Source organism: Physeter macrocephalus, chromosome 8 (genome assembly GCF_002837175.3).
Source record: "Physeter macrocephalus isolate SW-GA chromosome 8, ASM283717v5, whole genome shotgun sequence".
Lineage (NCBI taxonomy): Eukaryota > Metazoa > Chordata > Mammalia > Artiodactyla > Physeteridae > Physeter > Physeter macrocephalus.
In genome coordinates, this window is record NC_041221.1 from 58,855,114 (window position 1) to 58,915,020 (window position 59,907).

The 59,907-nt window shown below is 40.1% G+C and overlaps 2 protein-coding genes across 4 annotated transcripts; one reads left to right on the forward strand and one right to left on the reverse strand.

Annotated features, from left to right (window-relative positions):
• Positions 1-2,500: 2,500 nt before the first annotated feature.
• Positions 2,501-21,344, reverse strand: ESM1 (endothelial cell specific molecule 1). 3 transcript variants are annotated; one of them, XR_448426.3, is made up of 5 exons: positions 20,726-21,344; positions 17,074-17,226; positions 15,041-15,598; positions 5,454-5,579; positions 2,501-3,156 (listed from the first exon to the last, which is right to left on the reverse strand). XR_448426.3 is itself a non-coding variant. In XM_007117503.2 (3 exons), the coding sequence occupies exons 1-3, from the start codon at positions 21,024-21,026 to the stop codon at positions 13,349-13,351; spliced, it is 555 nt and encodes a 184-aa protein (XP_007117565.1). In that variant the 5' UTR covers positions 21,027-21,342; the 3' UTR covers positions 11,915-13,348. The 3 variants fall into 3 exon arrangements, 1 of the variants encoding a protein (XP_007117565.1); XR_002891844.2 differs by lacking the exons at positions 2,501-3,156; positions 5,454-5,579 and adding an exon at positions 13,361-13,449; XM_007117503.2 differs by lacking the exons at positions 2,501-3,156; positions 5,454-5,579; positions 15,041-15,598 and adding an exon at positions 11,915-13,449 and having other exon boundaries at positions 20,726-21,342.
• Positions 21,345-43,687: 22,343 nt separating this feature from the next.
• GZMK (granzyme K) lies at positions 43,688-52,105 on the forward strand. The gene is made up of 5 exons (XM_007117502.2): positions 43,688-43,811; positions 44,088-44,235; positions 48,954-49,104; positions 49,875-50,144; positions 51,590-52,105. Exons 1-5 carry the CDS (start codon positions 43,748-43,750, stop codon positions 51,749-51,751), a joined length of 795 nt encoding a protein of 264 aa, XP_007117564.1. The 5' UTR covers positions 43,688-43,747; the 3' UTR covers positions 51,752-52,105.
• The last annotated feature ends 7,802 nt before the right edge of the window (positions 52,106-59,907 follow it).

Here is a 59,907-nt window from a genome sequence, read left to right on the forward strand (position 1 = left end):
AAAAAAAAAAAAAAAAAAAAAAAAAAAAAATCTGTACTTATGTACCCAGACACTGCTCTATAGTCAACCAATGAGTTTGAGCTCTAGAAATAAAAGGTTATGTAGAGTTGGGGAAAAAAATTACTGCCAAAACATGGCAATACCTTGTGCAAGTCAAAGTAGAGCTGGAGCCAAAACAGAGCCAAAATGACTGAGTTTGAGACCCAGCTCTGCCACATATTAGCTGCTAACCCTGGGCACGCTACCCTACCTCACTATGCCTCAGAATACTCATCTAATAAGTGGGTATAAAAATAGTACCTGCTTGGGCTTCCCTGGTGGCGCAGTGGTTGAGAGTCCGCCTGCCAATGCAGGGGACACGGGTTCGTGCCCCGGTCCGGGAAGATCCCGCATGCCGCGGAGCGGCTGGGCCCGTGAGCCATGGCCGCTGAGCCTGCGCGTCTGGAGCCTGCGCTCCGCAAGGAGAGAGGCCACAATAGTGAGAGGCCCGCATACCGAAAAAAAATAAAATAAAAAAGTACCTGCCTCATGGGTTTGTTGTGAAGCCTAAACAAATTAATATATATAAAACTCTTAGAACAAGGCTTGTGCAGAATAAACACTCAAAAGTGTAAGCTACCATTGGTATCATTGATATGATGGTTACACAGAAGAAGCCACTTAACAGAGAGGAGAGTGCACCAGGCATAAACAGTGAAACAAGATGAGGAACAAAGTGACCACAGAGGGAGAGAGAGGAGTTGTCTCTATTCCAGATGGCTCTCCAGTCCCATAGGGCCAGACATACTTTATAAGATTTCTATATCCTTAAAATAGCCCCCCGGACCTCCCTGGTGGTTCAGTGGTTAGGGATCCGCGCTTCCACTGCAGAGGGCACAGGTTATATCCCTGTTTCGGGAAACTAAGATCTCGCATGCCCAAGGCATGGCCAAAAAAACCCCCCAAAAAACCAGCCACCCACTCACCCACCTTTTTTTTTTTTAACTTGAACTTGAACCCCTTTGATTGGATTTCTTTTCCTTGTCCTCAAACAAGCCTAGACCAAAGCCCGGCATTGGCAGAGCACAATGCAGGCCAGACCAGCTGGCACGTCCCTGTTCAACACCATCGACCGCTCCCTGAGCAGATCATTTATGTATACTCTCTCCATCGAAATCCATGTTACTTCTGGAAGAACAATTCGAAAGCAAATGTCTCCCAGGTGGCAGGCGCCAACATTATCTCAGCTTACTATGCTCACCAGGAAGCCCTGGTCTGGTGCTGTGTGGAAGGACAAGAGGGAATCCTCTTAATTTCTACCTTTGAAGAGCAGGTAAATCATCTCCTTTGTTGGGATCAAGCATCCAGGATTGCCCTGCGAGTCCAAAGTGTTTCTAACACTCTCTTTTGCTAAGTTCTATTCATAGAAAACCTTGGCCAGGCTCCAGGTCCATGTCACATTGTTTGTGTGGAATGAGGATGTACTCTGCTTTTTCAGAATAACAAGCCCATGTTTTCGAGTCATTAAGGAAAAAACTTTTCCCACAGCATAATGAGTAGAGTTCACTTTAACACCCCCAAGGTGTGTCTTTCCAAAAGACACAAATAAAATGTCCCCCAAAGCCACACACAGTTCAGCTCCCTTGTCAATGAGTAAACAACTTGTCTGAGAAGATTTACCCCAATGCCCTCACATGCATTCTTCCCCAGGAAACTGACTCCCTCTCAGACCTTTTCTCCTTATTTCAAAACACATAGAAAACTAAATGAGGGCAGCAGAGCCAGCACTTAAAGGAAAGAAAACAGACACTAGAAGAGGTGAAAACATCTGGCCCAGTTTTTCCCATCTGAGTTTTCATCCATCAAGCAGTCAAAATTCACAATGATCCTGAATTTCAGAATTACAACCCTGACATACCAGAGCAGTCTCAGTGACTGCCACCAACCTATGAAGATGGAAATACATAAATATAATCATTTCCCCATCAATTAGAGTGTTTCTCTGAAAATGGAATATTAATCTTGCTTGAATAGGAACAACTAACCATAGTTCATTAATTCTTTTTTAATTGAGGCATAATTGGCATATAACATGATATTAGTTTCAGGTGTATAGCATAATGATTCAATATTTGTATACACTGAGAAAAGATCACAAGTCTAATGAATATCCATCACCATACATAGTTACACATTTTTTTCTTGTGATGAGAACTTTTACTCTCTCAGCAACTTTCAAATACAAATAATAACATTAACTGTAGTCACAATGCTGTATGTTAATCCCCATTATTTTATAACAGGAAGTTTGTACCTTTTGACCACTTTCACCCATTTTGCCCCCTCCCCCACCCACCTCTGCCTCTGGCAACTGCCAATCCATTCTTTGTGTCTATGAGCTTGGTTTTCTCTTGTTATTTTTTGGATTCCCACATGTAAGTGAGCTGATACAGTATTTCTCTGTCTGGCTTATTTCACATAACATAATGCCCTCACAGTTAATCCATGTTGTCACAAATGGCAAGATTTATTTCTTTTTCATGACTGAATAATATTCCATTGCATATATACCACACTTCTTTATCCTTTCATTCATTAATGGACATTTAAGTTGCTTCCATGTCCTGGCTATTGTAAATAATGCTGCAATGAACTTGGGGATGCAGATAGTTTTTCAAGTTAGTGTTTTCATTTTCTGCAGATAGACACCCAAGTGGAATAGCTGGATCTGTGAATCTTTTATCACCTGAAAAATAATTGCACAAACAAAAGAAGATAATGTTGACCAGATGTGGTACTTTACAATGAGTGATAATGATCATAGGGTTAAGAGGAATCTTGCATCTGCCCTGGGAAACTCTTCCTCAGCCTCGGATACATCATCTCCCTTAGGCATGGACACCTCCCGCCAGTCATTGCCTCTACTCACTGCAGGTGTCAGAGTCTGTCTTGACGTAGCCCTGCTGCACTTCCACCTGCAAAAAGCAGGTGCTCTGGTCCCTCGATGATGCAGCCCTGGCTTTTCCTGTTACTTCTGGGTGTCAAGGCCCCCATGCAAACTCAGAGATGGACAAGTAGTGCTTTTCAGGGCCTCAGAAGCAAGGGGGTGGTCACCATTCTGAGCACATTTCCTAAGAGTAGCAGCTTTTCAAGGTTTTTAATAGGTGTTATGTTGACCTAATTGTTGTAAAGACAATGAGGAAAAGACAGTAAAGGAAACAACATGGGAAGGCTGATCAAAATATCAGTGACCACTTTTTTAACCTTTACTTTGACCTAATTTCAGATTTACAGAAAAGTTTCAAGAATAGAAAAAAAAGTTTCCATATACCCTTCATCCGGATTCCTCAAAGGTTAACATTTTATCACATTTACTTTATCATTCCCACTTTCAATATGTATGCTTATTATATGTTTTTTCTGTTTGAGCATAAGTTGTAGCTATTTGGTAGGATTGAAAGGAAGAGGTTTTTAAAAATATACTTCAGGATGAAGAACAAGTCATTGATGTTAAATACCTGAATTTTTTAAAAAGACAATTTAAACTTAATGTAATTGTGAGTAATAATGTTTTTGTCTTTGACAGCAAATAAAGTCATTTAAGAAAAAAAAAAAAAGAAGAAAGAAATTAATGGTCAGACTATGAGACAGGTCAAAGGGTGACTGCTTCCCGCCACTGACACCACAGCCCTTGCCCCCATGCCGGTCCCATCTGAACCTGGTCATGTCTCTGCTCCGTTCATTGAGAAACTTCAACAGACCCACAAAGACACTTGAGAAACACAACCCTCAAAAACACTTGGTGCACCAATTCTCCCAAGAGCGCCAATAACACAAATGACCTAGGGTGGGCCCCTACTTCCTAACACCGTAAGACCACAGGGTGAGTTTCTTGATTCCCCAAGGCACTCTTTCCTGCCCCAATCCTATTCCTACTTGTTATGTTTTGGTTTTTTTTGCGGTACACGGGCCTCTCACCGCTGTGGCCTCTCCCGCTGCGGAGCACAGGCTCCGGACGCGCAGGCTCAGCGGCCATGGCTCACGGGCCCAGCCGCTCCGCGGCATGTGGGATCTTCCCGGACCGGGGCACGAACCCGTGTCCCCTGCATCGGCAGGCGGACTCCCAACCACTGCGCCACCAGGGAAGCCCTACTTGTTATCTTATCCTGTTATCTTACACAACTGGGTTTTTTTTACCAAAACAGTTCTGCCCAAATTAATCAACACTTCATTGGCCAGACTGGGCTTTGAATGGCTTTGACTATATCCAAAAATGAAATCCACCTACAAAGGAAGAATGTTTGTCACCACTGAGCTCTTCATTAAAACAGGCCGCAAAGCCTGAGGGTAATACCCCTAAAAGGAATTCCAAAAAGAAGCGGCACTAGAATAGGAACAAAACCACTGTAGCTCTCTGTCCCAGCAGCAGCGCTCCAGCAAGGATGTCTATTCACTCCTGTCACCTACACCTCCCAAGCCGCCCTGCATCCTCCAAATTGATTGATTCAGTAGGTGTTTTGTTTTTCCATCTCATGAGACACCCCATAACCTACCAATGACACTTTTGTTGAAGTTGGCCAAAGTCAGTTTTTTCACTGTTTTGTTTTGTTTTGCTTGCCACCCAAGAACCATAAACTACCACACAGGATTCCATTGTGCACCTGTGTGTTTCAGTTTTGTCTGTCCCATCTCCACAGTTTCTCTATAGGGCTCTTTAAAGACGGGGACCATTACTTTCCATCTCCTCACTCTGCTTCCGTTGACATTGTGCAGGATGAATGCTGCTCCCACCACATTGCCTAACTTCTCATAGACAAAAGGTGAACTAGCCCGAAACTAGACTTCCTGGACTTTCTCCTTACTTTTTAAACTGGATTTTGCTTTTGTATAAATCTGTTGAAAACAGAGTCCATTTTCAGATTCCTCCAATTTCTTCAAGGCATGAAATAATTCCATGGAAATGGTGTTCAAAATCTACAAAGCTCTGGTCTCCGATCCCTCTGTAGCTCTGATTCATTAAATAACTAGAAAGTCAGCTATGACCCTGGTTGTCCAAGGTTGTTTCCAAACCAAGAAATCTGTTGTTGCCAAGACTAGCAGGGGTTTCTGAACTGGTCAACATTCCTTGAGTTTCCTTTGAGAGGTGAAAAATAATGCAGCTTAAAATGCATTATATAAGAAAGAAAGGTATGAACAAGTTAAGGGGAAACTACAAAGGAAGCGGGCCAAGTCCCAAAATAAAAGGCAGGAATAGAAAACTAAAAATAATACACAGGGAAGTGTACCACATCTGTAGGGCTCCCTTGCATTCTCCTGAAGCATTGTATCTTTTTTTTTTTTCAGGAGCATACTAATAATTGTTTGGAGATTTAAATAGAACACTATTATTTGTTCTTTAAAAATAGTCACTTCTTTTGTAGAATTGTGAGAGAGTTTCAAACGATATTACTTGAATTTTATTCATTGCTATTTACCTTTTACAGACATCTTCAAGTTTGTTAAGAAGTCAGTTGATTTTCTTCAGTCTCTTTATTTATTCGTCTTCAACAGAACATGTGAAATATTTTAAATATTTCAGTCTTGCTGCACTTAAGGTACATCTGAAATACCAAAAAAAAATGAGGGTGGCTTATATAATAACACTTAAATTATCTGCATTATTTCATAAGCTTAGAATATGCAGACACGGGGATAGGATAAAATGACATACATAGAAGGTATGCAAAGGTCCTTATAACTGCACATAAGCCATTACCTACACTTTACACAGAGGACACTAAGGAACAGTGCGGTTAAAGAACACACCTGAAGTCAATAACTAGTGAGTATTGCAGTGAATTAATCGTGGCTCCGTCTGATCAAAAACTCTAGGGTCCTTCCATAGTACTTAAGATAATCAAAAATATTTTTCAAAAAGGTTAACTATGTATAGTTAGCACAAAGCCATCGAAAGGATTGCTTACTTTCTCAATTTTGCTTACTTTTGAAGACTTATAAATTGGATTTCCATTTAAATTCTGAAAGTGCATAGTACACATCCCGCCACTAATATAGGTGCCATTCCTCCTGGGTATAAGGTTTATCTTCCACCATTCAGTCAGTTGTCAGATTATTATGACAATTACTTTTTCCCTTAAGAGAAATATGTTATGATAGATTTTAAGAAAATGAAATCTCATACTGGGAACTGCCTATGTAGAAGTCATTCACAATGTTTGTTTAATAATCACTTCCAAGTTGTTAATTCCTGTTTTCTCTAGACACAACAAAAACAGGAAATATTTACCAACTTCACAGGTGTCAGGAAATACTTTAAAAACCCTGGTGGCCTGACCACCCGCTTAAGCAGATAGCATTTCTGTGCATAGGTGCAGAAGGTATAGTGTAATTTAAAATGTGTACTTATAATCCAGAGACCTTTATCTACATCTTCTAAGTATTCACTGGCTTTGCTTCTGTTGGACCAAGATTTGTTCCACAAGAGAGGTGCAATGTATGCTAATGTGTGTTGTAGCCTTTCTAGTATTTGCAAGAAAACTACAATTCCCTACATTTACTTGCTTTGAAACCCTATCTCTATATTTAACAAAGTGCCAGGACAACGAAGTACATCTAAAACAACTGAAATATAGGATGATGTTCTTAGTTCACCATGCATGTAATAAACCACTAATTTGTTTTCACTTGTTTAAATTTGCTACAATTTAAATTTTCAAAAATGGAAAGAAATTTTTTCTTTTTCTCAATTATAAAACTAACTGCAAAATTCTGTAAAGAATAAAATAAGCATCACTGTTAATATCTCAATTTTTATCCATTTATATTTTTTTCACAAAGATAATATTATTCATATAGCATTGTAGTGTGCTTTTTTCACTTAATATACAGACGAGGTGCTCTCAAGCAACCTTCACTTAATATTCTCAGAGAAATCACATGCAACTCCATTCTCTCTGGATAACATAGGACTATTGGCATCCCTCGTGTCCACTGAAGGATGCAGGCAGGCAGGTCTCCCTCTAGGATGCATATGCACACTTGCGCTTCCACCAGTTGAAATAAAAACATACCAAGAGCCTGTTGCATTTTTTCCCAAACTTGTTTGTGCCAGTTATCACTTTTACATAATTTAAATATGAAAAGATCAATAAGCTAGAAGCACAAAAAGAGGATTGTTGTTTCTGTGAAAACTAAGGTGAATGTTTCAGGCAAACCTGATAAAGGTATCACGTTAAAAAACAGCTGGGTTGTTTGTTTTCTTGTTATTGAGCTGCATGAGTTGCTTATAAATTTTGGATATTAATCCTTTGTCAGTTGCTTCATTTGCCAATATTTTCTCTCATTCTGAGAGTTGTCTTTTGGTCTTGTTTATGGTATCCTCCAACCCAAATTTGTTATTTCCATAATAGAGTGCCAACAGAAAGGCACTCTCCTTGGATTTATCCCCTTTTCCTTTCCTTTAGGGTTCCTGCTTTGTGTTATACCATACCAGAATAAATACTGTGAGTTCCTTAGGCCTTTAGGTTTGGCTTACAGTTTTAAAAGTTGTTGCTTCCATCTTGATCAGGCATTGGCAAATATTTTGTAAAGAACCATGTACTAGTCTAACAGGGCTGTTGTAACAAAATACCACAAACTGGGAGGTTTGAACAACTGTAAGAAACTTATTTTCTCACAGTTCTGGAGGCTGAAAGTGCAACATCAAGGTACCTATACATTCGGTTTCTCCTGAAGCTTCTTCATGACTTGCAGATGGCAACATTCTTGTTGTGTCCTCATATGGTCTTTCTTCTGTGTGGGCACTCTTGGTATCTCTTTCTCTTCTTATGCGGACACTAGTCCTGTTGCATTAGGACCCCCCCCCCCGCCCCGTGACCTCATTTAACATTAATTACAACCTTAAAGTCCCTGTCTTCAAAAACAATCACATTGGGGGTTACAGCTTCAACATATGAGTTGGTATGCTAATACATATTTATGGAATCTAAGAAAAAAAAAAGGTCATGAAGAGCCTAGGGGTAGGATGGGAATAAAACACAGACCTACTAGAGCATGGACTTGAGGATATGGGGAGGGGGAAGGGTAAGCTGTGACAAAGTGAGAGAGTGGCATGGACATATATACACTACCAAATGTAAAATCGATAGCTAGTGGGAAGCAGCCGCATAGCACAGGGAGTTCAGCTCGGTGCTTTGTGTCCACCTAGAGGGGTGGGATAGGGAGGGTAGCAAGGAGACACAAGAGGGAGGAGATATGGGGATATATGTATATGTATGGCTGGTTCACTTTGTTATACAGCAGCAACTAGCACAACATTGTAAGGCAATTATACTCCAATAGAGATGTTTAAGAAATTAAAAAAAAAAAAAACAGCTAGGGAGAGGGAGCCATGGAAATCTAAAAGGATTCTGCATCCTGATTGTGGTTTCGGCAAGGAAGACCCTGTGTGCTCCACCATCGGCCACACTACCTGACCAAATCCTAGCACTAAATACATTGTCGCCCTCTGCTTTGCAGTGAACACGTCAATCACTCTATGCACCTCATCGTTTTCAATGTTTAAATCAGAGTCCGTTCTTGGCTCCACTATCATTTCTTTAACCAATACCCTATCCACGACCTTTTCACATCATTTATAATTTTTCAATGTTGTAAAAGCTAGAAAATTAGTTGTAAAAACGTTTTTGAACACTTTAAAAAATTATTTCCTTAGAATAAACTTATAAAAGTACAATTTTTGCGTGAAAGGGTGTATACTTTTTTAAACTTTCACATATATGTGTATGCGTGTTTGAGTGTGTGTGCGTGTGCATATTTTTAAATATGGGGTAGGTAAACTGAAGACTTTAATGTTTTCATTTCTAAAAATCAATGGCTAAAAGGGGTACAATGACAAGTAGCAGAGTTTTCACCACCAAGCGTAACATTTTATCACTGAAATTATTTGGACATAGGGGTGTTTTTATCTGTAAAATAAAAGATTTAGACTAATTCTTTAGGCCCCTCTTCTCAACCCCAGGATCTCAGATTTCTATGCACTGCTGTATTTTCTAGGAGGTTGAAAAGTGTATAAATATATCTACTATGTAAAAGTTATGTCTCAAAAATCTATATAAGTGGAATTTTCTAAACTGGATTCATGTAATCACATCAAACTATACCATCGCTTCAGAAAGCCTTTATCTCCATTTCTGACTGATAACCGTTAGCTTAGAAGGGTGTCTCTCTAATCTTGGGGGAGAGGGGGAGAGAAAGAAAGAAAGACTCTGCTAGTAACTAGGGTTTCTCCTCTCCAGTTGCAGACTAACTGCTGTTCTGTCCTTCCCAGATGACCTTCTGGAACAGTGCTCACCTACATGCAATGCCCTTCATTCACACTTCCACCCTGACCTCTTCATGGACACTGCTCGACTCCGGCCACCAGGGACTCTTCAGTTCTGCCTGATCACTCCATGACGCATGGCACCACTCGTCACTCTTCTTGAGGCCACAGGCTCCTTGATTATTTCCTAAGTCTTTGGTTCTCCCACCTCTATCCTCCTCCTATAATCTTCTACTTGTACCTCACAAGTCTCCACAGTTTAGCTTAACATTTCTGACATTTCAATCGTCTCAGCTACTTAAATAGTTAAGTATCTTCAAACAAAAAATTAAATGAACCAAGTGGCTAAGCAATATTGCAGTGCACTCTTTCATAAGGCCAACAATGATTGCTTTTGATACCCCTTAGTTTATCTCCCTTCTAGGCAAATCTAGATTTCCCTATATCAGTGATTCTCAAAGTGCGGTCCCTGGACCAGCAACACCTGCATTACCTGGAAACTTGTTAAAATGGAAAATCCTTGAGCCTCACCTCAGACATACTGAATCAGTAATTTGTGTTTTATCAAGGATTCTGATGCACATTAAAATTTGAGAACCGCTGCCCTATAATACATACCCTTTTAAAGATAAGCCTTAGTTTAATGGCTAACGTTAACTGATGGGTAATCAGAAATAATCAATTCACCCTCTAAATATCTGTGTGATGTTGAATTAAATCTATGGATTCTTTTCTCCTAGGGAGCTCAGGGTAAAGGGAAGGAATAAAGTGTAGGATGGAAACAACAGTCCTCCCAGATTGCCTCTCACAGAAAATGACCACCCAGTCTGGCTACCAAGGAAATTACTTGATATTTTTGCTACCACGGTGATGTCTGCAATGCCTGCGGGAGATGCACTCCCTGTCTCTGTTGCTCTGGGCATCCCTATTTGTCATATTCATTGACTCTAACATATGCCCCTGGTTTTTTCAATCCCAATAGGCACAATAAGTTAGCCATTAAGGAAAGAGAGGAGCTGGCGGATGAAAGGAAATGAGAGGCCATCTACTCCCTCAGTAGCTGCAACTCTGCTGGAGACAGAAGACCTGTCACCAGCTTCATCCACTCATCCATCCATCCATTCATTCCAGAAATATTTATTGTATGGAACACATGCCAGCTTGGTTTCTCTTTAATATCAAATGAGGTTGGGCCTCATTTCAGACCACTGACCTATGGCATTTTCTTTTGCTTCTCAGGTGTTTCCCAGGATGGCCCCTTGGGATGTAGGAAGAAAATCTCAGAACTTCTATTTCTATTTATTTCTTATCCTTTTAAAAATTTCTAGTTCGAGTGTATGTTTTATAATGAGTATAATGTACAAATACCATACTATGTATATAGTTTAAAATTGCATGCTCAAAAAAATTGCAATCAAAAAGCATGAGCCATGGCCGCTGGGCCTGCGCGTCCGGAGCCTGTGCTCCGCAACGGGAGAGGCCGCGGCAGGGGGAGGCCCGCATACCACAAAAAAAAAAAAAAAAAGCATGCAGAATCCAAAGATTTTGGAGACCACTGCTATGAAGAATAGAGTCAGAAGATGACAGAGCAGTTCAGGATAGACAGGTACTAGTGTTTGGAATGAAGAAAACAAAAAGCCCCCAGTAACATGAAGCTGGGAAGCTAGAAAACATGCCTGCAACTGAGAGTGCATGAGCTCACCTTTGTTTGACTTTATTGCCCATGGTCACACAGGTGGTTGCTGCATGGTCAGGAGCAGAGAGAAGCCCCGCCCTAGTCTAGCTCACGTTCCACCATCTACAGTACCCCAAAGGGGCAACTGAACTGTGTCCTGGGCTTCAGGTCAAATGGCAGATCTTTAAGTAACCCCACCCCCGAGAGTGTATTCTGAAACTTCATTGCACACTAGCGAAAGTAAAGATTTTCAGTGCTTTCTGTTTCATTTAATAATAATATTTATATCTTGTATTAATGTAACATTATCTCATTCTCATCCAGTTTCTCCCCTCTAAAAAAAAGAATTAATTCATGAGAACTGGATGTTTTTCCTAATACAAATATAATTTTTTCTGTATTGTATTGATTCACTTAAAACGTTTCCATAATTTGCATATAAGGCTGAGTGAATATATACTATTCTTTTTTTTAAAATTTTATTGCAGTATAGTTGATTTACAATGTTGGGTTTAATACTATTCTTGAATATGATACTCTCAAGCTTCAAAGCTGTATGTTACTACTCTCTTTTTTTTTTTTTTTTTTTTACTACTCTTTTATGGGCACTGAAAGGTTTGTCTCTGCCTAACTGAAAGGTTTGTAACCACTTTCAAACACCAATAGAAGATTTTTTGGTTTTTGGCTTTTGTTTTGCCTCTTTGGAATGGGTTAATGTTTAAGGACCAACTTTTCAGGAAGCTCTAGGCATCGGTTGACCAAAAATGTGAGGCAGAAATACATATTCTGGTCTCACATTTTGACAGAAGATGCTTATCTGTAGCAGAAAATTTACATGAGGAGCCTGTCCTTTGATATGTATTTCAGAGTTCTTATTCATTGAATGAATCATTTAAATATTTTAATGATTAACGAAGACATGAATGGACTCGGAGAGGCTGTCTTGTTTGTTTTATTGATCAATAATAAACTTGTCCTTTTAAAACAAATCCTAACAGCTTATTTGGCTTACATTCAAAGACCCTGCCACACACACATTCACAACTCTGTTGGCAAACTTTGAGAATAAAATACAGGTAAATAGTGAAATAATTCTTAAATAATCCTTCACTCCAAATAAAATATTTCTGCAAATATTTCCTAACAAAATCTAGTACAACAGTCCTGTTTGTGCTAAGATCCTTCCAAGTGTACTCATAATTCCACTTATCAACCAAGTTTAAAGAAAAAAATACATTAATATGAACGATATTTTAAAGTTGACGTTTCCTGCTGAAATTGACTCTCTTCCAAACCTCCTAAAAAGCTTTTTCTACTTTGAATTTAAAACTCATCTATGTCACTGCACTTAGTTTTAAATAAATTCCCTCTGTTGCTCATGTTTTGGACATTTTATAAATCCATAGTGACTAAATTTTTCTAGGTTTCTCATAAACTTATTACTGTTAATATTACTATAATTATTAATAATAAATTTACCATGCCTTGGGTGTTTGAAAACCTTATAGAGTTATACCTTTCTTCTAAACATTTTAAACCACAATATTATGTTTATTTTCTCAAGAGGGTGATAAATATGGGTATGGAGGATGACTTGTACTAACAACTGTTTACAAAAATATATAAATATTTACCTTCACACTTCTCCCCAAGTGGGCAAAATACTTCCTTGCTCTCTCAATCTGAGGTGGCATTCTTTAAAACCATTTATGGAAGTGTGTGTTTGCCCTGTGCCCCAGAACCATCCTTCAGATGCGGTAACCTGGGAACTACATTAGCAGCCCTTTGAAACCTGCTGCAATTCAAGGCTACTACTCAAACTCCCGGAAGCTTAAACATCCCACTTCCTTTGGGGACTGTTTTGTTTTCACTTTTCCCAAAGTGAAAAAAAAGCGCAATTAAATTCTACTGAGGCTACCACAAGGAATGTCTAAATGTCATACTCTCCCACCCCCAACGTCACCTTCTCTTGCTCCTAACTCTTCCTCCAGCCCATATCCCAACATTAATGTACATCGAGTCAAGAACCGTGGTCTCGCTGTGGTCTTCAGGTTTGGCTAGCTTTCTCTTTGGCTGATGTCCCTCCAGGTTAAGATGATCTAAGTTGCATTTTTAGTTCTTCACTACTACTATAAACACATATTAAACAAATCTATATGCATTCAAATATTTAACAAATATCTAAAAGTCTCCAGTCATATGCATTTTGTGGATTGTTAGTAGCCTACTTGTTTTTTTCTGGACCCACCCTGAATCACACTTAGTCTCCAAAAGTTACATGTCCATATGCTATAATACAGACAATTTCTAAAGTGTTGGCTGTGTGTTGAATGATCATTAAAACAGAGTCCTCTTGGAAATCCCACCCAAGATCAGCGTGGATTTAACCACTTCATTACAGGAGACCGGGCAGCATTCTCCTTCACGAGTTCTTCTCTCACAGCGTTGCCATCTCCAGACGCCATGTCGTGCTCTGAGATTAGAAGCAATACAAATCATGTCCAAGTGTTTATAACTTCAAGGTCAAGTACAGTTTTGTCTTATTTTTGTATTACAATGGATTTACAATGAAATCTTTGATAGATTCCAAGAGTCTATGCTGTGTTCACCTGCTCTCTATCAATTAGCACCTCCTTGAATTATTTCTCTTCATTCTCCTATTATCACCTGACATTATTCTATATATGCATTTGTCTTTTTTTCCCTGTATTATCTCAGTCCACCACTAGAGTATCAGCTCCATGAAGGCAGGGACTTTGTTTTGTTCACTGTTACAACAGTGCCTGGAACATAGTAGGCACTTAAATACTTTCAGAATGAGCAAATGCTGTAAGTATAGATCTCTAAGTAAGATTCTTATACTATCTGATATGGAAGAGGAATTAGCTTCTCAATGTGGTTCCAGAATGCAGAAGGCAGACCAAAGGGCAGAACTTTTAGAAAGATAGTTCTTGCTCTACATAAAAGTTTGTAATATTTAGAATTTTTTAAATGAAATTTTCTGCTTCTAAGAAAAATGAGGTGTGTTTGCTTTAGCAGTGCACATTCTGCTATATGAAGATTAGCACGGCCCAGCAGTTAAATGAATGTATGTAAATTCACGAAACACAATAATCTTACCACTACCCCGCACCCCCGCACCCCCAAAAAAAGCTGCTTGTGAATTCCCAGTCTTGGAAAGGTGGAGAGCTCACTACTAAACAACAACAACAACAAATGAAGAAGGGAAACCAGGAAGTCCACTTGCCAAGAATGTTGTGACCAACAGATAGAAAGTTAGAGAAGACAACCTCATGCAATCAAGGTATGAAAGGCACCTCCGGGGTCCCTGTGCTGAGGAACCTTGGCGTCATTTACAAAGGCTTTGCAGAGGTGATATGAAGCCCAAGACAGGACAGAGGCCCCAAGCCCCCTCCTGTAAACAGTAGCACTTGAAGCCCGGGAAATCCCACGTGGACAATGCAAAACTGAACAGAAGGGCTCCCGGGCAGCCTTCCCACGAGGTCTTTAGGATACTCTGTGCTCCATCCTCAGCCTGACTAAGGTTTACCGAGGTTACACTAATAGTGATCCTTAGTTGCTCCTTTAGCGCAGGGAAGGCAACACCTTAGGTCAGAAAATGCTTTTTCCATAAATTTCTAATAAGAATCTTTTTTTTTCGGTACGCGGGCCTCTCACTGTCGTGGCCTCTCCCGTTGCGGAGCACAGGCTCCGGACGCGCAGGCCCAGCGGCCATGGCTCAAGGTCCCAGCCGCTCCGCGGCATGTGGGATCCTCCATGACCGGGGCAAGAACCCCTGTCCCCAGCGTCGGCAGGCGGGTCCCCAGCATCGGCAGGCGGACTCCCAACCACTGCGCCACCAGGGAAGCCCCTCTAATAAGAATCTTGATACCTAATCTGGGTACAGAAATATTTTTTTGTGTAACCCTTAATGCAACTTTTCATCCAGCAAAATACAGTTGACCTTGAACAACGCTGGTGTTAGGGATGCCAACCCCCATGCAGTAGAAAACCCACCTACTGTTATACCTGCCCCCAAACAAAGGAATTGGTAAATGACTCACCCAAGGGCGGGAAGCTGAAACGGTTTGGATAGAATCAGGACTCAAACCCTAGTTCTTTGACTCCACGGATTGTGATCTCTAATCGAAAACAAACTGTTCCCCACACTTAGTTAATCTAAAGATCTGTAACATGAAAATACAGGTACTATGTTTATTGGGGAAAAAATGTGCATATACGTGGATCCACACAGTTCAAATCCATGTTGTTCAAGGGTCAAGTGTATCTGTTTCCAAGGCATCTATACAGTGGTCAAGATTTTTGCAGAATCTGCAAGCAAACGAGAGAGGGTGACAGGCCCGAGGGAAAGAGACTGCACAAGGGTCCAGAGGAGCACAGGATGTGCTCCTGTGTGTGCAGCAGGAAGGATGGAGGTGAGACAACAGAGTTCCATCACTGAGGAATATTCCAGCGGAGCTCGAGAGCCCCCCAGACCTTCATCCCAAACAGCAACAAAGATTCACCAGGGATTTAATTCTCTCTTGGTGGGAAAGATTCAGGCGCAATCTTAAACGAGTGAAGAGGGATTCTAAAGTTGCTCCTTCAATGTTCTTTGTAGCCTACGGTTTTAAGAAAGCAAAATAAGACAAAAGAAGCTACAAGTGTTTGAGGCAGCTAGCTGTGCTGAGGTAATAGGTTTCCCTGTACTAAAGACAATCAAACCATTCAAAAAATTCCTCATTTCAGAAAGTAGATTGGTGGTTGCTAGGGGTTGAAGAGTGGGAGTGACTGCTTGATGGGTACTGGTTTTATTTGGAGCTGAGAAAAGTGTTCTGGAGCTAGATAGAGGTGGTGGCTTCCCAACACTGTGAATGTACCAAATGCCACTGAATTGTTCACTTTAAAAAGGTTAATTTCATGTTAGGTGAATTTCACCTCAACAAAAAAATTTTTCTAACCTTAAAATTCAATTTTCTTCCATTTTGCTTTTCAAGAACTATAGGGACAAGTCGTAAGTATTTCTAATGTTAATACTGATCTCAATATCTGGATCAAGTATTCACATAGATAGTCACCTAATAGGTTAAAAACAGGTTTTCAATTTAAATTAATATTTAAGGGCATAGCCACACTTAAAAATAATAATTCACTGAAAAACACAGTATTTCCCCTTTATCTTGATGTACTTAACTGAACCCACATGTAAGAAGGAGGTAAAGCTGGGAAATAAGCACATTTGTCAATACTTCAAATCTTATTTAATTTGAAGTGCAAAGAACCAGAAACAAAAACTGAAACAGATTTGGACTGTCAACTATTTGTATCTGAGGGGGGAAGTATACAGTTTGTTGATACTAGCAGTTACTCTGGCTACATGTTGTTTTAAATGAGCTACTTCCAATTTAATAAAGCTTTACTGTACCAACCATTTATTCAACAAGATAACCAAATAGGTTAATAGCATAGTCTTATAGGCTGTATTTCTCACATTCTAACAACCTGTGTAAGAAATACATAAGCACTAACAAGCAGTATGTGAATATTACACACTATCATTCAAAGGTTTAGAGATGATTCCCAAATTTTAATCACAGGTACTATCTCTTATTCTCTCCAAAATCCACAAAAAGGCATGCTTGGAATTATTCCATTTGGTTTAAAAAAAGAAATGTTTTATATTTTCTATGTTGGCTCTTAAGCCTTATCCAATAAATTCCTCAGAGTACTCTTTCTATGTGAATTTGGGAGAGAAGCAACTTTGTCTAGTATGTATGTAAAACAGATCACTGAAGAATTTAAACAACTTTGTATATCTTGGTTATTTTTTATTACAGGTTTTTTCTGTAATCAATCATATTTATCCTCCATATAAACTGGGTAAACTTTACAAAAATTATATAATTTTCAAAATTATTAATGAGGTTTCTTTGAAAAAAAAAAGCAACAAATTTCAAAACCTCCCACCTTTCCCTTAAGTAAAATAAGAGAAACTAAATCATTTAAACCAACGTCTTATTCTACTCATCCATATTTTTTCTCATTCAAACTGAAAATGAGGCTATGTTTCAGTGTTTATACAGGAATCAATTCTTACCTGTGTGAGAAACAAATCTCTGGTTGGCAGCCTTGGCTACTGAATATTGGAAAAAGGGAAACTTCAGACATTTGCCGGTCACCCTGTCACATATGCCCGACTGACAGCTGCAGGTCTGTTTGCATTCCATCCCGAAGGTGCCATATGGGCAGTCTAAGGATAAAGGGAAGGTTGAGAGAGGGAGCTGCTTGTTGTACATAAGCGTCCATCCTCACAGCCCGTGTGCACAGCCTCAGGAATTGAACAAACCTCATGAATATTGACTATCAGATAAAACCCAATTCTCCAAAAATCCCAGGCTTTGAAAATTGAAACTTTAAGTCACAAATGTGAAATCACACACTAAGACCAGATAATGGATGTCTCACTTGTAGTGTCTTGCTGTGAAGTTTAACTGAAGACAGATACACGTAACCAATATCCTTGAACCAGTCTTAATTCTGTCTACTTTCTGCTTAGATACCAAAAGGCAAGGTCTCATGGGCTACCTCTGTGACAGCTCAGTGAAGGTGGGCAATTGAACAGACATGTGCATCAGTCCCTCACAGAGTTTAAGAGATATGATGCTGTATTTGAATCCCCTGTAATCACAGACAATTTACTGTTGTAAAGGTACAGGAAAGGGCTTAAACTAACCAGGGGCTAAGAGGGCGATCATCCTAGCTCTTCACCAAGTGGCTAAACCTCAGTCTGCTCCAACTCTTATCAACTTCCTTATCTATCAAAATGGCGGTACAAATGTACCTAACTCCTCCAGATGTCAAGAGGATTCACTAATAAAACCCTCTGCAGAGCTAAGATCCAATATGCTAAATGACAAGAAAGCTGAGAATATATCCGTATACCTAACCAAATCTGGAAGCTTTTAGAGCTTCGATGTTTTCATACTTAGACTAAAGCATTGAGAAAAAGAGAACAAACTCATTTAGTAAAAATGCATGGGTTTTATGATGTAAATAGCATCTCAATAGACTAGCCAGCCTTGAACAGCCAAGCAGAATATTTATTCTCATGGCATAAGAATATCCTTGTAAATGTACAATCACACATGGGTGAAGAAACAAGTTGTGAGGCATCTAAGCCTTTAGCAATCTAATATTCCACAGAATGATCAAAATAGATACTCCAGATGTCAAGAGGATTCACTAATAAAACCCTCTGCAGAGCTAAGATCCAATATGCAATGACAAGAAAGCTGAGAATATATCCTTATACCTAACCAAATCTGGAAGCTTTTAGAGCTTCGATGTTTTCATACTTAGACTAAAGCATTGAGAAAAAGAGAACAAACTCATTTAGTAAAAATGCATGGGTTTTATGATGTAAATAGCATCTCAATAGACTAGCCAGCCTTGAACAGCCAAGCAGAATATTTATTCTCATGGCATAAGAATATCCTTGTAAATGTACAATCACACATGGGTGAAGAAACAAGTTGTGGGGCATCTAAGCCTTTAGCAATCTAATATTCCACAGAATGATCAAGATAGATATTAATGAAATATATTTTTTAAAGAGATTTAGGACTGCTGTACTCTGCATCCTTCAGATTAGAGAAGCACCTGGTTTTAAACATTGGCCTCTCTGTTGGGAAGAATAGTTCTTAAAAGGGATCCTGAAAAAAGTCTCTGGAAGAAAAGCACACAACATTGGGATCTGACTGTGTCTCCAGTGATATTGAAAACTAAAACTTTAGCCAAATTCTCAGTTATGCGTCTATTGTATCCCTCAATGTACTGAATAATGCTGGGCAGATAGTAGGTGTTCAATAAATATTGTTATCTGGGCAACACGACGCCAAACATCTGAATATTTAAAAAACATCCAGATATGCAGCTAAAGTATACAGTTTTCACAGGGGTGTTCTTTTTAAAAAAAGCTAAAGTAGAGAGTTTGCCTATAGCAAAATATAATGTATCTAACTGCTGAGGTTCACACAGCCTCACTATTTCCAGCAGAGAGTAAATGTTCGAAACCAGACTCACTTTCAATCTGTAGGATATCCAAGAGCTATCCTAAACAGCTTTAAAAAATATATCTTATTAACAGCTACCTCAATCATTCAGTGAATATTGGAGTGCTAAAGACTCCAGATGCCTTACAGCTTGTTTCTTTACCCATATGTAATTGGACATTTACAATCACACATACAGAGTCAATTTTTATGCCAAGAGAAAAAGCAATCCACGGCATATACTTGTTATATCATTAGTATGATTGTGTTAACCACTTCCTCCCTAACTTCCCTATGTGAAGTACTTTTTTCTTGGCTGATAAGCCCTATAATTTACAGAAAATACAGATCCTGCTCAGCTGAAAGAAATGTATGTGAATGTCCACCAGAGAAAATGTTTCCTCACTATTCTACTTTTTATTGGTTATAAACAAAAATAAGCTAAGCAAAAAATAAAATTCTCCTAAAAGTTCAAGCATTTCTTTCCTAACCTTTAGTATGTTTTGTGGCCTAAAAGGTAATTGATTTATAAAATATTTTTCTAAAAGAATTAATGGGATTAGCTCAATACTGGATGATTATCATTCATAAAAGCTTACAGTTGTATTAAACACATAAAATAAGAATTATTTAGAAACTTCTCAGTCCCTTTAATTTTAAAAGCTTCTTTATAGCTGATTCACTTTGTTGTACAGCAGAAACTAACACAACATTGCAAAGTAATTATACTCCAATAAAGATGTATAAAAAATAAAAATAAAAGCTTCTTTGTACTGTAAAACTGATGAATGGGGCTATAACATATGTGTTGAATCTTAATAATAGTTCTTAACATGGGATCATGAGGTATCCATACACAGAGTATTTTTAAATCACCATTCTTTCATTTCTAAACATGTTAAACATTGTAAACTACAGTCACTAAGTTTGAAATAAATTCTACAAATGTTTAACTACATTGTTTAGCTATAATTTCAACCTAATAAAGTTTTTCTTTAAGTCTGTAAGAGTGCTAACCTCTTTCTTTACAGAGTTCCAATTTTAATTTTTCTTTAGGTGTTATTTTTCCTGGTCTTACACTCATTTTTCTAGATGACCAAAACCTTCTATAGAGTGGAATGAGGTTTGTTTTATACTTCAGGGTATCCTCCTCCAAGAATGTGAGTCATTTTGCTAGATGACTTAAGCTGCCCCATTTCACAAAGCGCATTCGTGTTCATCAGAAATATTTGATCTTGAGAGGTGCCCTCCATCCCGTGGACCCTTTTAAGATCAAAGGATCACTAAACCGCAGGGCTAGCCACCACTCCAAGAGGTTATCCAGTGCAGACCTCTGTAATCACTGACTGCAGAAGAGAGGACACCTAAACCATCCATAACAGATTACCTGTCAAGTTCCTGAAGTTTTCCAGAAAAGGAGGCAACACAGTCTTCAGTCGGAACTTGAAAAAAAAAATCTCCTAGGCATAATGAGTGAAATGCTGTATTTCTTTCTGGGCTTTCTTGCACACTGGGTTCAGTTGCAATCTGCAGAGTTATCTTTCTCTCTGTGTCTATGACAGCATCAGTGTGGGACCTGGTCCCTAACCCACCTGCATTTTCCCTCTTTGCATTTTGAGCAAAGGCTCCTCATCTCTCACGCTGGCTAAAAGCCCTCAGTGTGCCCTGGGCGGGGAGAAGAAAGGGGTCACTCTTTACCTTTGCAGATACCAAACTCGTCACCAAAATCATCCTCCTCACTGTAAAACTGACACCTCAGCCCGGGGCCACACTTCACGCCATCCATGCCTGAGACCGTGCGGTAGCAAGTTTCTCCCGGCCCGGCGGCGCACACCCGGCAGCAGCCACAGTCGTCCAGCACCGTCCTCTTACAGCGCAGGCTGCTTTTGCACTCGTTAGTGTCACAACGCTCCGGGCAATCGACCGCGTACTTGGTGCTCCAGGCCGCCGCCAGGTGCGCGGGGACCAGGAGCGTGGCCAACAGCAGGAGGCTCTTCATGTTTCCCGCGGCGGCTCGGGCTCCGCTTCCCACGGCGGGGTCTCTGCTGGCGGGAAGAAGCCGTCCAAAGTGGTAGCTGAGCCTCTGCCTACACGTTTATGAGTTTTATACACTGGGTTGCCCGCATGCTTCCCCGTCATCAATTTCCTCAACCCAGCAGCAGCGCTGTCCTCCTGCCAGGCTCTCTTGTTTTAGTTTATGAAATCCAGGATGAAGGCTGGATTAACACGCTGCTGCCATCCAGGAATTGAAAAGCCCGAGCTGATGTCATCTGTTATGTTTAGATGGTTGTTTTGCATGAAGACTAAAACACTCGCTCACATCCGTCTCAAGGGCTCAAGGACGTCTGTGAAGGGGGAATAAAGAAGGCTGCACACTCTCCTCCAGGACAGGAATTGTTCGGACACCAGCACATCATTTGGGGCATAGCTTTGTCTACGAGCCTCTGCAGTCATGAGGAAAATTATACCGACATGAATCATCAGGACCGAAGAAGCTCCTTTTAAAAAAATAAATAAACATTTGGTATTTCCTTTCAATAAATAGCTATGAGATCATTTGGAAGAAGAAAGGGTTATGGTGGGCCTTTTCAATACTTAGAAGAAGGAAAATATTTTGAAAGGGATTTTTTTAAAGACCCTCTCTTCCTTCCTCTCACCCCTCATCCAATGTTATTTCTAAAACAATTCACATGGCATATATCTAAGTTTATCATGGATGTAGCTATATTTCTAGTAAGATGTGGAACTGCTGCTGAGAATTTCCTTTAAAATCAATACAAACCCCACAAAAGTGGTAAGATGCAGCTGACACTGTTTCTGGCTTACTCAGTTCTGGAAAAACTTATCAGTTGGACTTGTCCTGACCCAAAACTCACTGGGGAGAAGGCTCATCCATCACCAAGTCTGCTTGTCCAATGATTGAGCCCATTCGGAACCCTTCCCCTCACCTCCTGGCATCGATCAGAACGCTCACTAAAAACCGCCAAACAAGGCAGGCAGCCCAAGGAAACAAATGAGCCAGCAGGCAAATCAGACCGTGGCCCAGAGAGGCAAGTCACAGGGAAGGGAAAACATTACCCATCAGGAAACAAGGTCTTCAAGCTATGGAGGGTCACAGGGCCTAGGTCCCGCTGGGGAAGACAGAGCAGTCCTCTTAATATATTAACTGGATCTAGGCCTCATTAAGCAAGGTTCGTGGGGCAGAAAGAGCAAGTTTGAAAGAGAGAGGAGAGTTCTTACACTAGCTACATGTTGGAGTCCAAGCCCCACCACCTATGAAAATAGACATATTCCCACTGTCATCTAGTAAATCTACAACCAACGAAGTTGATAGCTCTTGGTCAGTCACAAGTTAGCGATGGGCAAGCCACAGGGCTTCTCTCAGCCTCTGCTTCCTTTTGGAGAACTGACAGTATTAGGCTAGCTGATCTCTAAAGTTCTTGTCCCTTCTAGAAGATGAGGTCGAGTTCATTGGATGTGACTTGATGATTAGCCTTCAAATGTGCAATTTTAGGAGGATGGAGGGAATGGAAACCAAACTGCAGGGAACTGAGGAGATGGGAAGTGAAGGCAAGCAACTTAGCCTCCAAATTTCCCAAATTTTTCATGACCATCCAATTTAAAATATTCTATGTTCATCTCCCCGGAAGCAAACAGCACACTCTGATTAATTGTTTTCAATAGTAGGTAACATCCACTGAGTGCACGGTATGTACCAAGCACTGTTCCGAAGCATTTTACATGTATTAACTCACTTGATCCTCACCCAACCTTATGGAGTAGGTATTATTCTCATACCCATTTTACAAATGAGGAACATGTGTCAGAAAGAGGTTAAATAATTTGTCTAAGATCCCCAAAATGTCAGAGGATGAACTTGAACCACGTCAGTCTCGTGTCAAAGCAACACACTCTATTGCCTATTACAACATAATCATGCTTCCGTGGCCAATGTTCTGATGGCCTAGTTCACGATTTAGGCTGACCCTGGGAAAGGTTTCTTGTTCAAACTTTGCTGAACCCCACTTTCTGAGGAGAGTGGTTAATTGGGACAGTGGTCAATAATAACACCTAACTATTATAGAAAGCTTATGAGGTACTAGACACCATGCTAAGCACTTTATGTGGATTTCCATACTTTCAAAACAACCTCAAGAGCTAGGTACTGTTCTTATCCCCATCTTAGAGATGAGAAAACTGAGGACTAAAGGAGTTAAGCAACTTTTCCAAGGTCACAGATTTAGCAAATGGTAAAGCCAGGACTCCAACCCAAAGACAGACCATCTCCAGAGACTAGAATGAGGAAAAATCAAAGGCATGCAGGTGACCCAGGTGGGTGAGGTGGTGAGCTACACGAGGTGTCATGCAATAGGAAGGAGAGGATTTTGTCCACCTGAGAGTGCACGCCTTCTCTAAGGGAAGACTCCGTAGGGCTGGCTGACTGCTACCATACAGGAATATGAGCGCACTGTGCCCAATCTTCTAATTTCTTCAAAGAGAAGCTAGAATCCAGACTTTTGCAAGTAATCTCCTAATTTTTAAATGTTGGCCAGCATTTCATTCAAATTAGAAAACGTTATCTGTGCCTTCATTTCTTTTAGACTGGATCCAGTCTGCACACTAGTTTGGGCTTGCTATAAATTTTGGATTCTGTCAGAGCTGGATCTGATCTCTGCTCTGCCACTTACTCCCTAAGGGAACTTAGTTTAAGGTCTCTAAGCCTCCATTTCCTCGTGGTGTACAATGGGGCCAATAATACCTTCTTAATAGGATTATTGTTAAGATTGATAAGATACGGGATGGGAAGTGTCAGTCAAGCAATATGCATTCAACAAATGATGGCTACTCTTCATTTTAAAAATACAGTCACCTTAGAATTGGCAATGAATAAAGAAAAAGAATAAATAAGTAAGAACTTCTGATTTTTACAGGAATTTAAGGAAGAAACAACAAAGGCCTTTGAATGTCAAAATCCCAGGTGTTAAGGGGAAGAAGAAGAGGAGCTTGTGGGCACCATCTTCTGCATTTCTCAAAATTGATAACACCTCTGGTAAATGACAATGACATAGAGAGAAGATATAAGTTGAGGATACCAAATCCACAGTAATAGTAAACCAAAACACAATACACAGAGGGATGAAGAAAATATGCTCAGCAGAGCTCATAAATGGTGGGACTATCTCAATACATAGTACCTAACAGCTCATTTTGGGGGCTCCTTCAATTCCTTCCAAGATCCAATAAAAACTGTTGGTCCCCACACAGTCCCTAATGGATTTTTTCTAGTTGTATTTTTATCCTTCCCAACTTTGAGCTTAGATCAACCGATCTTATGAAGAAAGCTAGCTATGACCACAAGGAGTTAGGAAATCAGAGCATGAGTAAACAAGCAGCCAACTTTAATCTGCACAGAAAAAAAAATGATGTGAAGGCAGAGCTGGTGGTGATGAGGGCTTGAGGTCCCCCTTGGCGGGCTTGCTTTGAGCTGGGACTGGCAAATCTCTAACCTGTTCTGTACATCGGTTGTCAGTGAGGCCAAGGGGAATCACATAAGCTTTCACAGCCTGAAAATGCAAGTTCAAGCTATGGTGGGTCAAACAGACCATCTCAGGATCCAAAGGACAACACGTGGCCTTCTGCAGTGGGGGCCAGAGACACGACAAAACCACATAACAATTCAACCCAGTATACCTTGTGCATTTAAAATATCATTGTAATTTTTTTTTCTTAAACCTGATATTGTGCCAAGCAAGAAAATAAGCCTAGGTAAAGTGCACTGGTATTTTGTATTTCATTTTGCACATTATAATTGCTTGTAACCAAACATCAAGCATCTTTTCCAGATAGTTAAAATGGGAAAGGCTCTGAGCAGGTTCCAAACCCTCATGGTCAATTCAAATGGTACCATGCATATTGTGCCTTCCTCACAAATTTCTCTACCAGATAGGTTTGATTTCAATTGAATTACGAAGGCAGCCTTGAAGGTGAAAATTTCCAAGAGGCAAGCAGAGAAATTTAGGTGTATGAGACATTGTTTCTAGTTTAGTTTTAGTTTTTGCTTTTGGTACCATCTGAAAGTCTTCCTGCTTAGACACCAGCTGATGGCAATTTTGCATGTGTCCAGGACAAGGTCTAGCATATAATAAGAGCTTATACTTAATAAAGATGTAAACATAATCAACTGTTTCCCAGAACCATTTTCAGAGAATAGTGAGTTACAGTGGGCACCACTGTGTTCCCCAGGGCAAGCAAAGCGAGACCCAGGTTCTTGGACAGGTTGGAATGAGGTAGAAGTTTCAGAGACAACAGAAGCAGCTGAGGGCGGAGTGGGGTCTGAACAGAGACATCGGTCCCATCATGTCAGCTCCTGCACAGCTAACCAGCTTTGTCCTCTTGACCTTCCAGCCTTGGGTCTGGCAGCACCACATCCCCTGAGAAGGAGTTCATGGAGCTCCTCATGGCCGATAGACCCTGATGAAATATAGCTCTGCCAAACTGGCTTTTATAGCAGTCACAGGTCAGCTGTCACAGGCCCTGGAAATAGCTTGCAGGAGTTCTAGAAACAGCCCTGCCACTACCAAACTATGTGACCTTAAGAAAGTCACCTTAATTAAACCCCTCATCTCTCCTCTCTACCTCGGGAATGATTTAAGAAGACCAAAAGGGGCATCATGACTACTATTATGAAGAGTCTAAATTTCTAAAGGTTAGCTTCATTCCTTACAAATGATCTTATGTCTTGGAGTAAACATTTTCCCAAAAGAAATATCTCTCCAGTTCTCTAAGTTTCAGTTCTTAATAAAGACAATTTTAATAGCAGAGAGGGATTTGATGTTACAGGAAATTTTCAAAAACTACACCTGCTCAGAAGAGTAAAGAGAAGTGGACTTTTTAAATTTGGCTTCTTGCCTGCATGGGGTCCTCTGATTTGTCTTAACGAGAAGGTCAAGGCTGTAGGCAGGTGGGGGACAACCACAGCTGCTCGCAGCAAACAGCCCTGCAAGAACCGTGAGTGTGGCGAAGTCTGAGAAGATAAGCACAGGACACCCACAGCACCTCTGACAAACCTTGACCCTGAATCTCTGGGCGGCCCCCAAAGAACTTTAACACCATATCCATAGCTCTGATTCCAATGGAGTCCCCTGAGAAAGGAGCCACAGAATCATGTTGTTTTTGTAACCCTGGCCAAATCTAGAAACTTCCACCGTGGGCTCAAACTGGCAGGAACTCCTTTAGAGTGAGAAAGTCTAGACTTGGGGACATGTGAGGAGCTTTCACTTCCCAGCTGCCTGCATCTCCTCTTTACCCTGAGTCCTGGCAGGTGCTAATGTGAGGAGTCAGGCAAGTTTTGCTAACAGCTAACTCTTTCTTAAATCAGGGTTCTGAGTCTATGAACCCATCTGCAAGATGTCATACAGTGTTCTTCTGCCTCCAAATATGAACCTACATCCAGAAGCACTGGGCACTTCCCGGATACCAGAGGAGATACAATGTTGAGTACCAAAAGCAGCTCTGAACTTGGAACCAGGAGACCTGAGTTTGAGCCCAGCTCCACCATCGGTCTTGGTGCAAGACACCAACCAGCCTTCCTGATTAACATGATGTCTTTTTTTTCTTCAGCAAAATAAAGGGATAGAAACACTGTCAGCCCTTTCTTAAAGAGACGTTGTGAAGATCAAAGATAAGGTAAATGTGAAAACATGTTGTCAACTCTAAGTTACCAGGTGTGAAACACTGTTACTTATTCTATAAGACAAATTATATACCAGGCCTCACCCACTCCTCCATTCCCCTCACCTTCAAGGTGCAATTTTTCATTCACTCAGTTCGCAGAATGATGGCTAAACATCCACATTCTGGCTTAAGAGGACCCCACCACCTCTCCCTGCAGCCTCACCCCATCTGGAGTGAGATGACTAAACAGCCCACAAACTGCTCTTGTAGGCCCAAAGAGTTTTTTTAAATTACTAATTTCTAAATGACTGATGAATTAGCTTAGGCATTGGAATTCATTTAGACATTAGAACTATCTGACATTATAGAGCATAGGTTTAAAAAGTCATGTTAGAAGTTATTGCTAAGCCACTTGGAATTTTCACTAGGAATTTTTGAAAGACTAGGGGTTCTGATTAATACAAGATCATAGGAAATGATTCTGCTACTTTGTTTCTCGAATAACGTGGCACTTCCTTTGCCTAACCTTAAACTGACCCCTTTTATAATGTAATAAAATATTAATCAGGACCACCCTCACCAGACTCATCAGAGTTTGTCTAGTGATGAAGAGCCTTAGCCTTTACATGATATGTGGGTTGAATAAATGATCTAATGTTTTTTAAAAAATATAAAGGTAAGCACTAGACGGGGAGAAACATGAAGCGTACCTTCCAAGCCTCTTATTTAGAATTTTTTAAGGAAATAGCAATTTCAGACACACTCTCTAATCTGGTGTTGAAATATGTTAGCTCCTTTATTCCTAGGATGTTCTCAGTGAAAGGCCACATTGTGATCTTTTTTTAAGTGCCTTGCTTTCTTTTGGCTGCCATGGAGTTCATGAAGTTTCCAAGCTTACAACCTGAGAGCTTAATGTACACCAAGGGTGCCTCAGACAAGGCTTGGTGCAGCGTGCTTCAAAGCACTGTTCCCCAGACCACCAGAATCAGAATGTTCAGGGGAGCTAGTCAAAATGCCACTGCCAGGGAGTCCAGTTTGATGGGTCAGGGGTGGGCCTAGGAATCAACATTTTTAACAGGTAAACCACTTGATTCTGACAAACTCAAAAATTTGAGAAACTTCTAAACTAATGGTTTCTCCCAATCACATCTCTTCACATTAGCAGAATTAGTACATGATATTTACTCTGGAGATTTCTGAAAGGAAAAGCCTATCTTTGAGGGATTGGCCTAGAATTTTTAACTATATTATGCACTTCAAATTTTTTAGCATATTTTACTGATTCTAAGACATACATCTTCACACATTAAAATGATTGAAGTTGGGATACAGCCATTACGATGTAATTATCATTGCTTACATATGCACATCAGAACGTGCAGGATGAGTGCCAGTCGCTTGGAAAAGAATCTCAAAGACAAATAGTGGAGCTAGTTTTTAGGAAATGCTGCATTACTAATCATCTCTGTGGCCCAGGGGCCTATAATCTATCAAAAAGATATGACATTGACATGTAATTCAGAAGGACCAGATATGAATGTGGAGTCATTTAGGAATATTCTAACCAATTTATTGAATTTATATTTTTCCTCCTATGAATGTTCAAAAGTTCTAAATGATAGAAATCTATGTCCAAATAAGCCTAAAAGAGTAATTTCGATAAGTATAAATAAAAATACTAGTGATAAAAAAGTACTGGAAGAATTTCACAAATTCTTCTCATTGGAAGAATTCTTTTCTTTCTCAGTGGAATATAACATAATGGCACATAATATACTGATAACATTTTAGATTCAATAAAATACAGTATTTGCCTAAATAAAAATAGACCTGCTTTTATTTTGATTGATCCGCCATCAATAGTTTACTTAGCAGCAGAATGAAGTGTTTCATCAGTCTTTAATCTTCCCCTAGAACCTTATATGATGAAATCGAAGACCCAACTCTTGCAAGCTGCCTGATAAACATCATCCTAACCTGATCAGGTATTTCAGGGTGAGATATATGTGCTGTAAAGCCCAAGTTTAATATCCCACTCTCAGTTCAAAAGTGCACGCGCGCGCGCGCACACACACACACACACACACACACACACACACACACAGCTTACATTTCTAACAGTGGATTATGAGCCTGTGTACACACCGTCACTTCCAGACAGCACGCTGAGCCTGTCTCCTTTGTAAATATATTTAGGAAGTAGTCACTGAATAAAACACCAAACAATGTCTCCAAGAATGAAAGGAATCCAATGTACTTTGGGCTTTCAGCATTCAAAGTGTTCTCAAAATCAAAATTTCAACCTTCATGTGGTCTAGTCTAGGCAGCTAGTCTAGGAAGGACCAAGAGTATAACAAATGGATAATTTTGGAGCATTGACCCACGCTGGTTTTTTTAGCATTAATGCCTTCATTTCATAAACTGAAATAATGGAACTTCAAATAAGGCCATGAATGATCACTTTTTAAGCATCCCACATCCAGACAAGAGCTTATACTGAAAACAAGAAAATGTAGGGTATCTGATCCTACCAGGGAATATCTGGCAGGCGCTGTTGAAGGGAACTGAGAGGAACCAGTTAGTAAAACTGTTGAAAAAGGGAAAACACGTGTGGCATGCTTGCCTTGATAATCTCTTCCTAGTTGGTTAAAACACAGACACACACACGCGCACACACCTCGTAAACGCAACAGGAGCAGCAACAAAAACTGTAAGGGGTTCACTCTGTCAAACAGTCCTACATGGTGAGATTTAAAAACTGTTCACCTGTAATTGGAAAGCCACACAAACCTGCTGCGGGAAGACAGGCTTCTCCTTTGAGGGGGTGGATACATCATCAGAGTGCTTCACGTTCAGTTAGGAGCGTTCAAAACTTCAAAACGCAAAGTACAGCTTCCCTCCACATACAGTCCCACTGCCAGGGCAACTAGAAGAAACAGGTAATCAAAGACCTTTAGTACCTGAAAAGAGGAGAAAATGGTTGAAGCAATAAACGTGACCCCAGAGAGTGTCTCAAGACCTAAATACACCAGAGCTTAGAGCTTAGAGCTAGAGAAAGTCTGATTTAAGAAGTGGTTCCAGGTAAGTTGTTTATTCAACTGCCAAAGAAGTCAGAGTTAAGAAACAGTTAATAACTTGGGGTTTTATAATTTATTTTTAACTAAATATTTTTTAAAACTTCTGTTTTTAATCTTGACCTGTAGTAATTATACAACACTAGTATTTACAGTTGAGTAAGTATTTCTCGTCATTGAAAACAAAAATAACCAGACTGTAGGCAAATGTGTCCACAGTTGATGACAAATGTGACCTGGGCTGAGCCTGCTCCCCCTCTTTTCTCCATCCATCAAAACACTTCACCCCTCAAGGAGGAAATGTCAGGGTTTGTATGATGCCCCCGCTGAGCTCCTCCAGGCCAGAATGGACCCCTCACCCAACTTGGCATCTCTGCACTCCGTACACAATTCTTGACGTGCAGGGGGCCTTCTAGTTCCGGTGAGCAGGAACCATTTTATGATCATTGTCGTGATCTTCACAGTGCTTCCCTCAGGTCCTGAACATCCAAGGGGCTCGAGAAATGGCATAGGCTCTAAAAACAAAGAAGCAAACTTCAGGGACAGCCTCACAAACCCCAACCCTCAAGTGACAGTGACTGAGACAGCCGTCCCCAGCCCCCAGCATCCTCCCACCCTGCCGAGCTCTCAGGCAGCCGTGGTTGCAGGCATGCTCTTTTCACTTCACCCTCTTCTGAAGTTAAAATGCTAGAAACAGCTCCAGCATTACATCCCGAGCACAGCAGTGCGAAAGAGTTTATCAGATCACTTTCCTTTCTGCCCTGTGCCTTCTGCCCCCACCAACCCCTCCTGCTCCACGCCTACCACTCCCCGTGGCTCCTAGCTCCACTGTTAGGAATTAAAGGGAGGTAGAAGCAGCAGATTTATTTCGCTATATAGAGCAGTGCCTAGAAAAGTAGGATTTGGGATCAGATCACTTGAATTTGAATCCTGAGTACACAACTTTTTGTTGTGTTAAGTCTTGATTTCCCCAGACGCGAACACACATGAGAATACCTACTTCCTAGGGTTAAACTGACACACCCAGCCAGCGCATGGTAAGTAGTGAGCTCTCAAAATATGCTGAGACCTTGGGCTGGACCTCCACCAGATGCCCCTTCCTGCCCCAGCTCTCCATGACCCTGTGATTTCTGGTCTCCTCAGAGCACCCAAGTGGATGTACACAGTGGAAAAAGAAGGGATAGAGAAAGTCTCCAGGAAGTTACAGAAGCTCAGGTTGTGTCTCCACCCACTAAACACTTTGATTCCATTACTTATTGGGAGCACAGGGTGGATGAATCTTGATTTATACAATAAAAAGTCAATTTAAACCCAAATTGTTAAAGTGGTTTATTTTTATAGACACGACCTCATGCATGTGGAAAGAACCCTCAGCATTGGTCCAGGGCTCTGGGGGCTCTGGGGTCTGCATAATCCAGCCTCAAGGCTGAAGGTCAAGGCAGCCAGGAGTGGGCCTTATTTATTCTAATCCAACAGTTTCCAAGGCAGTGAAACAACAAGACCTGGAATAAGATGAGTCACACGGACTCACAGGATCAGAGAAGTCACGGAGGATCAAAGAACAGATGAACCTTCCAGCTCACTGCCCCTCTGAAACCAAAAGATGCGTTTCGCAGGGCTCACTATAATCTGTTCCAACTAATTTTCAGGGATTGAGTCTAGAGGAAGAGTCAGCAGGAGATTTTGTTGCTATAGCCACTTGGATCCCTGACAAAGTGAGCTTCAGTGGAACAGTAAAAAGCCAATTTCTCACAATACCCTCCCACAAACAAAATGAATGGAAGTCAAAACCTTACTTATGCTGAAGGGATTAAAGACATAACTGAATAACTAGCAAAGAGATCGGAAGTAAATACGGAGATAACTGAGCAACTTGCAATGCACTGCAAATAAATATTACTAATATATTCAAGGGCACTTGTACAACTGTTTTGTAATGGACACATCTATTTTGCTTTTCCTGTTGAATTCTTTGTCCTATTATGATGTTTGCCCACCAGCCACAGGTGAGGTGTCACAGTAACGTCACACTTGCTAGACACAGCATTCAAGATGCAGCCCACTGATCGTCTCCTTTTGCAAAGCAACGTAGATGAGTATTGCACAGTCATCCTGGCCTCATAAGCTGACATGCAGTTGGTTAAACGAGATTTTGGCTGGAATTCTAGGGAACTAGGGGACTCTCCAAGTCTGCTGTGGGAGGCTTGCTGCCACCCACACTATGTTGGTTCCTGCCTGGGTTTCTTATAAACAATGGAAACTGGCAAAGCTGTACACATGCACCAGATCTGACAGAGCAGAGTTCACTGGGGAGATGGGGACAGTTTCCCCATGACCCATCCTAGAGCAGTGCACCGAGAGCCAAACAGAGCTAGACTTTGGGCTGCGTGATTAGGAAGCACCAGCTCCTTACCTGCTGTGATCAGAGACTGGACACAAGAGTGATATGTCATGTGAGTACCTTAGCTCCAGCCCCGTCCCACCAGCTTGGGCATTCATGCCTGGGAGAGGCTGGTCTTTCCTGGCATTATGGGGGCTGCAGGCTCTAGGATGACACAAGCTAGCTGCAGAATTCCCCTCTAAGTGTTCATGGTTGTGGAAGCACCAGCACCTCTCCTGGCATGGTCAGAGAGTGACGGGGACTGAATGCCCTAAGCACTGGGGCACCAGGTTTCCACGGAAAGAGGCCACCTCTCTTCTGGGGAAGCCAACCTGCTCACCTCTAACAAATGAACTCTCACCTCTAGCAGGTGTACGCTGCTCTATATAGTCACATGCCTGCTATGCATGCTACCCACCTGGGCCCTGTCTATGGCCAGACAAAGGAAGAATTTGGCGTTTCCCGTCAGAGCACAAAGGACAGATTTCTAGGTGCTGTGTGGTTTTTCGCCACTCTTCCCACCCACCCCAAATGCAGTCTCTGCCCTTTCCTGCCTGCTCCATGCCCTCTGTGGACTATGTTACCCCGGCTCCCTTGCCCTTTGACTTCTGGTCGGGCTTGGCCTATGGGAGGCACCTACAGAGGATCAGAAGAGGAGAGAGGGGCCGTGGCATTTCTTCCCTCCTCCTTGCCTGCTCTGGCCTGCATCTGTGGCAGAAGCTGCGTCTCTCCAGGCCCACAGCTCCTGTTGGGCGCGCTCTCCACTGCTCGGCTCTCACTGGGCCCTCAGGAGCAGCAATGGCTGCCTGAGGTTGCACCCACCCCGGGGCCCTTTACCTTGCCCACACCTCTGTGAGCTGTCCCTTCATTAAAGTCTCCTCATTTGAATCACTTGGGTCAGATTCTATGTCCTGACAGAACGTGATTGAAACAGGTATCTTTCAGCAATAACATCCTGTGATTCTAACACTTGTAGCCCAAGCAGACGCTTTGTTGAAACAACATCCTGAAAGAAGTACATTGTGGGCACCAGAATTATGACTTCCAATTCAGGTGGGTTTTGTTCTGCCCTATGAGTAAGTAACCCTACCTGGCTATTTCTTTACCTTTCTTTAACCATAGACTTTAGACTAGAAAAGGATGTATCTCATTATATCAAGTTTACTAAAGAGTTACCTTTAAAAGCATATATATATATACATATATATATGTATATATATATATATACTAAAATAGTATTACTGGTGAGAGTTCAGGTAAAAACTTTGTGTTCATTAATGAACTGGATAAAACAGAATAATCCCTGTTGTAGACTTGTCTGAATTGTCCCTTGTCTCTTACTTGCACTGTCCGCATTCTGATGACCCTTCTGTGTATGTTCCATGTTGATTTTGTTTTGTGTCCAGGGCTTGATTCGTGGTCTGTAAAGTGAATTTCAGCAGGGACTAATCCTTCATTGCTAAATTGCTTCCCTCTGACACACTTGGCAAAATGCTGGCTGCCTACTTCTTTTATTCCTTGTTTTCCCGTCGGAAGAGTAACCTTTATTTAATAAGTTTAAAATATAGCTCAAGATGCCAACTATTGCCAATGGTTATTATTACTACTTTAAAACTTGAGAATGAAGCGACCTTCCCCAGGAAATTATTTTTAAATAAAATACAGGTTTACCATATGTTGGTTTTTGACCCAGAGATTTTACATCAATTTTCCTGACCCTTTTCCCCAAGAGGATTGGCCACTTGGATGCACTCAATGTTTCTCATCACCCGTCTCTTCTCTCTCTGTATCTCTTCTGACACTTTCACAGAACAACAATGTGAGAATAAAAGCCTGAAGAATGAACAGTGAACAGTGTTCTTGATGTCTGGGATGGAAAGCTGATAGGTCTACTAGGAGAGTTTTCCTTGTTCCCTGAACTATGAATTATTAAAAGTCTCCTCATCAGATAGAACACCTTGCACTTTGATTTAGATCCCACAACAAGCATCCTTGACTTTGGTTTGGGTTGGTTTCTTTGCATGCTGTCAGCTGGGGCTGCAACCTGCTGGCTTGGATCCTGTCACTTTTCTAAGACTTCTGAATGCATGAGACTTTGTTCTCACAGCAGGTGTCTGAGAGTATTACACAAGGGAAGCATCACTTAGAGAAGGACCTTCTTTCCTAATACCGGGCTACCCCACTGCCCAGCTTCCTATACCCTTGGTACATAGTACCTGGAAATGGCTTGTGTGTGTGTGTGTGTGTGTGTGTGTGTGTGTGTGTGTTGGTGCCATCTGTGAACCAGAAGCCCACGCTGTTCCTGGAGCCCTCACCCTTTGTGTTCTTTGCTCCTTCATAGGGATATTTAAGTGAGTAAAGCACTCTCTGATTGAAGTCCAAACTTTAAAATATTTCTCTGGCCACTTCCCACACAAATATTTCTCTTCCCACTTACCCACATGGGCAGAAAGACATGTGCCTTAGCATTTGTAGTGTGACTGTTTTAAACATCCCCCTGGCAGCAGCAGTGCAGGAACTTCTGGCTTTTCAATTACCCAACAATATGCAAAAAAAAAAAGTCATTCCTGGAGCCAGCCTATTATGTACCCAGAGTAGGTGATGCCTATGTGATGTGACTTAATCGGAACAAGGAATATTCTCTACCCAAACTGTCTCCATCCCTGAATCCATACCTGATAGCTCATCATTAGAGATGCTTCATCTGAATCTTTAGAGGTTTTTTAAAAATTATTTAAGAAACATTAAATAAAATGAGAATACACTGTAAAGTAGCAACACCTTAAAATATCCTTGAGCTATGAGATGTTGGTGGGTATTTGCTGACAATAAATCCTTGCAGATGAGGACTGTTAAGAGAAGTAGGAATTCTGAGAGTGGAGATGAAAGAGTCCCCACGGTCAGTTTTACCTGCTTCAGAATGTGGTCTTGACCAGTTCTGATAATTCTGGTTTTTGCTAAATTTTAGAAAGCATAGAGAGAACCAAAAGACACATTTTCAAACTTCATTTTGTTTATTAAGGGAGAAATGAGCAGAAGAGGATATTGAAACATGTTCTTTCTTGTTGACACATGTTCAAAGACTGTCTGGAGGAAATACTAAATTAAAAGACAGACTGATTCAACTACTAGCATCATATGACTTACAATGAAATATGGTTGCTGTCTTGAATATGAAGAAAGAGAAAGAGAAGCTTCCCAACGTTATAATTTTGTTGGTGGAGACAACGAAAATCTTAATTTAAAATCTATTTTATGTTTATGTTTTGATTTTATCATTGTGAATTCCCTTGGAGACGTTTACTCAAAATGGTTCTGTTATATTCCTCGTTCCTGATACTACTGGTGTGAAGAGTACGGGAGGTGGGTGCAAAAGCTTTACTATTTCAAATATAGAATTAACAACTATAAATGTTCACCTATGAATAGTCCTCCTTATAATTCAAATTTTGAATCTTCCTCCTAGAGAGTCAGGAAAGGTAGTAGATGGGTAATGAGGTCTACAATCTTGACTAAACACATTATTTGGCATACCCCACTGTCCAGCCTTTTGCTCACTCAGCAAATCTACAGAATGTGCAGTGCACTCTGTGGGGAACTGAACAGGATATTAAGGTAGAAATTTACTTCTGCCCATTCCCACTTTGCTAATGGAACCCCTATTTTTTCAAGTCTCTATTCTTCATCAAAGATGATCCAAATCCCAACTTGGGAGAGGTGTCTAAGCCAGTCCAGTGGAAAATCCCTTGGTTTGGGGAAGGCATGTGATCTTGTTCCGTCTAACTACATGTGGGAGTGGAGAGGTGCCATCATGCTTCTAGAAAAGATGTGAGATCGTAAAATACACTTACAGGAAGAGCTGTGTAATTTAACCTTCCCTTTAACCTTGTAGAAGCCAGATGTGACACCTGGGACCATGAGGTTAGTGAACATGAGGACTGAGGATGCACACCTGAGTCTTGATAGTAACACTGAGCCACTGGATTCATCAGCCCTGGTGCCCCGCTACCCCTGAGCTTCTTGTTACATGAGAAAGTGAATGTCCTTGTTGTTTAAGTCCCTCTGGGTTGAGTTTTCTATTACTTGCAGCTGAAAGCATTCCTTGCAGGTACAAAGTGCATAAACACAGCCCTCAAGAAGTTGACAATCTCGGAGACGAATAGACTGAATAAGATAAACACCATAATAACATCTATGGAGATGTTAACTATTACTTCCAAGGGTTCCTCTTGCTTTGGGAAGAGGAAAAAAGCACCTCCACCTGCAATGATTAGGAGATACTTCATGGAGAAGGTGACACTTCCTATAGCACTTGAATAATAAGGTAAGTGCTTGGATGGCCTAGAGGTGGTGAATAGAAAATAATCGATTCCCTCTTGAGAGTAAGAAGGCTAGAGAGTAGAAGAAAAAGTTGTTGGAGCAATATTATGAAGAGAGGTCAAGGTGGAAAATCGGAAACTGTACACAGGTTTCCCACCATGAGGTCTGAGGAATCCATGTCCCTTGATATGCTCTGTGAAAATAAATGTTCTTTAGTCCAACAAGTCTGAGACACTGAGCATACTATATCCCTACATATCCTCTTGGGTATTAACAATACACATTAGCATTTAAAGGCTCTGAGAAGTCCTGAAGACTAGAACTACATTTAACTTTGTTTAATTGCTTTGGAACAGGCTGGGCTTAACAGAATAGAAGAGACTTATGGAGAGAATTTGGAGAACAGGAAGAGGAAGTGGAAGTAAAGCGACAAATAGTGACTGAAGGGGTAAAAAAATGTCAGAACAGAGAGTATGACAAGAGTCAGGGGCAGAGGATGCTTCAAGGAAAAACTGGTCAGCGGTAAGAAAAGATGCAGATAAATCAACGAGAATGAGTATGGAGAACAGCCCACAAGTTTCACTGATAGCGTGTTTTAGCAGTGAGAAATGAAAACAATTTGCTGGGATGACAAGAGAGCAAGAAATTGATTATGAAAGAAAGAACTCTGATTAGGAAAGGAAAGGAAGGATAAACTGAGGATCAAACATGTTCAAGTGAATATCTTTCATGAATAGATAGGTCTGTGTGCTTGCATACAAAATTAATGTAGAGATGGATGGATGGATGGGTGGATGGATGGATGGATGGGTGGATGGATGGATGGATTGATATTGAAGGAATGAGCTAGTTGAGATGTAGAAATTTAAGTTGCTTTATAAAGAAATAAAGACCCTGGGAGATGAGAAGAATAGAGGTGTCCCTCTGTGGAGGTGTTCCCGCTTGGCCAGGAAGAAAAGATGAGTAGTTAAATAAAAAGAGAGAGTTCACCTTCAACTTCTGAAGTAGAAGGTGAAGTGATGGAGGAAAAGGGGGGCCTGGGAAAGATAGAGTCTGGAAAGGCTATTGTGGCCAGTATCTAGAGAATGAAGGAGATACGTGAGAGGATTTCTAGAGCACAGTGAACTCTCTACTCTTGAGCTGGTGGGCTAGCCCCCTAGGGTCCTGTGATTTTCTGCAGCAGAATTCTTTAAGCTAGAATCTGAGAAAGCAAACGGGAAAGGAGATGTAGGTTTGGGCAGTTCCACAGTAGAAGGTTAAAGAGGCATGATACCTGGAGTTGATAGGTGGGCCTTGTTTGGGGTTTTTTTGTTGTTTGTTTTGGCCAAGCCCTGAGGCATGTGGGATCTTAGTTCTGCAACCAGGGATCAAACCCGTGCCCCTGCAGTGGAAGCATAGAGTCCTAACCACTGGACTGCCAGGGAATTCCAGATAGGTGGACCTTGTTAACATGACCATCTTGTTCAGACTGAAAAGAGGGTCAGATGTGTCCAGAAGAAAGCTAAATTGCAAGAAGGCCAGCGATCTGAAATTCTGGTGAGAAGAGAAAATATGTGTTTTAGATTTTGGAAAGAAGTAGAGGTGAATTAAGGAAGTTGTGAAAGGAAAGAGGATTTACAAAGTTCTAGATCTAAAAGAAAAAAGCACGATCATTACATTGTTGCCAAAACCCATTCACTGACTTGTCAACCAACAATGTGAATGTAGTAGATTATGCTTTCGTTGATTTATATCTTCTCAGCTTGGTGGTCTTTTTATCAGCACTTGCTATAGTTTTGCCATTAGTGCATCAAACTTTTACTTACTAAGACTTGCAAAAATGTGATTTATTTTCTATCCTAAAATCATCAATATTTTTTAAAAATATTATGTATATGCTAGGTCCCTAATAAGGAAATTTAACTAAAGCATTATCTAGTTTATACTTATACTGATTTGTTCATCATCAAGCTCATTTATTATTTCTCTTATTTTCTTTGATGCAGTTGTAAGAGCTCTTCATATACTAAAGATATTATCTTTGGGGAAAATGTTTTATCATATATCTTTGGATATCGCCTCTGGTGTTTTTTGCCTTACAAAAGTCAAAGTTTTATATACTCTTATGTATTGGTGGTTTCCTTTATGTCTTCCTCTCTCAAACATTGCTTTTAACTTACCATTTCATTTAATGTTTATAATGGTTTCACTTTTTTCATAGAAAATCTTTGATCCACCTGGAATTTATTTGTGATAAAGAGTAGGATAGGGATTTAGGGATCAGTGGGTGTGGGGCAGGGGAATGTGCATGTGTGTGTGTGTGTGTGTGTGTGTGTGTGTGTGTGTGTGTGTTGTTTGGTTAATCATTCGCCTTTGGGAAAAGTATTTCTATCACACTTAGAACTGTGTGACAATTTCTACTTGAATTCATTGTAAGTGAAAAATTAAGGAATACTTAATCAATTGATTTATTGAGTTCCAGCTTGGCCACAACATTTACTGTGTTTCCCTTATGAATGAATCTGATCATCGTCTCTGAAATAACTACTAGTTTGCCTGCTGTGACTTTATTTTATGAAACCAATCTGATTCATTTAAACAACTTAATTGCTTTCAATGTGATAAGATTATTGCTTTTAACAGATGTGTTTCTATTGTAAAAAGATGATATACTTGGCTTGGGACACATCACAGTATCTGAGATGTTCAAATATAAATGGAAGTGTTTCATTGTAAGGCCTCCCGTCCTCCATTGATTGTTTCCTTCTTTCCTACACAATATTTATTTATTTCCTTCCTTTCCCTTCCTGCTTCCACATTTCTTCTGGTTTCTATCACCAAGTTCTTTCCCTGACATCTTTCCCTAGACTACATATGGACCCCAGTTTTCTCCCCAAAGCCCCACCAGGTTCATCCAAGTCCACAATTCCTCTGTGCAAGGCCAGTGGCCCTACAAGTCTGCTGCTGGGAGAGAGATCAGGGCTACAAACCTTCCTTTGGCAGTCATCCCTGTTGAAAGGATTTTCACATGTGTAAATCTTTTAGGACAAACACTGCAGACAGTGTGAGTGATCTGCCTTATGTCCAGTGACATCACAGGACCACACCATGTGGGAATTTCCCTCCCATAACATTTCAACTCAGTGAAAATGAACATCAAAAGCCACCCTGAAGAAGAAAAGAAAAAGAAGAGGTGTCACAAAAGGGCAGCTTGAGGCCTGGAGAAAAAGTTGAGATCAGGACGGTGTCTGGCCAGGCAGCCAGCTCCAGGTGTACTGGGAAATCCCCATCTGCCAAATTCTCAAGCTGTTTTCGTGTGGTTATTCCTTATGCCAAGATACCGTCCATACTCACCCACTGTACCTCTCAGCCACTGCAGTTATTTCATAGTTGACTTGGAGAGGAGTAAAGGAGGAGGAGGTTAAAGGACTATTGTGTTACTTAACTCAGTAGTGGTGAGTAGGAAACATACTCATATTTAATAAAGGAAGATAATTAATACACAAAATATGTTCTGATTAAAAGGCAGAGAAATATAAAACAAATTTCCTTCCATCCTACTTTAATCACCGTCATCATTCCACCAAAGGGAGATCATGGAGCAGTTCTCTGAAGTATTTAAAATGAAGTAGCTTAGGAAAAGACAGGGCTCCATATGCTCCAACGCAGCTTACCCAGTTTCTCTTATCTGAGGTTAAGTCCAAAGCTTCAGGTCTGAGTCAAGGGGTACTTTGCTTTCCTTTGCAGTTGTTCTCAAGCTCATCCATTTTATGGAATCTCATGGAAGGAATGGCTGTAATCTGAAGTAGGATTTGTCTTCTGGGCACCTTTGGACATAATGTCATCATACAGCACCCCAATAACCCTCCCTACTCCAGTTTTCAAAACTGCCATAGTTTCATCATAATTCTTAGCAGATGAACTTATCAGATTAGCTAAATCATTACTGGACAGAAACCAAGGCCCAGAGGGTGGTGGTCATAAAGGAAGGACCCAGTAGAATTCTACCAAATCTTGATCTCAAGTGCCTGGCGCAGGACAGCCATGGGAGTCTTGGAAACCTTGGTGTTGGAAAACTTTCCAAAGGAGGTCAAAAGGGAAGAAATGGGAAGGGCTTGAAATAGACATGCTTTGCAGTTGTGTCTACAGAGCAGTAGTCAAACTACACATGGGGTAGACCAGGTACGTTCTGAAATTTTGTTTGTTCATTTGTTTGGTTTTTGTTTCAATTCATCGTGGACTGATACTTTTATACAATAAAACACAGATGAGTAGGAAAATGAAATTAAAATTTTTAAAAGGCATATAAGATGCATGCCTTATTATATGATTAGATTGGGCAGACATTAAATTACATTTCATTAAATAAAATAAATTAGTACAGAGTCATAATAAATGACTGTAACAGCTTCTAAACTCTGTCTCTCAATTTCTGTCCTCATCTTGCCCTAGATGGGTAATAAACAGGTCACACACTGGCACAGGTCTGGTAGCCATCCTTTGAGTGACAAAGCTGTAGAGGGCGTGGCTAATGAATGTGATGGAAGCCCAACGGAGAGAACCACACGTGACCTTTGGAGCTTCCAGACGACTGCTCTGTATGGGTCTCTCGAAACAGAGAAGGGTCAAGAGAGAGAGTAAGGATGGAGGAAAACAAAAACCCGGAGCTCAAAATCAGCATCCCCAAGAACAGCTAGTAAGGACAGCTGAACACAACACAGCAAAGGAGAACCTCAAGGCCCCTGACCTGTGAACCAGTCCCGCTCGGAGCACCGCCTCACACTTGCTCGGCCCAGCACAGCTGCTGCAAAATTCATCCAAAGCAAACACGGCTCTCCCCGCAGCAGACTCAACAGAACAAAAACCGACACCAAGAAGTAAATTAGATGGTGGAGCTCATCATGTTACACAGCCCACTGTTCTCAAATCCAGGATCCTGAATGTTATAACAAATGATACTATTAACCCCTGCATCGGTTTAAAGCCCAAACCAAATAACTCCTTACTATAAAACAACATGATTCTCAGAATTTTCCAGGTCAGCTACAAGAAAGAGTTATGAGACCATCCGGAAAAAAACCCAAAAATTCTAAAGAAAAAAAAAAAACAAACCCTCCCAATTGAATTAAATCTCACCATGTCTAATTGCAGTGTATATGGCTAAATCCTTTTTCCCTCTGCACAGCCAGCTTGCCTCTTAGAGCATCTAAGCCCCAGAACTTCTCAAAGTAGGGCAGGCATGTGGTCAGGTTGAAAGCCACATGGACCCTGGAGCCAGCACCTAAGGGTTTAAGAACTGATCTGCCACCTGCTAGGTCAGTAATCTCCAGCAAGTCTTTATCCACAAAACAAGACTAATGACAGCCACCTCCCAGGAAATAGAGTTGAAATGCCTAGCAATTTGTAAAAATCTATGTGGATATTAGTCCTTACTACACAGAAATAAGCAGCTGAGAGATTTTTTAACCATGCCCCCCTGCCACCCCGGCAAAAATGAAGCTTTGTCTTTTACACAGTTCACTTCTTCCTCACAGCTCAAATCACTTCCACATGTCACACATTATCTTTCTTATGTTCCCAACATCACTGCAATACAGTGGGGAGCTGGCATCATCAAGCCCACTTTACAGCTTGCAGAAGTGGCACATGAGGAATCCATCAAGGCACACCAACAGTGACAACAATGACTTGAAAAGTAACGAGGACCTTTGGCTGGAAATAACAAATCTGCTTTAAGTTTGTGGCTTTTCTTAATCCGGCTCCTCCTTGTCTCACCCACAGGTCTATGAGACAGGAAGTCACTACTCTGCATTGGTTTTGTTAATTCTTCTTATTTACCATGCAGGAGAGCTTTACTGTTGCTGCATCCTGGTAAAGTGCAAACAGGATATTTCTCAAAATCTGTGCTCCGGTGGTATATTTATTAACATACAAGTTATTTCAGATCAGGCAAATGATTTGGTCCAGCTTGTATGCTGTGTAACCTTAGGCAAATTACTTAGCCTCTCTGAACCTATTTCTTCAGTTGTAACATAAAAATAGTAGTTTGTCCTGCCTTCCTCACAGACATAAGACATGAAAACATATAAATGATCATGTAAAGAGAATTTTGGAAATAATTTAAGACACATTAAATTATAATGTAGAATATACAAGTATAATATTGTTTTTTATTATTCCCACTGTCTTATGCTAGAGAGCAATTTAGTAGGAGTCTTTTGCAATCTGCCAAGAAAAATAGCTCTGTATTTCAATTCTCCTCTATAAAAAAAAATAAAAGATAGGACACATATATCTTAGAAAAAGGAAAATAAGATCTGTTAATTCAAGGTAAATTTTGGTCAGTGTTTCTGCAAAGTGTTTGGGGTCATGCATGGTGCCTGACTTGTCTATCGATATGCATTTTATAACATTTGCACTATTGATCAGCACCCAGCACAAACAGAATCTCGTAGAATCTTAAGTCGAATACCTTTTGTAGTAAAGGAGAAAGTACAGTAGAAAGGCTGGCAATGTGTTTCATCTGTTCCTGGGGAGAGTGACAAAGTGCAGTCCTTGATTTTTAAAAGATATTATTATTAAGGCCCTGGATAAACACATGGTCATTTTCAATTAAAAATGAGTAAAAGAGACACGCAGAATTAGAAATATGTTGCCAATGTTCCCCTTTAATAACATTATGAAATCTTCCAAAAATGTAATGAAAATTTAACCAAATTTGGTCAAATTTAGAGAAAATGGCATGACTAGGAATAAATTTGCTACAAAACATATGGGTTTCTCTGGATGATGTTCAGGCTTTAGCTAAGCCTTATTGTAAAGCAGCCGTGATCTGTGCAAGGTTCCACGTCTCTCTACATAATAAATCTAGGTCCAAATAAAAAATAGAGAGAAACTAAATATGATAGGCATCATTTTCTGCCAGGAAAAATAGTAAGTATTACTTTAGAGCAATGAACATCTTTGAACTTCATTAAGTTCTTATGGCTTGGATATTTTTTATTCTCTCACCATTTATAACATGAATACTTATACAGATATTGAAAATGGTTAACTACAGAAATAAGTACTTTATGGCACACATACCTTGCTCTAAAAAGTGCTAAAAGCACAATTCCGAAACTCCCCAAACTGATATATACCTTTAATCTTAGGCGTGAAAAACTTTACCTCTAGAACACTTGCGGTGAGAAAGTTAAATTTGCAAAACCGAAACTCAGTCTTCAGACTCTTCTTCCTTCACCAATACAGTCACAATATTTCATCTGGGTTTCTTAAATCTAAGCCATTGAAATGACTAAGTTTTCTTCTTTTTTTCTATGGTTCCTAATAGCCGGAACTTACATGACTCCAGAGTGTAAGTATCTCCTATACCTACCACATGTGAGAATTAAATGATTTTCTAGTGATTGTATTGTTACATTATAAAGGAAAATAAGTTTGACTTCCATGTAGCTCCCTCTAAACTGTCATGTATTATACAGTTGTTCATCAGTAAAATTAGAATAACTATTATGTGACTGAAAGATTTTTTTTAATCTTTGAAAAATTATATAATGACTGTCAAACGAAGAATTACATGAAATAATCTGCTTAGATCTTTTGCGTTAAATCTTTTGGTTTTCTTTTGGAGGTTTCAACATGGAGATTATCGGAGGGAGAGAAGCGTCACCTCATTCCAGGCCCTTTATGGCTTCCATGCAGTATGGCGGCAATCACATTTGCGGGGGAGTGCTGATACATCCACAGTGGGTGCTGACAGCAGCTCACTGCCACTCTCGGTGAGTATTAGGCTTACTGTGTTTCCTCAGGTTGGCTAGAAGAGAAGCTCGCCTCTCCCAGAAGAGAATTTGATCTACCCTTAGCTTCTGTGATAACTGACCAACTGGTGGAGTTTATTTACCCTCTCACACATCTGCGATTCTGCCCCAAGTTCTCCTTTTCTGGGAGATCTAGGCAACCCAATAGACTAATTCAAGTCCTTCATGTAATGCCTGGGAACACAGCAACAGTTAAAACTGAAGCGGCAGTATTCCTGACCTTGTTAGGGGAAATCAGACAACCTGAATTTGTACCCCATTTTACAAATGGGAAATAATAATAGTAGTATATAACTGCTTCATGGGGTTTTGAGGATTAAATAGTATCTATTTAAATGTTTTAGCATGCTTAGCACATAGTAAGCTGCAAATAAGTTGCAGCTCTTATTACTGTTATATGTATGAGGAGCCTGCTTTGCTAATAGATTTTTGAGACCCCTTACCTTAACTCCTCTGCTCAATGCCCACCGCAGAGGTCTGAGGCCCACAGTTTGGGAATCACAGCTGTAAGGGGCAACAATCTAACTAGGTGAAAAAAAAAAGTATAGATGATTTACAAAGAAAAAGAGAGAGAGAGAGAGAGTTATTTTTTCTGGGATACTTAAAATGAAAGCTTTTCTAAGGACGGTCTATAATCTCTCGTTCTATGATTCTCTTACTTCAGCTAAAAATGTCCAAAACCCTTCTTGGGATGCCGCTACCATCACAAAAGGAAAAGCAATAGAAAACTAATTTGGCGTTTGTTGTTTTGTTTGTTTGTTTTGGCTTGGGGGGTGGTTTTTGTTTGTATGTTTCTTCCTTATGTTTCTTGCCTGAATAAGCTAAGAAAAGATGGAGCCTCCTCCTTTCCTTACAAATATGACAGCACTTCACTTAAGAACCTCTTAGCCATAATCATTTACTCTCTAGGCATCAGTTATATCTAAAAGGAACAACTGAATTGACTTGCTTCTCATATCTTGGGGATTTTGTTTGGTTGCCCCATTTTAATGAGACTGTCTGAACACAAATTAGAAATTCTGAAGCCTGCAAACTGTGAGAACTTCTGTTTTATTTCTAAATAGCAAGCCACTAATTTCCGATTTAACATGGCTACTTCATTTAAGCAGGGCTCTTGCTGTCACAGAAATCACCCTTGTGTCCCCATCAATTCTGTCTTTTCTAGGGCACTTGTCCCCTGGGGACCAGCTAAGCAGAGGGTGACTATCAATAGATGTTCATTGAATTCAGAATATGCACATCTTCAAATATGCTTGTGGTTACACATTCAAATGGATTATAACCTCGCCAGACACAGAGCTTGATTTATTATAAATGCTGAACAAATGCTGGATAGAAGGAAGGAAATAAATTGGAGGGGAGGGTTTTTTTAGGGTTTTGGTTTTTGCTAAGCTAAATGCACAGTATGTGAAGTCCTTCACAAGCAATAAATTGCTATCCAAAGGTAAATAGTATTATTAAGTTGAATTTTAAATTCTGTCAAGTGAACTTGACTCGGTAGAAATAGATTCCCAAATTGAAAAATTGGGAAAAAGAGGTCTTGGAATTTAAAAAAAAAAATAAACTATTGCTAAATATTATTTTAAATGGCTGTAGTTTAAAGAACTGCAGAATATGTGGATCAGATTTCCTCTACAGGACACTTGGGTGTAAAAATGTAGGCAGATTGGTGCTTAGAAAAACATTAAGCTTTGTGAAATCCAAAATATTTATGAAATAGTTCAATGGTGGCTTCCCACAAATGGACTCCCAAGTATCCTATGAGAATAGCTTACTAACTCCAGGCCCCTCTCTCAGCAAAATGGTGAAGGGGGCCAAATCTGGGGTGTTCCCTTCTCACCGCCCATCCACACTAAGTTCCTCACTTAGTCTCTTGGCCCCTTTATTAGTTGCCATGCCAATTATAAAAGGAAACCAGTAAAAAATCCTCTTGTATAACATTTTCAGCATTTCAATTTATCAGAAGCAAAACTCTCACCAACTCTTGTCCACTGTCTTCCTGTATCTCCTCCAATGCCTTCTCCCACTGAACACTCCCCCGTCCTCTCAGCTGCCTAGCCAGTGAATAGATGGAACCGGCCCCCTCCAACCCAGCCCCTTCCACATGGCCTCACTCCATCCCAAATCACTCAAGGCTCCCAGAGTAGAATGGTTACCAATCCAGACCCCAGGTTCAAACCAAAGAAGCTTTAATCCCCCCTGCATTTGCATCCCAGAGCCTCCGCTTAATATCGGTGGGACTTTCTCAAGTTTGTCAATTTATCTGATCATCAATTCCCTCATCTGCAAAATGGGGATAATCATAATACCTCCTTCACAGGGCTGTTGTGAGGTTTAAATGAGGGAAAATATGTAAAATGCTTAGCACAAAACCTGGCACACTACAGTAACTTAATAAATGTCATCTAATTTTATATTAATATCTGTACCTTCCATGGTAATCACTGAGGAACAAATATCATGGTCCAATCATGTTGATGGGATAAAACCATGACAGCCCGTCTCTGACAGCCAGGTAATTCCCTCCTCTCTTAGGCAAGAGAATTCCAAAAATAGGGACCCTACCTTCACTAACACACCCAGAGGAATGGGTCTAAGCAGAAACACTGCTCAGTGCCAAGGCAGAGTAGTAGAGGAAATAAGAGGCTTGAAGAGGCTTGACAGGGGGCCTAGAGAGGTGCCATGCAGCCAGACACCTCCAGATGATTCTGACACAGGTGGTCCAAAGACCACCTGTGGAGAAACACTGTGCTGTGCAAAAGAGACACTAGTATTGTTACATCTCCTCAGTGGGAATTCATACCTGGATTTAGGTAAGGAGGTGGGATCCTAGAACTCAGGTAATTCCAGGTATCCTGTGGGCAGAAAAAAATTGACCTCTGTAGTACAGATTACAGTTGAAGTATATCTAGAAATGGAAAGTTCAGAAAACATTCATCGTCTGCTTGGGTTGTTTTTGGTATTCGTATGTCCCAGTGGAGACAAAAATAACTAAAACACTTCAAAGCCATTAACAAATCAAGGAAATTGGTAAAAGATGAAGGAAAAACCGACATTTTCTCAGCACCTTTCCCCTAGTCAGAATTCATCTTCCACGTCCTGCATTTGTATCTCCCAGCCTTCCTGTGTTAGTTATTTATGTATGTATCCATCTTTTCTATTATATCAGTAGTCCCAGGGATTTTATATCATCCTTCCCCTCCAAAGCTTTGGGTTTAGTGAGTATGCTGAATTTGGGTTTGAATCAATCCTGAGAAATCCAATCTACCTCCTTTGAGAAATTTCATCCTCATCCTGATTTTGCAATAGACAAACTTTTCAACAAATAGAGCTGGAATTCCCAAAATAAACCAGAATAAACTCTTTTGGTAGAAACCAAAAAACGGTAATTCCCAGCAGTCACAGCCCTGCCGTACGCAAACCCACCCCAGCATAGCCATATACTGGCTCCCCAAACCTGAAACAACCTCTTATTCCTTGTCCCGTATGTTTCTGTGTTCTTTTTAATTTTTATTAATCTTTATTCATATGTATATATGTGTGTTTATTGGGTATGTGTGCTTTTATTGTAATCTGCTCTCTTTTCCATGTGACAATGAAATAGTTACATGTAAACAAATATAATGCTTTTTATCACCTTCCTTGCTCCAAAAAAGGATTTGAAGTCGTTTCCTGAGAACACACATTAAAATGGGTTATTTTTGTAGTATGCAAATGGCTCCAAGGTGTTGTCAAGATCTCAAAAAAATTTTATATTTTCATAACTAGATGTAAATATAATTTCATTCAACATACAGTAAATCAGATCAACTGTTGAAACACTGGTACTAAAATTGTATATGACTAGAGATTTAAAAAAAAAAACTGTTGTTTCTTCATCTGACTCACCAGTTTTTATCCTCTAAATCTCTACAATGGAATTACCAATGACTACTAACTCTAAAGTGTCTTAATTTCAAATGATTTTTCACCTTGAGGAAAGTTTTCCCTTCTTGTCTAAATTATCTTTCTAACTGAGGGGACAGAACATATGAGTATAGTTGAAAGCCATCTAATGGACCTTACTTCTCCATATTGCCCTGAGATGAGGTTTAGACATACCAGATTAGCAAGTGTAGAGTTGTGCCTTTTTACCTTTTAGATATTAAAACACTTAACATTGGGAAGATGAAAAATTTCTGGATATTGATGGTGGTGGTGATGGATGAACAACAATGTAAATGTATTTAATGCCTCAGAACCATTTAAAAATGGTTAAAGTTATAAATTTCATGTTATGTATATTTTACCTCAATAAAAAAGACTTAACAGTGGTGCATATAAATCACAACCCACAAACTCGAGAATATAATTTCCTTTATTTTTATATAAATTAACACAACTTTATTGTAAACTTGATCTCAGTCACTTAGGATTTCACTCCTTTTTCCCCACAGTAGGGTACAATTCCTGATATTCTTTTGCAAGGCTGGGGAATTGGAGTGGGATGGGTTTGGCCCTTGTTATCATCCATTCATGATTGGGTCCACTGACACCTCTGTCACTCCACCTAATCTTACACAGGTTATCTTGGAGCTGGTCCTTATTCCTGTAGGTATATGGCCTCCTCCACCATTTCTACTCCTCACTGGAAGATTTGAGAATCATTCTGTGGTGTCTATTCTCTTTGCTTTTTTTAGGTTTGCCAAAGGCCAGTCTTCCAAAGTGGTTTTAGGAGCACACTCTCTCTCAAAGAATGAGGCCTCCAAACAAACATTTGAGATTAAAAGATTCATACGATTCCCAAGATTTACATCAGATCCTAAATCAAATGATATTATGCTGGTTGAGGTATGTAGCATTGCATTCCTTCAGTTTCTCCGACATTCTTATACAGCACAGTTCAGTTGTTAAATCGTCTACACAAAAGGATGTTGTTGGCACTCTCCCCATGTTCGAGGTGATTGTGACATATTTTATAAGGGCCCATTTTACTCCATTCACTGCCTTGAGAGAAACAAGAAGTTATCACAGATGCACCTGGGCTGTGTTTATACAAGTTAAGACAGCTCTGATGCTCGCATACGTGGGAGGAGAACATCCCAACAGGCCCAAAGATCCACGCTGCAAGCTTTTTTCCCCAATGCTTTTCTCATTAGCAAGTGAAAAATACAAGCCACTTATACAACAGAGCCAAGCAAGTGACTTCAGGGGTATAGAAGTGAGTTACAACTTAGTCTAGACCATACTGAGTCTAGTCCAAACTTAGTCTAGACCATACTCAAGGGTCCTATCTAGCAGGAAATAGCCCAGCCCTCAAAGTCATGACCTATGGATGTTATTCCACAGCAAACGATCCAATGCGGAGCAAAGGCCAGTTTGCTTGAGACTGGGCAAAATTCCTGCTCTGTGTAAGCTCCGTCCCCAAGGATCACTGAGCTCTAAGGGGAATGAAGAGCATGTTCAGAAAAGCAACAACCACAAATGCAGCTGTGGGCTACCACCAAAGTAGATTCAAGAAGAGGGACGCCCTCCTAGCACAGAGGGACCACACATACATCACTCAGGCTAATAATACTACTGAGGACAAATGATAATTTATTCTCTTTTCAATCTGTCAGCTTCACACTGCCGCAAAACTCAACAAACATGTCCAACTGCTCCACCCAAGAGCCAAAAATGATATTACAGCTGGAACAAAATGCCAGGTTATTGGCTGGGGAGCCACTGACCCACAATGTTTAAGGCCCTCTGATACCCTGCGAGAAGTCACCGTTACTGTCATAAGTCGAAAAGTTTGCAACAGCCGAAGTTATTACAACCACGACCCTATTATAACTAAAAACATGGTATGTGCAGGCGACGCCAGAGGCCAGAAGGATTCCTGCCAGGTAAGAACCCCTCACTCAAACGGACATTTTAGGCTGCTGAGCTACAGTCAGGCCCCACCTGCACACCCGCACCTAGGAGGAGAGGCGTAGAGAACATCACATCACAACTCCAAAAAGGTGCCCTCCGATCCTACACAGTGTTCTCTATGTTTTCTCATCTACCAATGCAAATGAGTCATAAGTACTTGTGCAACACGTAGTAAACACTCGTTAAGTGTTTGTTAATCAGGATAGTTAACTATATCTGATAACTTTTACAGACTTCCTCTGAGGGGTATTACCGCCCTTAGAAAGCCTACCAACTCTGAGGTCACTAGTGGTGATTAGAAGATAACTTCTCAACCCCCCACCATCACCACCTTTAAACTAATAGACAGGTCTTCTAAAACTCAAATGCAAAAAGCTCAAATGTATATTATGTGTTTCTTAAATAATGTTGACTAACTGCTAACTGACTAAAAGGAACAACAGTCATGATTTTCAAAATCTTCTGTTTCCTGAGGTAGTAAAAAAAAAAAATAGGTGATCATGTTTACAGGTGATGAAGGCTACCTAGCACAGATGGATTACTAATTTTTTTTTTAAATACAATATAATATTCACATTATACTATATTAAGCATTATCAAGGGGAGGGGATGATGATGACAAAGATCATGTGTAACGGCGGTGCCCCAAGATCACCATCCCCCTCAGCCTCGATTTTCACAGCCAACCAAGCACAAAGTACTGCAGTTTTTGATATGATTGGCAGCAGAGGCAAAGACTGCTCTTTAGATTTGAAAGCTAGCTCCTTATCTGAAAGGCCAGGCTTCCCCCTCTATCACCTTGTCGCTTTCCTTGACAGAATTTTTGTTTATTGTTTTGTTGTCAGAGTGAGTCCTCAAGAATCAGTTCATTGAGCAAGTATTTACTAAGTGTTCTAAGTGATGGGTATGTGCAGAGCCCCACGTTCAATCATATGATGATAGAAAAAAAATAATAGAGAAGATAGGGTACCTGCCACCAAGACATTTACTTTAATACATTGCTCTTTTCTACCAGTCTCAATAGCAACTTGATTTCAAATCCATGAGCACCAAAACGGAATTCATAATTTTGAAAATTTCTTTTATTTCAGTGGGTTATTTTAAACTTTATGTCTACCCATTTCTTCATGAATAAAGTTCAGAAGTCACTGATTACCAAAAGATGTAAATATACATAGTCTTAGACAGAGACAGGGACATGGACAAAGAGAGGCAGACGGACAGATGGACAGAACCATGGTCCTGGATGGAGACAGAGACACAGAGAATCTATACTGCGTCAGGGGCTGTATCGGGCACTCTGCAGGACACAAAGAAACCAAGGACCCAGATAATAATCCTTTGAGTAACTAACAGCTGATGGTTGAAAAAGTTCAACAGCTTCTTACCAAGTATCTGCCCGTTTTCTTCTTTCCAGGGTGACTCAGGGGGCCCCTTGATCTGCAAAGGTGCCTTCCATGCCCTAGTCTCTGGAGGTGGTAAATGTGGTGATGCCAAGAAACCTGGAATCTACATCCTCTTAACCTGGAAATACCAGGCTTGGATCAAAAGCAACTTGGCCCCATCTCATACAAACTAAGACTACACATGATTTTCTTGGCTCTACCAGTTGCTTGTTTTCGTTTTTGTTTCATAATATGTTCCACAGGCCAACTTATCTTCAGAGGTAGTTGAATGTAGCTAAAGTGGAGCACAGTTAGGGTCCACTCCTGACCCATTAGGACTGATTTTGTTAAGGAATCAAGTTCTTTTTCACATGTACCACTGATGTATTTCTACTCTGCTGATCTTATTCTGAATAAAATTTAGAAGACTATCTGCTTGTCTTGTATGGAAATAAGATACAGGGAATGATATATTCTCCAACTCCATGCACACTCCCCGCAAAGGGCAAAAAGGTGGTTAAACAAGACAGTAATGGCATCACCTTTAACCAGGTTTATGTTGTGATTTCTGCTGGATCATCCTAAGCTGTATTTTTAAAACAAGAAACACTAAATTCAAACACCCCAACTCAAGTTAAGAAAAAATCATCAAGGTTTATACAAATATTTAGATAGTACTTATTATTTTTTATGTCACATTTTGTTCCAAACAGGATTTAAAGCAACATACAAAAATACCTGCAATAAAACAAAATATGAAATTAAAAACAATTTTTCCTCAAAAAATTAATAGAAATACAATGTGATCCAGCAATTTCACTTCTGGATATTTGTCTGAAGAAAATGAAAACACTAACTCAAAAAGATATATGCAACCCCATGTTCATGCAGAACTATTTACAATAGCCAAGATATGGAAACAACTTAAGTGTCTATTGATGGATGATGAATAAAGAAACTGGTGTATACACACACACACACACACACACACACACACACACACTGGAATATTATTCAACCATAAAAAAGAATGAAATCTTGCCATTTGCCAAAAACCTAGATGGACCTCAAGGGCATTATGCTAAGTGAAATAAGTCAGACAGAGAAAGACAAATACCAAATGACCTCTCTTATATGTGGAGTCTTTAAAAAAAAAAAAAAAAGCTCTTAGTTACAGAGAACAGATTAGATTGGTGGTTGCCAGAGGTGGGGGATGAGGAGTGAGAAAAATGGGTGAAGAGGGTCAAAGGGCAAATAAATGAATAAATGCATTTAATTAATTAATGAATTAATTAAAATAAATAATAATTTGGTGAAGAAATTGAGGCAAGGAGGAAATGAGAGTAAGAAAGATTAGACGAAGATAGGAATGTTGTTAATACCCAAAGTGCCATAATTTTCTCCCTACACTTTTGCTAGAAGGAGCCATATTTGGCTCTATGCTTCACATGAGTCAATGCAAAAAGATCAACAGAATCAGTTACATGAATTACAGTATCCAGGAAATAAAAATAAACTATTTTCCCAGAAGTAGGGCCACTGGTGCTAGAACTAAAACTAAACAGAACTTTCTTCCATGATCCTCTTAAGAAGGACGCTGTGCCATGGTTCCTATGTCCCTACCAAAGGCATCAGGATCACCTGAGAAGACTGTTTGGAATATAGATTGTTCTGAGTCCTTGCCTAGAAATTCAGATTGCATAGGCTTGAGGTGGGCCTGGAAACCTGCATTGTTTAAAAGCAATACAGTTGATTCTGATAAACGCTCAAATCCAAAAGCCACTGATAATGAACATCCTTAATAACATATTACAAAAAGAACAGTAAGTTCTTGGCATTGTTGTTTATAAATCCTTCAATGTGAACTGACAACAGAAGACCAAAGTGCAATTCAGTAGGGGCACTTGAGGGTCTCAGCTGTCCTTGACTGTGGTGGTCCAGTGATTAGATTGGTAACTCTTTCTAATTTGAGTGGGTGGAGGTGGAGTATGGGAGCATCATCTCAGGCTTCTCCTTCAATGGTCAGAAACCAAAAGGTTCATCTCAGCCTTTACATTTAATTTGGGTTTCAGGAGAAAAATAGCACTTATTTCCAAGTACCACCATTGAGTTTTGTTACATTCATAGAGAAAAGGATTCTTTTATGTTTGTTTCTTGTTTGTTGTCATGGCTTTTAGAAACCATTAACCAGCACTATTCTACTATGAATACTTAGCCAAATGGAAGCACTGCGTTAAAAAGCAACCTAATTAAAAGTATAGAACTGCTTTGAGAATAAAGTAATAAATAAGTTTCTTTAAATATTCCATTTTGTGTCATTTTGATTCATTAAAAATATACTGATTATGACTGAGAAATCCAAGACTATACTTCATAAGAAAAAAAGGGGTGGGAGGAATTGTAGAAACTCTGGACTCACCATTAAAAAAATAATTATCTCATCTAAATTTCAAATCCATGGAACATATTGTTGCAAGTCTCTTTAATGTAACAAAAGGACTGTTGAGATTTCTTCAGATTGCAGTTGGTGAGTATCCTGAAAATTTGTCACTAAAACCTGAGAGTTGTGTTTTGATTTTAGACTCCATGCTGTTCACATCCAATAGTCCAACCAGATCAGATTGCCAAAGAGGAAGCTTCTGTCAACAGCTATGGAAGGTCTGGTGACTCTGAAACTGGAAGATAAACAGTTTATTTTGAAAAGCAGCTGATGATGGAGGCTGCAATTGAAAAGTATCCCTGATCCTTTCAGGGAAGTACTATTTTATTAAACATACCAAAATCTTTCCAAAATAGCCTAAAATAATATAGCATTTTAGTTTGGGGAGTTCTGTCTTTGAGAGCTTATTTGATTCCATCTGTGGCCTCAAAGACAAGTTGAGAGTCAAAACTGAGGCAAATATCCAGATTTTAAAACTGCTCCTATACTTCAATTTAAATTTTTTTTAACTGCTCCAAGGTTTTAAGGGAACTGTTGTCATTCTGAATTATCCCACCTCCTCCCTTCTTCATGACTGTAGACAGAGCATATTTTCCTTCCTCACAGACACAGAAAAAGGCTTCATGTTCTACGTCCATCCAGTTTTAATAAAAAGTGACAGCACTGAAAACAATTAGGTCCAAATATAATGCCTGAAATAGAACAATATTAATTCAGGTGAGCAACTAAACCAGCCTAGAACTAGGTAGCAGAGTTAGTCTCTCTCATAGTTTTTACACAAAATAAATCCCAGCTCACCCTGAAATGATCAGAACAACAGTGCTTCAGAGCTTGATTGTTTCAGAAAGTATCTCACTAAAGAAGAACTGCTCTCAATCAATCAGGGCCACTCTTCCTCTTTGACTAAGCTCTCAGTTTGGGAAAGGACACACACGTGATGAGGGAGAAAGCAGACTGTCCAAGGACAATGTACTCAGATCTCTCAAAAAGCGTACACTTCCTCAAGATTACTGAGACACCACAAGATTACTGAGACACACATGAAAGCTGCCCATACGTTGCCTTAAGAGTTCTTTGAGCACCAAGTCATGCTGGCTGAACAGTTGGGTTCCTTGAGTCTTGGATGATTCAACCCTGGTTTCAGGCTTTCACACACTGACTTCCTGTTTACAAATGTTAACTTCTTCAGTCATTTTGCTAAGTCATTTCAGTCAACTCCAGATTTACAAACCCTCCTCATCACCTTTTATCCTCTACCATGAAAGGGTCATGTTCATTTTCTGGTTTTAACCATAAATGTCTATATAACAGCTTATTAGAGGCAGCCTATGGGGCTTATACTGAGGCATCTCCTGAGAACTTACAAGTAAGTAGAATTGAACTGCCCTCTGAGAGTTAAAATTTAAACTCCAAACATATTGGGGTAGAGACAGTGAAGTTCCCAAGCTTACAAGATAGGCTGTAATCTGCTTGAAACATAACAACTCTCTAGAGTGTCCCAGTCAGAAGGGGAGGAGGACATCCGTAGATACAGGGAAGAGGAGACAACACAGGCAGAGGTCCAACAAGAGCAGGGAAAAGAGGGGAAGTGAGCCCTTAAACCTGCCTTCTGGTCCCACAGCAAGCCCATCCTGCCTTTAGCCTGATTCCCTTAGACATTCAGATGATTTATCTGGCCTTTTTCTAATTCCACGCTCACCAAGCAAACTCCGGAGAGCATTTTGCTCCCCCTGGCGGTTATTTCTCATCGCAAAATAATAAACGTTTTGCTTCTCTACATCTATGATTTTTCTTCTTTACCTTTAAGTTGGGGTAATTTGAATTTCTCTTTAAGATTCAAATCTACTCTAGTGTGCAAAAAAAAAAAATCAAGTTTCAATCTCTACAGTGATGAAGGTCAACTCTGAACCTTGATAAATTCACCAACATAATGAATTTTAATTACCGCATGAGGCTTTTCAACAGATCAACACCCTGCCTTTCCCCTAAAGAGTACTCTGCCATCCCTGCTCTAGTCACAGGCATAAAATGTGCTCATATCTGGAGTATTTATACATGTATATTCCCATTGGTACTCTGATCATCCAATAACTCCAAGAAGTATTATGGGTTTTTTTAGCTGTGTTTTATCTGTTTCCTTCATAGCAGGGCCTGCTGGTTTGCTACTCAACAGCCATCTCCGTCTTCCCTGCTAACAAAACTCACATTTTACTTGGAGTCACAAATGTACACAGCTAAAAGATGGTCTTTTCCAGCCTCTCTCACTGCTAGTAGTGGTCAAGGAGATGTAAGTGAAAATCATTGGCTGGGAGCTTCCAGGAAGTTCCTTTATTTTTTTTTATTTAAATTTTTAAAAATTGAAGTATAGTTGATTTACAATTTGTGTTAGTTTCTGGTGTACAGCAAAGGAATGGAGTTATACATACATACGTGCACACGCTCACACACACACATATATATAGATTTTTTTTCCAGATTCTTTTCCATTATAGGTTATTACAAGACACTGAATATAGTTTCTTGTGCTATACAGTAGGTCCTTGTTGTTTATCTATTTTATATATCACAGTATGTATCTGTTAATCCCAAACTCCTAATTTATCCCTCCCTCCTTTTCCCCTTTGATTACCATAAGTTTGTTTTCTGTGTCTGTGAGTCTATTTCTGGTTTGTAAAAAAGTTCATTTGTATCATTTTTTTAGATTCCAAATATAAGTGATATCATATGATATTTGTCTTTCTCTGTCTGACTTACTTCACTTAATATGATAATCTTTAGATCCATCCATGTTGCTGCAAATGGCATTAGTTCATTCTTTTTTATGGCTGAGTAATATTCCATTGTATATATATGCCAGATCTTCTTTATCCATTCGTCTGTTGATGGACATTTAGGTTGCTTCCATGTCTTGGCTATTGTAAATAGTGCTGCTATGAACATTGGGGTGCCTGTATCTTTTCAAATTAGCGTTTTTGTCTTTTCTGGATATATGCCCAGGAGTAGAATTGCTCAATCATATGGTAAGTTTAGTTTTTTGAGGAACCTCCATACTGTTCTTCACAGTGGCTGCACCAATTTACAATCCCACCAATAGTGTAGGGGGGTTCCTTTTTCTCCACACCCTCTCTAGCATTTATTAACTGTAGACTTTTTAATGATGGCCATTCTGACTGGTGTGAGGTAATACCTCATTGTAGTTTTGATTTGCATTTCTCTAATAATTACTGATTAGGAGCATCATGTGCCTGTTGGCCATCTTTATGTCTTCTTTGGAGAAAGGTCTGTTTAGGTCTTCTGCCCATTTTTTGATTGGGTTGTTTTTTTTTTTGATATTAAGCTGTATGAGCTGTTTGTATATTTTGGAAATTAATCCCTTGTCTGTAGCATTGTTTGCATATATTTTCTCCCATTCTGTAGGTTGTCTTTTCATTTTGTTTATGATTTCCTTTGCTGTGCAGAAGCTTTTCCATCCAAAACCCACGGAACACCACAAAAGCGTTCTAAGTGGGAAGTTTATAGTGATAGAAGCTTACCTCAGGAAGCAAGAAAAATCTCAAATAAGCAACCCAACCTTACACCTAAAGCAGCCAGAGAAAGAACAAACAAAACCCAAAGTTAGTACAAGGATAAAAATCATGAAGATCAGAGCAGAAATAAATGAAATAGAGACTAAAAAAAAATACAAAAGATCAATGAAACTAAAACCTGGTTCTTAGAAAAGATAAACAAAATTTATAAACTTTTAGCCAGGAAGTTCCTTTATTTTTATTTTTTATTTATTTATTTTTTTTGTGGTACGCGAGCCTCTCACTGTTGTGGCCTCTCCCGTTGCAGAGCACAGGCTCCAGACACACAGGCTCAGCGGCCATGGCTCACGGGCCCAGCCGCTCTGCGGCATGTGGGATCTTCCCGGACCGGGGCACGAACCCGTGTCCCCTGCATCGGCAGGCAGATTCTCAACCACTGCGCCACCAGGGAAGCCCCGGGAAGTTCCTTTAAAGAGAGCTGATTCAGCAGGAAGGAGTGCCCTTTTCCCTTTCCTCCTTCCTACTGCCTGGATTGTAGATGTGATGGCTAGAACTCCAGCAAAAATGCTGGAACCATGTGGCAAACTTGAATAGAAGCCAAGTGTTAGTGACAATGAAGCAGAGGGGAATCTCTATACTAATCCTGTACTCTTACCTGAGAACTTCTTTTATATGAAAGAAAACTAACATTTATATGTTTAATCCATTATTATTTGGAACTTTCTGTTATATACATCCCTGCCCAATCCTAATAGATAAAATCAGAAATCTAAAATTTCTCTCCCTCGTATATGCTCCAAACAATGGCAAGCATATGTATTTATGCCCTTATGCCCAGATCCTCCAAAATCCCAAATGGTTTTAGCTTTCTACCAGGCCCTATTTAAATAAGAATTGATTCAGAAAAGTAACCTTTAAATGTTATAATCAATAAATCACTTCCTTCTCATTGTTTCATCCTGTGGCTTAACAAGGAGAAAATGCCCTCACTTAACTCGAAAAGATATTTTTATCTTAACCACATACTGCTGCATGGCAAACATTCTTGTTCCTATTTTAAATATAATACATGGTACTCAGTAGCCTGTAACACTATTTTCTCCTTTTGTGTATATTTTATAAGTAGATCTTGTAGAACTGTTTTTTGTAAAGTTCCATGAAAATAATGTTCTCTGGCATTTGAGGTTATTATTTGTTTTATTATTTCACAATCATTTGAAATAATATAGCAGCTTTTCCATCCAAACTACAAAAGCAATTCCGTTGGAAGAACGTTGGGTATAGTAATACCCTGAATATTAGCAATGTTGTAGAAAACCAAAGCAGACCCACATGTGGTCAGAGCAGCCAACAGTGCAAAGAGTGACCACATTAACAACCAATCCAGATAGACTTCTGAGTCCTCACTATTGAGCATGCAGAGAGATTCCCTCATTCATTCCCTCATTCATTCATTCATTCATTCATATAACAAGCACTTATCAAGCACCTCTATTTACTGAGCACTGTGCTGGTCCCTGGAAATACCAAGAAGAAAAGACAATTCCTTCCCTATAGGAACCCATGGACTAGCGAGCAAACATGAACATGCAAATAAACAAATATATTATGCTCCAAAAATTATTATAAAGGTGACATGCATAGAATAGTCATAATGGAGACAGGTACAAAACAACTATAAGACAAAAATTGTTCTAATGGAAACAGGAACATGGGAACAGAAAGCTAAGTCAAGTGCGGTCATTCAGAATCCTTGCAGGACAATTTGCTCTAACACTCTTGTCCTGTACAGATGAGGCCTGATTCACTAGTAGTTTGTCAACAATTTCCCAAGGTAGATCACCAGATCTGTACTACCCACCTCTGACCAGATAAAAAGAACAAACGCTACAGCAATTTCTGTAGTAAAATCATGTCAATGAAAATAAAGGTGAACTCATTTGCTCTTTTTGAGAACTCAGCTCTCTCAGGACTTAACCTAACCATAGAGACATCTAAGACTAAGCAGTGTGAGCCCATACATCTCTGGAAGAAACGTTCCATTTCAGCAAGAGATGATTCAGCTTTCCCTGTCAGTCAGGAATGATTATTTATCTGCCCTTTTAGAAGCTTCCATGACCAGGGAACAGAAGAAAAATTTGTGAACCCCAACTTGACATGGGAATTCTAGGATAGAACGATCACAAACTTTAGCCTTGCCTGCAACCTCTGTTCTCTTAATCATTAAAAAAAACCAACAAGGGCTTCCCTGGTGGTGCAGTGGTTGAGAGTCTGCCTGCGGATGCAGGGCATACAGGTTCGTGCCCCGGTCCGGGAAGATCCCACATGCCACAGAGCGGCTGGGCCCGTGAGCCATGGCCGCTGAGCCTGCGCGTCCGGAGCC

What these genes read in the sequence shown, in the direction of transcription:
- GZMK (XM_007117502.2), top strand. Translation starts at nt 43,748, where the DNA reads ATGACTAAGTTTTCTTCTTTTTTTCTATGGTTCCTAATAGCCGGAACT. An exon ending in GCAGCTCACTGCCACTCTCG is followed by an intron (nt 44,236 to 48,953) that starts GTGAGTATTAGG and finishes TGCTTTTTTTAG; the next exon opens with GTTTGCCAAAGGCCAGTCTT. An exon ending in ATGATATTATGCTGGTTGAG is followed by an intron (nt 49,105 to 49,874) that starts GTATGTAGCATT and finishes TCAATCTGTCAG; the next exon opens with CTTCACACTGCCGCAAAACT.
- ESM1 (XM_007117503.2), bottom strand. Translation starts at nt 21,026, where the DNA reads ATGAAGAGCCTCCTGCTGTTGGCCACGCTCCTGGTCCCCGCGCACCTG. An exon ending in CGAGTTTGGTATCTGCAAAG is followed by an intron (nt 17,227 to 20,725) that starts GTAAAGAGTGAC and finishes CTTTATCCTTAG; the next exon opens with ACTGCCCATATGGCACCTTC. An exon ending in GAGATTTGTTTCTCACACAG is followed by an intron (nt 13,450 to 17,073) that starts GTAAGAATTGAT and finishes TTCTAATCTCAG; the next exon opens with AGCACGACATGGCGTCTGGA.